Source organism: Staurois parvus, unplaced genomic scaffold (genome assembly GCF_062004578.1).
Source record: "Staurois parvus isolate SC_StPar_1 unplaced genomic scaffold, SC_StPar_1.0 ptg001345l, whole genome shotgun sequence".
NCBI classification, from domain to species: domain Eukaryota; kingdom Metazoa; phylum Chordata; class Amphibia; order Anura; family Ranidae; genus Staurois; species Staurois parvus.
The window spans coordinates 959,077-1,031,165 of NW_028319141.1; the positions used below are offsets into that span (position 1 = coordinate 959,077).

Here is a 72,089-nt window from a genome sequence, read left to right on the forward strand (position 1 = left end):
AGAACTGTGGAATGTGGTCCAATCATCCTGGGCTGGAATACCTGATCACAGGGGCCAGAAGTTGGGTGACTCCATGCAACACAGATGTACAGCAGTTCTCAGAAACAGTGCGACTACAACCAAATATTCATGAAGTCATTCAAAGGAAAGCAAAATCTTCAAACATTTCTCAGTTTATATAGTGAATGTTTGAGTTTGGAAAGAAGAATACAAACACTGCGATTTTTTTGAACCGTCTAATATTCACTTTTCTTCAATTTTTTTAAAGGAACAACACAAATTTGATGTATTTTTCTTCATGTTGTGATTTGGAATAGAATGTGTCATGTTCCCAATGCATTTGTGTGGATGGAAATAAAAGCTATTAGAAGGATTTGCAGCTTTATTCACTACTTTCCACACACTGCTATTATTTTGAACACAACTGTATATATATAATTTTTTTTCTGTATATATGTAAATATGTTTTTATTATGTTGTTTATTTATAAGATTTTTAATAAACAAAAATGTACACTCTCCAGCAGGTGATGCTCTTCTGCAAGGTGCTGCTGGCTCACTCTGCTGTGGGGTCAGCCGGGACTGACACCAACTTTCCCTCTGGATTCTCCCCAGCCATGATGGAAGAAGCTGGGGAAGATCCAGAGGGACTGAGGCCTAAGCCGCATGGTCAAGTTGTCATGGATCCTGGGCTTGGCCCTATGCAGGGCGAGTCCTTACCCGCTTCCTAGGACAGAGTGGTGAACAAACTTCGCCATATTATTAAGGAGGAGCAGACGCTTGCTGTCCTGAAAGCAGAATTCAGGAAAAGAAAACTCTCCATGGTAAGACCTGGAGCAGTAAGAGGCAAGACTCCAAGCTGAAGTCTGTGGAGGAGGCATTGATGAAGCAGGGGAATTTGGTGGCCTCTCTGACAGAAAGCAGCGGAGCATTCAGAGAGAAGTATGAGAATGAGGAAAGGTTCCAGCAGATGAAGGAGAGTGCTTGTGCCAGTACCAGCCAGAGGGTGGATACCACAGCAATGGCGACAGTACGGATGGGGGATAAGGAAGTGGTTTCACATGCTGGCCCTATTACTACCCCAGTCTCAGGATCCATCACATCTAAGTCTGAATCTGCCCCCTTCCCTCCCCAGCAGCCTGGGTCATCTCAGGAGGAGGTTGAGGAAAATGGTGGATTGCTGCAAGTCATTGAAGAAATGGAATCTCCCTTGAGTGGCAGGAACTTCTGATTTTCCACTGACTCATCCGATGAAGATGAGGAGGAGGATGTCGTCCCTCGGCCTGTAAGGGAGAAAGTTGTGGAGAAATGATAGTTTGTTAAGCCTGGTCAAGATGGCGGCAGGGCTACAGTGTCTGCTGATGGAGGACATGCTGGAACTCTTACAGGTCAGGAAAATGCTGCTGAGGAAGTGCCTATGGAGAATCTCTCTCGGTGTGGTGGACTTTCCAGTGATTACGGCTACAGAGAAAGAGACTGCGTCTGCTGACAGACCCTTGTAATCAGCAAGGAAAGCAAGAGGAGATGGCAGGAATCCTGATAAAGAGGTTCCTGCTGTCTGTGATAACAAGGAGAAAGAGTCCCTCATGGACACTAAGTCTGCAGAGCAGGAGTGTCGTATGGACACTAAGACTGTGGAGCACTAATGCAGCAGGTGTTTTTTCTGGACAGAGGACTGCTGGTAATTGTGGTACTTCTGGGAGTATGATATGCAGGACTGCTGGAAGGGAGGAGGGAGGATCAGGTGGTGGGTAATCTGCTGGTAAATGTGCCTAAACCTGGCAATTCTGTGTCATCTGTCCTGGGTAGGAGCTATGCTAAGGCTGTGTCGGGACAAAGTCATGCTGTTGCTGGAAGGGAGCCAGTTGCAGCTCTGTCATCTAATGCACCCTCTTCCTTTAAACTGTTGAGTCAGTTAGGGGGCCCCCAAACAAGACCTTTCCGATGAGATTGTGAGTTCAAAATGATAAAGAAAGTCCAATCAGATCCTTCTACGCTGCACAGCAAGCTTCGCGTTAAATGGATGTTATCATCATGTGACTCCTCCAAACTAGAACAAACAAGAGATCCCTGGGCTCAATCCCAACAGCTAGAGCATGCATTTATCAGGTGCTAAAGGGGAGTAACCACATATGAACACCAGAAATTCTGAGGGGCCCTCTGCACACTGCTATATACTCTCTCAAGCAAACGTTGCAAAATAAAGACTTGTGGTCATCCGCCATGACAGTTGCTGGTTCAGACTGGTTTGACCACAAGATGCTTTTCTTAGACTTGAAACAGGAAGGCAGACGGTTAGTTCCCCGAGTGAATGCTTACGTCACAGGCACAAACTTGAAACCACATTTCCTGCTGAAAGCAAACGGCAAAGTGCATTAAAAGCTCTTTTTTTTAAAAATGACAGTATATATGTTTACAAGAACCTTCATTGTTAGAACCCCAATATTTCTAGTCAAAACGCAGGAATTTGGTACATATCAGGTGGGAAGGAGGAGGTTTTCCACCTATCAGGAGGGCAGTTGTGGACAGGATCCTAGCCATGGAATCCTAGCCAGTCCAATGGGTTCCTATGAATATGATTTGTCATTTGTGTGTCCAGAATCACTCCATCTGTTTTGGGAACTATATGAGCACATGAATAGGGGTCAGCCGGACTGGAAGGGGCTTGTCTCCAAGGTGATATCATGGCAACCCTTGATTAAAAATGTGATTATTCTGACTAGGAATGGATCTATACCTCTGGAGGATTCATGGGTCTGGTTGACGAAGTTTGGGGAAATGTTGTGTCCCTTAAAAATGATTGTGGATGATAGAGGAATATGGACGGGTGGATGGTTGGTGTGGATGATAGAGGAATATGGATGTGTGGATGGTTGGTGTGGATGATAGAGGAATATGGATGTGTGGATGATAGAGAAATATGGACGTGTGGATGGATGGTATGGATGATAGAGGAATATGGACGGGTGGATGATAGAGAAATATGGACGTGTGGATGATAGAGGAATATGGATGTGTGGATGGTTGGTGTGGATGATAGAGGAATATGGACATGTGGATGATAGAGAAATATGGACGTGTGGATGATAGAGGAATATGGACGTGTGGATGGTCGGTGTGGATGATAGAGGAATATGGACAGGTGGATGGTCGGTGTGGATGATAGAGGAATATGGATGTGTGGATGGTTGGTGTGGATGATAGAGGAATATGGATAGGTGGATGATAGAGGAATATGGATGTGTGGATGGTCGGTGTGGATGATAGAGGAATATGGACAGGTGGATGGTCGGTGTGGATGATAGAGGAATATGGATGTGTGGATGGTTGGTGTGGATAATAGAAGAATATGTACAGGTGGATGGTCGGTGTGGATGATAAAGGAATATGGACAGGTGGATGGTCGGTGTGGATGATAGAGGAATATGGATGTGTGGATGGTTGGTGTGGATGATAGAGGAATATGGACAGGTGGATGATAGAGGAATATGGACAGGTGGATGGTCGGTGTGGATGATAGAGGAATATGGACGGGTGGATGCTTGGTGTGGATGATAGAGGAATATGGGCATGTGGATGGTCGGTGTGGATGATAGAAGAATATGGATGTGTGGATGGTTGGTGTGGATGATAGAGGAATATGGACAGGTGGATGATAGAGGAATATGGACAGGTGGATGGTCGGTGTGGATGATAGAGGAATATGGACGGGTGGATGCTTGGTGTGGATGATAGAGGAATATGGGCATGTGGATGGTCGGTGTGGATGATAGAAGAATATGGATGTGTGGATGGTTGGTGTGGATGATAGAGGAATATGGACAGGTGGATGATAGAGGAATATGGACAGGTGGATGGTCGGTGTGGATGATAGAGGAATATGGACAGGTGGATGCTCGGTGTGGATGATAGAAGAATATGGATGTGTGGATGCTCGGTGTGGATGATAGAGGAATATGGACGGGTGGATGATAGAGGAATATGGACGGGTGGATGGTCGGTGTGGATAATAGAGGAATATGGATGGGTGGATGCTCGGTGTGGATGATAGAGGAATATGGACAGGTGGATGCTCGGTGTGGATGATAGAGGAATATGGATGTGTGGATGCTCGGTGTGGATGATAGAGGAATATGGATGTGTGGATGCTCGGTGTGGATGATAGAGGAATATGGACAGGTGGATGATAGAGGAATATGGACGGGTGGATGGTCGGTGTGGATAATAGAGGAATATGGATGGGTGGATGGTCGGTGTGGATGATAGAGGAATATGGATGGGTGGATGCTCGGTGTGGATGATAGAGGAATATGGACAGGTGGTGCTCGGTGTGGATAATAGAGGAATATGGATGGGTGGATGCTCGGTGTGGATGATAGAGGAATATGGACAGGTGGATGATAGAGGAATATGGACGGGTGGATGGTCGGTGTGGATAATAGAGGAATGTGGATGGTCGGTGTGGATGATAGAGGAATATGGATGTGTGGATGCTCGGTGTGGATGATAGAGGAATATGGATGTGTGGATGCTCGGTGTGGATGATAGAGGAATATGGACAGGTGGATGCTCGGTGTGGATGATAGAGGAATATGGATGTGTGGATGCTCGGTGTGGATGATAGAGGAATATGGACGGGTGGATGCTCGGTGTGGATGATAGAGGAATATGGATGGGTGGATGCTCGGTGTGGATGATAGAGGAATATGGACGGGTGGATGCTCGGTGTGGATAATAGAGGAATGTGGATGGTCGGTGTGGATGATAGAGGAATATGGATGAATGGATGCTCGGTGTGGATGATAGAGGAATATGGACGGGTGGATGCTCGGTGTGGATGATAGAGGAATATGGATGTGTGGATGCTCGGTGTGGATGATAGAGGAATATGGACGGGTGGATGCTCGGTGTGGATGATAGAGGAATATGGACGGGTGGATGCTCGGTGTGGATGATAGAGGAATATGGATGGGTGGATGCTCGGTGTGGATGATAGAGGAATATGGACGGGTGGATGCTCGGTGTGGATGATAGAGGAATATGGACGGGTGGATGCTCGGTGTGGATGATAGAGGAATATGGACGGGTGGATGCTCGGTGTGGATGATAGAGGAATATGAACGGGTGGATGGTCAGTGTGGATGATAGAGGAATATGGATGAGTGGATGCTCGGTGTGGATGATAGAGGAATATGGACGGGTGGATGCTCGGTGTGGATGATAGAGGAATATGGATGTGTGGATGCTCGGTGTGGATGATAGAGGAATATGGACGGGTGGATGCTCGGTGTGGATGATAGAGGAATATGGATGGGTGGATGCTCGGTGTGGATGATAGAGGAATATGGACGGGTGGATGGTCGGTGTGGATAATAGAGGAATGTGGATGGTCGGTGTGGATGATAGAGGAATATGGATGAATGGATGCTCGGTGTGGATGATAGAGGAATATGGACGGGTGGATGCTCGGTGTGGATGATAGAGGAATATGGACGGGTGGATGCTCGGTGTGGATGATAGAGGAATATGGATGTGTGGATGCTCGGTGTGGATGATAGAGGAATATGGACGGGTGGATGCTCGGTGTGGATGATAGAGGAATATGGACGGGTGGATGCTCGGTGTGGATGATAGAGGAATATGGATGGGTGGATGCTCGGTGTGGATGATAGAGGAATATGGACGGGTGGATGCTCGGTGTGGATGATAGAGGAATATGGACGGGTGGATGCTTGGTGTGGATGATAGAGGAATATGGACGTGTGGATGGTTGGTGTGGATGATAGAGGAATATGAACGGGTGGATGGTCAGTGTGGATGATAGAGGAATATGGGCGTGTGGATGGTCGGTGTGGATGATAGAGGAATATGGACAGGTGGATGCTCGGTGTGGATGATAGAAGAATATGGATGGGTGGATGCTCGGTGTGGATGATAGAGGAATATGGATGTGTGGATGCTCGGTGTGGATGATAGAGGAATATGGACGGGTGGATGCTCGGTGTGGATGATAGAGGAATATGGATGGGTAAATGGTCGGTGTGGATGATGGAAGAATATGGAGGGGTGGATGGTTGGTGTGGATGATGGAGGAATATGGATGGGTGGATGGTCAGTGTGGAAGATAGAGGAATATGGAAGGGGGATGCTCGGTGTGGATGATAGAGGAATATGGGCGTGTGGATGGTTGGTGTGGATGATAGAGAAATATGGGAGTGTGGATGGTCGGTGTCAATGATAGAGGAATTTGTACAGGTGGATGGTTGGTGTGGATGATAGAGGAATATGGATGGGTAAATGGTCGGTGTGGATGATGGAAGAATATAGAGGGGTGGATGGTTGGTGTGGATGATGGAGGAATATGGACGGGTGGATGCTCAGTGTGGATGATAGAGGAATATGGATGGGTAAATGGTCGGTGTGGATGATGGAAGAATATGGAGGGGTGGATGGTTGGTGTGGATGATGGAGGAATATGGACGGGTGGATGCTCAGTGTGGATGATAGAGGAATATGGATGGGTAAATGGTCGGTGTGGATGATGGAAGAATATGGAGGGGTGGATGGTTGGTGTGGATGATGGAGGAATATGGACGGGTGGATGGTCAGTGTGGAAGATAGAGGAATATGGTCGGTGTGGAAGATAGAGGAATATGGAAGGGGGATGCTCAGTGTGGATGATAGAGGAATATGGGCGTGTGGATGGTTGGTGTGGATGATAGAGGAATATGGGCGTGTGGATGCTCGGTGTCAATGATAGAGGAATTTGTACAGGTGGATGGTTGGTGTGGATGATAGAGGAATATGGATGGGTAAATGGTCGGTGTGGATGGTGGAGGAATATGGATGGGTGGATGGACGGTGTGGAAGATAGAGGAATATGGTCGGTGTGGAAGATCGAGGAATATGGAAGGGGGATGGTAGGTGGCGATGAGGTTGAGAGTGATTGGGAATATGGTCCTTTATTTTCCCTCCTCTGCCCTTATTGGTAGAGATAGGATTACTGTCTTCTACCCTGGACAGTCTAATCTATGCCATAAACATGGAGCCAAAGGATATTTCTCCTCCTGTCCAGAGTAGAAGTGATCTTTGTGTCAGGGCCTGGGACATCTGCCAAGAGATTGTAAGATCATTAGATGTAACTTGTGTGATCAGATTGGTGACCCTTATAACCAGAGCCCCGAGGCTATGCACAATAAGCCACAGTTAGTGGAGGAGTTCTTCCACCTGGATAGGGAAGAGTCTTAGTTGGCTGAGGTTGTACCAGGGGACCCTAGTGTCTCTGTCCCATCAGAATCTGTGTGTGTGAGGCCGTCTGAGGTGTCAGTGTCCCCCCCGTCTGTGGTTCCCCAGTCAGTGTCAGAAAGTGTGGTTGACAAGTCTGTATCTAAACCTGTTGGTTCTCCTAGAATAGTGAAGGGTGCTGGACCAGCACGTATGGTGGCACCGACCCCTCTTCCTCGGCATGGCAGAAATGCAGCTGGAGGTCAGCAGATGAATGATGTGGAAGGTGCGGTGGGTGATGGGGGGGTTGACAGAGGATATCCTGAGGGGTGGAGGGAAGGGGCTCTGCCATCAGGACTGTCAAATGAGGATAAAGAATGGTTGGAGGCTAAAAGAAAAATGGGTAAGAAGCAGAGGAGGAGGAAAAATGTCAGTGTTCCGGAACCAATGAGGGTGGAGGTGTCAAATGCTTTTGAGGTGGAGGATGAGGGTTCTTCAGTGATGAGGGTGGTGGTTTCCATGGAGGAGGAATCACAGAGGACACTGAAGCGTGTAGGGTCTCCAGGTAGGGAAGGGGGTAAGCAGGCTAAGAAACATGTACCTCAATCATCCTGATGGCGGTTCCTACTCCTTTGAAGGTGGTGACCATTAATGTCTCCAGTAGAGATGAGCGAAGAAATGAAAAATTCGATTCGACTGATTCGGCGAATTCGTGGACAATATTCGATTCGAGTCGAATAAATTCGCTGTGAATTTAACTTAAAAAAGGGTGTTTCTAGGCTTCAGAGAGACTTAATATTAGTGCAGAACACTGTACCTTTAATTTAAATGCCCTTGGAGTCTGCTGGGGAAGAGAAATAATACTGTCTGTCAGTATGACATGCAGATGAGTGCCGTCGATCTTAGAATCACTGCACACTTCACTCCTTTGGCCAGTCACGGGGCCAAAACCAGTGTTTGGAGCCACAGTGTGGCGGTGGAGCCAGCAGCAATGGGAGGCCATACAGCAACCTATGACAAAATGGAAACCAGCAGGAGCGTGAGGAGACCTGAAAGTGGCACATGGCAGAGTAGGAGCAATGGGAGGCGGTACAGGGACCCAGGTCACACTGTGGGCCCAGCAGCAGCGTGACCAGGCGGTACGGGGGCCCATGGCCGATATGGGGCTTGGTGGCACCTATGGAAGGCCTGTAATCTGCCAGCAACCTATGACAAAATGGACAACCGCAGGAGTGTGAGGAGATTTCAAAGTGGCACATGGCAGAGTGGAAGCAATGGGAGGACGTACAGGGACCCAGGTCACACTGTGGGCTCAGCAGCAGCGTGACCAGGAGGTACGGGGGCCCATGGCCGATATGGGGCCTGGCGGCACCTATGGGAGGCCGCTAATCTGCCAGCAACCTATGACAAAATGGACAACCGCAGGAGTGTGAAGAGATTTCAAAGTGGCACATGGCAGAGTGGAAGCAATGGGAGGCCGTACAGGGACCCAGGTCACACTGTGGGCCCAGCAGCAGCGTGACCAGGCGGTACGGGGGCCCATGGCCGATATGGGGCCTGGCGGCACCTATGGGAGGCCGCTAATCTGCCAGCAACCTATGACAAAATGGAAAACCGCAGGAGTGTAAGGAGACCTCAAAGTGGCACATGGCAGAGTGTAAGCAATGGGAGGCCGTACAGGGACCCAGGTCACACTGTGGGCTCAGCAGCAGCGTGACCAGGAGGTACGGGGGCCCATGGCCGATATGGGGCCTGGTGGCACCTATGGGAGGCCGCTAATCTGCCAGCAACCTATGACAAAATGGACAACCGCAGGAGTGTGAGGAGATTTCAAAGTGGCACATGGCAAAGTGGAAGCAATGGGAGGCCGTACAGGGACCCAGGTCACACTGTGGGCCCAGCAGCAGCGTGATCAGGCGGTACGGGGGCCCATGGCCGATATGGGGCCTGGCGGCACCTATGGAAGGCCTGTAATCTGCCAGCAACCTATGACAAAATGGACAACCGCAGGAGTGTGAGGAGATTTCAAAGTGGCACATGGCAAAGTGGAAGCAATGGGAGGCCGTACAGGGACCCAGGTCACACTGTGGGCCCAGCAGCAGCGTGATCAGGAGGTACGGGGGCCCATGGCCGATATGGGGCTTGGTGGCACCTATGGAAGGCCTGTAATCTGCCAGCAACCTATGACAAAATGGACAACCGCAGGAGTGTGAGGAGATTTCAAAGTGGCACATGGCAGAGTGGAAGCAATGGGAGGACGTACAGGGACCCAGGTCACACTGTGGGCTCAGCAGCAGCGTGACCAGGAGGTACGGGGGCCCATGGCCGATATGGGGCCTGGCGGCACCTATGGGAGGCCGCTAATCTGCCAGCAACCTATGACAAAATGGACAACCGCAGGAGTGTGAGGAGATTTCAAAGTGGCACATGGCAAAGTGGAAGCAATGGGAGGCCGTACAGGGACCCAGGTCACACTGTGGGCCCAGCAGCAGCGTGACCAGGAGGTACGGGGGCCCATGGCCGATATGGGGCTTGGTGGCACCTATGGAAGGCCTGTAATCTGCCAGCAACCTATGACAAAATGGACAACCGCAGGAGTGTGAGGAGATTTCAAAGTGGCACATGGCAGAGTGGAAGCAATGGGAGGACGTACAGGGACCCAGGTCACACTGTGGGCTCAGCAGCAGCGTGACCAGGAGGTACGGGGGCCCATGGCCGATATGGGGCCTGGCGGCACCTATGGGAGGCCGCTAATCTGCCAGCAACCTATGACAAAATGGAACCCTGGGCTGGGGCAGACAGAACCGCCGTATCTTTATCACGTTTTTCACAGGCCACCGAATGGCGACGCTGCATATGCTGACGCAACGCTGTAGTCCCAACATGGGCCCCCTGGCCACGCTTGACTTTCTGGCCACATAGTCGACATACGGCTACGTTTACTTCCTCGGGCGGCTTGACGAAAACTTGCCACACCGCCGAGTAGGAAACTTTGCACCCGCTACTCCTCACTGGCTGACTGCTACTTCCTCCGTGCACACCGGCACCACTACTGGCTGTGGTGGTAGGCTGCAGTGGAGCTGCTGCTCTACTCCATGGCCGTTTGCCTCCACTGACAAAGCTGCGACCCTGCTGCCTCCTGGCAGCAGCAATGGGAGGCCGTACAGGGACCCAGGTCACACTGTGGGCTCAGCAGCAGCGTGACCAGGCGGTACGGGGGCCCATGGCCGATTTGACCTCATTCATCCCATAGTCCTGCCGACTCACGAATAGCGTGGCCTCCTCAAAGGGCCTGAGCAAGCGCAGGTGTCACGCATGAGATGACAATGGCTGACATCTAAGTTACACAGGGAGTACCTTTATCCGCTTTTAACATCAGGAAATCTGTGATGGCCTTTAGCTGTTCGTAAAGGCGGTCTAACATATGTAGGGTTGAATTACACCTTGTTGCAACGTCACAGCATGAGGAGTCGGTACGGGGGCCCATGGCAGATTACGTGTCTGGCAGCAGCAATGGGAGGCCCGTAATCTGCCAGCACCCTATGTCAAAAAATTCAACACACCAGCAGTGTGAGGAGACCTGAAAGTGGCACATGGCAGAGTGTGGCGATGGAGACAGCAGCAATGGGAGGCCGTACAGGGACCCATGAGAGACTCTGGACCTAGCAGCAGCATGAGGAGGCGGTATATAGGGGCCCATGGCAGATAAGAGGCCTGGCAGCAGCTATAGGAGGCCCGTTATCTTGCAGCACCCTATGTCAAAAAATTCAACACACCAGCAGTGTGAGGAGACCTGAAAGTGGCACATGGCAGAGTGTGGCGATGGAGACAGCAGCAATGGGAGGCCGTACAGGGACCCATGAGAGACTCTGGACCTGGCAGCAGCATGAGGAGGCGGTATATAGGGGCCTATGGCAGATTAGGGGCCTGGCAGCAGCTATGGGAGGCCCGTAATCTGCCAGCACCCTATGTCAAAAAATTCAACACACCAGCAGTGTGAGGAGACCTGAAAGTGGCACATGGCATGAGAGACTCTGGACCTGGCAGCAGCAGGAGGAGGCGGTATAGGGGCCCATGGCTGATTAGGGGCCTGGCAGCAGCTATGTGAGGCCCGTAATCTGCCAGCACCCTATGTCAAAAAATTAAACACACCAGCAGTGTGAAGAGACCTGAAAGTGGCACATGGCAGCAGAGTGTGGCGATGGAGACAGCAGCAATGGGAGGCCGTACAGGGACCCATGAGAGACTCTAGACTTGGCAGCAGCATGAGGAGGCGGTATATAGGGGCCCATGGCAGATTAGGGGCCTGGCAGCAGCTATGTGAGGCCCGTAATCTGCCTGCACCCTATGTCAAAAAATTAAACACACCAGCAGTGTGAAGAGACCTGAAAGTGGCACATGGCAGCAGAGTGTGGCGATGGAGACAGCAGCAATGGGAGGCCGTACAGGGACCCATGAGAGACTCTAGACTTGGCAGCAGCATGAGGAGGCGGTATATAGGGGCCCATGGCTGATTAGGGGCCTGGCAGCAGCTATGTGAGGCCCGTAATCTGCCTGCACCCTATGTCAAAAAATTAAACACACCAGCAGTGTGAAGAGACCTGAAAGTGGCACATGGCAGCAGAGTGTGGCGATGGAGACAGCAGCAATGGGAGGCCGTACAGGGACCCATGAGAGACTCTGGACCTGGCAGCAGCATGAGGAGGTGGTATATAGGGGCCTATGGCAGATTAGGGGCCTGGCAGCAGCTATAGGAGGCCCGTAATCTGCCAGCACCCTATGTCAAAAAATTCAACACACCAGCAGTGTGAGGAGACCTGAAAGTGGCACATGTTTGAGGCATGATTCATGGCGGATTTAGTCAGTTGTGTCAGGAACTGGTGGTTTGAAATCCAGACTAATCCACGCCTGATTCATTTTCACAAACGTGAGTCTCTCCACACTTTGGGTGGACAGTCGTGTCCTCCGCGGAGTTACAATACCTCCTGCCGCACTAAACACGCGCTCCGATGCCACGCTACTGGCCGGGCATGACAGCCTTTCAAGGGCAAATTCAGCTAGTTGGGGCCAAAGGTCAAGTTTCGTTGCCCAGTAGTCAAGGGGATTGTCTACCTCGGTTGGCAGGGTGCTGTCCAAGTAGGCCCAAGCCTGTTGTTTGAGCTCCTGCTCCAGGTCCACCTGATGCTGCTGCTGCGGCTGGTTAGTAGTTTCCTCACTGCGCTGGTGAAGAAAGCTACTCATCATCGACTGCAGACTGAGGCAGCCGCTGCTGGTGGAGCTGCCACTGCTCCTACCACCCCACCCCTCCCCTGCTGCCATGCCAGCGGAACGCGAGCGCACAGGGCCCACAGTGTCTGAGGATGGACGTTGGCGCACAAAGGCAGAGACCAACTGACTACATAGGTGGTTTTTATAGTACGTAATTTTGGCCTCCCTCTCAGCAGGTGTGAAAAAGGCCACCATTTTGGACCGGTAGCGAGGGTCCAACAAGGTGGACAGCCAAAAGTCATCCCTCTGTCTGATGGTTATTATTCGGCTGTCGCTACGCAAGCAACCGAGCATGCTATGGGCCATTTGTGCCAAGGAATGCGAGGGACTCCCTGCCTCCATCTCCACAGCATACTGCCACGGTGCGTCTGGGTCCTCTGTCTCCTCCTCCTCCTCCTCTACCAGATGCTCCTGCTCCTCCACTCCTGTCCGCTGAGTGGAAAAACCACCCATTTCACTCAATAATTCCTGAGCACAAATGTCCTCCTCTACCTCCTCCTCTTCTTCCTGTCCTGCCCCCACAGGGGTCATGTGGCGTTGAGATCTGTGCGCCACGTCTACCGCACCCTGACCAGCCATTCTTAACAGCATTTGTTCCAGGACGTGCAACAGAGGAATGACGTCGTTCATTCCATAGTCCTGCCGACTCACGAATAGTGTGGCCTCCTCAAAGGGCCTGAGCAAGCGGCAGGTGTCACGCATGAGCTGCCAATGGCTGACATCTAAGTTACACAGGGGAGTACCTTTATCCGCTTGTAACATCAGGAAATCGGTGATGGCCTTTCGCTGCTCGTAAAGGCGGTCTAACATGTGTAGGGTTGAATTCCACCTTGTTGCAACGTCGCAGATCAGGTGATGCTGTGGAATTCCGTTCTGCCGCTGCAGCTCAATGAGGGTGTTCTTTGCGGTGTAGGAATGGCTGAAATGCATGCACAGTTTACGTGACATTTTAAGGATGTCTTGCAGTGGGATGGTGGATTTTAGGAACCGCTTGACAACCAGATTGAACACGTGAGCCATGCATGGCGCATGGCACAACCTTCCTTGACGCAGAGCAGACACCATGTTCTTTCCGTTGTCAGTCAACATGGTTCCGATTTTTAGTTTGCGCGGAGACAGCCATCTGTCGATTTCTCTGTTCATTACACTCAGAAGTTCCTCCCCTGTGTGACTACGTTCGCCAAGGCATACCAGGTGCAGCACAGCGTGACACCGTTGCGCCCTGCACATGTGATATGCCGGTCGGGTAATGGGACTTGGCACGGGGGTGGCGGCTGAGGACACGGCGGAAAAAGAGGTGGTAGAGGCGGACATGCTTGCTGGACCAAGGACGTGCAAACGTGGAGGCAAAAGCGTCGTGACCTGTCCAAGTTGCTGGTGCGGCTGTGCCGGCACCACGTTCACCCAGTGGGCCGTAAATGACATGTACTGTCCCTGACCGTAGTTACAGCTCCACACGGCGGCGCTGCCGTGCACTTTGGCAGAGACCGACATGCTCAAAGACTGGCCCACCATCTCTTCTACATGTGAATGCAGGGCTGGCACTGCCTTTTGGGCAAAGAAATGACGGCTTGGCACTCTCCACCGCGGCGCGGCACAAGCCATCATTTCTCGGAAAGGTGCTGAGTCCACCAGTTGGAAAGGGAGGGACTGCAGCACCAGCAACTTGGACAGGAGGACGTTCAGCTTTTGCACCGTCGGGTGCGTGCTCGCAAACTGTTGTCTCTTGGATACGGATTCCAAGAAAGACTGTTGACGGAATCCGAGAAGAGGAGTAGCAGGAGAAGGAGCATCTGAACGAGCGGAAGATGCCAAGGAGCGACAACTCCCCTCAGCAGAGGTGTTGGAGCCTTGACTGGCTGATAGAGGGTGATTGACGACGTCGGGTGACGGAGCAAGTAACGGAGCGGGTGATGGAGCGGGGGCTGGGGCAGGCAGAACCGCCGTATATTTATCACGGTTTTCCCAGGCCACCGAATGGTGACGCTGCATATGCTGACGCAACGCTGTAGTCCCAACATGGGCCCCCTGGCCACGCTTGCATTTCTGGCCACATAGTCGACATACGGCTACGTTTACTTCCTCGGGCGGCTTGAGGAAAAATTGCCACACCACCGAGTAGGAAACTTTGCCCCCGCTACTCTTCACTGGCTGACTGCTACTTCCTCCGTGCACACCGGCACCACTACTGGCCGTGGTGGTAGGCTGCAGTGGAGCTGGTGCTCTACTCCGTGGACGTTTGGCTCCACTGACACTGATGCGACCCTGCTGCCTCCTGGGCAACCCACCAACTGTTTCGCTCGCTGCCAAGCTGGCACCCTCTTCTCCTGATGATGCGGAAGAAATTGCCTGATGACGACGAGGCAGCCAAGTGCGATCAACCTCCTCATCATCAAGTACGGTCTCCGCCTCACTACTAGCCCCCTCGGCTGCGTCTGGGTCAGGAGACAGACCTGTCTCTAGACCGGCTACCGAGCCACTCTCCTCGCCAGTACTTGTTCGCTTGGCTGCTGAAAAGGCCGATGTCTCCCCCCGTTCCTGACCGCCCTCTGTTAGCTCTTCCTCACTGTACAGTGGGGCTGAGCCCACAGCATGCGATACTTCGCTTGGTGAGGGAACAGCAAAGGACAGGGGCAGGTAGAGGACACGTGATTTCAGTGGGCTTGCTCCCGGGCCATGCCAACTAACGGTTGTGTCTGACGTACCCACCGACCGTTGGCTGTAGGTGTCAGAGGTGACCTGGGAAGAGGAAGACGACCGAGCCAACCAATCAATGACGGCAGGGTTGTCGGTGGAGACACGACCGCTGGATGACACCGGGAGCACTGGCCTCTGGCTGCGAATACTGCTGCCTCGACCCCTTCCTCTGCTGCCACGTCTGCTCGCTCCTAAAACATTGCCTCCTCTGCCACTCCTCTGCATGTTGTCTGACATACTCTTTAATTCAACGATTAGGTGTCCCTGAGTAACAATTCTGTGTCTGTGCGAGTAACAATTCTGTGTCTGTGCGAGTAACAATTCTGTGTCTGTGCGAGTAACAATTTTGTGTCTGTGCGAGTAACAATTCTCTGGCACTCAGTAACAATTCTGTCTGTCCCTGAGTAACAATTCTCTGGCACTCAGTAACAATTCTGTCTGTCCCTGAGTAACAATTCTGTCTGTCCCTGAGTATGAATTCTGTGGCCCTGAGTAACAATTCTGTGTCTGTGCGAGTAACAATTTTGTGTCTGTGCGAGTAACAATTCTCTGGCACTCAGTAACAATTCTGTCTGTCCCTGAGTAACAATTCTCTGGCACTCAGTAACAATTCTGTCTGTCCCTGAGTAACAATTCTCTGGCACTCAGTAACAATTCTGTCTGTCCCTGAGTAACAATTCTCTGGCACTCAGTAACAATTCTGTCTGTCCCTGAGTAACAATTCTCTGGCACTCAGTAACAATTCTGTCTGTCCCTGAGTAACAATTCTGTCTGTCCCTGAGTATGAATTCTGTGGCCCTGAGTAACAATTCTGTGTCTGTGCGAGTAACAATTCTGTGTCTGTGCGAGTAACAATTCTGTGTCTGTGCGAGTAACAATTCTGTGTCTGTGCGAGTAACAATTTTGTGTCTGTGCGAGTAACAATTCTCTGGCACTCAGTAACAATTCTGTCTGTCCCTGAGTAACAATTCTCTGGCACTCAGTAACAATTCTGTCTGTCCCTGAGTAACAATTCTCTGGCACTCAGTAACAATTCTGTCTGTCCCTGAGTAATAATTCTCTGGCACTCAGTAACAATTCTGTCTGTCCCTGAGTAACAATTCTGTCTGTCCCTGAGTATGAATTCTGTGGCCCTGAGTAACAATTCTGTGTCTGTGCGAGTAACAATTCTGTGTCTGTGCGAGTAACAATTCTGTGTCTGTGCGAGTAACAATTTTGTGTCTGTGCGAGTAACAATTCTCTGGCACTCAGTAACAATTCTGTCTGTCCCTGAGTAACAATTCTCTGGCACTCAGTAACAATTCTGTCTGTCCCTGAGTAACAATTCTGTCTGTCCCTGAGTATGAATTCTGTGGCCCTGAGTAACAATTCTGTGTCTGTGCGAGTAACAATTTTGTGTCTGTGCGAGTAACAATTCTCTGGCACTCAGTAACAATTCTGTCTGTCCCTGAGTAACAATTCTCTGGCACTCAGTAACAATTCTGTCTGTCCCTGAGTAACAATTCTCTGGCACTCAGTAACAATTCTGTCTGTCCCTGAGTAACAATTCTCTGGCACTCAGTAACAATTCTGTCTGTCCCTGAGTATGAATTCTGTGGCCCTGAGTAACAATTCTGTGTCTGTGCGAGTAACAATTCTGTGTCTGTGCGAGTAACAATTTTGTGTCTGTGCGAGTAACAATTCTCTGGCACTCAGTAACAATTCTGTCTGTCCCTGAGTAACAATTCTCTGGCACTCAGTAACAATTCTGTCTGTCCCTGAGTAACAATTCTCTGGCACTCAGTAACAATTCTGTCTGTCCCTGAGTAACAATTCTCTGGCACTCAGTAACAATTCTGTCTGTCCCTGAGTAACAATTCTGTCTGTCCCTGAGTATGAATTCTGTGGCCCTGAGTAACAATTCTGTGTCTGTGCGAGTAACAATTTTGTGTCTGTGCGAGTAACAATTCTCTGGCACTCAGTAACAATTCTGTCTGTCCCTGAGTAACAATTCTCTGGCACTCAGTAACAATTCTGTCTGTCCCTGAGTAACAATTCTGTCTGTCCCTGAGTATGAATTCTGTGGCCCTGAGTAACAATTCTCTGGCACTCAGTAACAATTCTGTCTGTCCCTGAGTAACAATTCTGTCTGTCCCTGAGTATGAATTCTGTGGCCCTGAGTAACAATTCTGTGTCTGTGCGAGTAACAATTCTGTGTCTGTGCGAGTAACAATTATGTGTCTGTGCGAGTAACAATTTTGTGTCTGTGCGAGTAACAATTCTCTGGCACTCAGTAACAATTCTGTCTGTCCCTGAGTAACAATTCTCTGGCACTCAGTAACAATTCTGTCTGTCCCTGAGTAACAATTCTCTGGCACTCAGTAACAATTCTGTCTGTCCCTGAGTAACAATTCTCTGGCACTCAGTAACAATTCTGTCTGTCCCTGAGTAACAATTCTGTCTGTCCCTGAGTATGAATTCTGTGGCCCTGAGTAACAATTCTGTGTCTGTGCGAGTAACAATTCTGTGTCTGTGCGAGTAACAATTCTGTGTCTGTGCGAGTAACAATTTTGTGTCTGTGCGAGTAACAATTCTCTGGCACTCAGTAACAATTCTGTCTGTCCCTGAGTAACAATTCTCTGGCACTCAGTAACAATTCTGTCTGTCCCTGAGTAACAATTCTGTCTGTCCCTGAGTATGAATTCTGTGGCCCTGAGTAACAATTCTGTGTCTGTGCGAGTAACAATTTTGTGTCTGTGCGAGTAACAATTCTCTGGCACTCAGTAACAATTCTGTCTGTCCCTGAGTAACAATTCTCTGGCACTCAGTAACAATTCTGTCTGTCCCTGAGTAACAATTCTGTCTGTCCCTGAGTATGAATTCTGTGGCCCTGAGTAACAATTCTCTGGCACTCAGTAACAATTCTGTCTGTCCCTGAGTAACAATTCTGTCTGTCCCTGAGTATGAATTCTGTGGCCCTGAGTAACAATTCTGTGTCTGTGCGAGTAACAATTCTGTGTCTGTGCGAGTAACAATTATGTGTCTGTGCGAGTAACAATTTTGTGTCTGTGCGAGTAACAATTCTCTGGCACTCAGTAACAATTCTGTCTGTCCCTGAGTAACAATTCTCTGGCACTCAGTAACAATTCTGTCTGTCCCTGAGTAACAATTCTCTGGCACTCAGTAACAATTCTGTCTGTCCCTGAGTAACAATTCTCTGGCACTCAGTAACAATTCTGTCTGTCCCTGAGTAACAATTCTCTGGCACTCAGTAACAATTCTGTCTGTCCCTGAGTAACAATTCTGTCTGTCCCTGAGTATGAATTCTGTGGCCCTGAGTAACAATTCTGTGTCTGTGCGAGTAACAATTTTGTGTCTGTGCGAGTAACAATTCTCTGGCACTCAGTAACAATTCTGTCTGTCCCTGAGTAACAATTCTCTGGCACTCAGTAACAATTCTGTCTGTCCCTGAGTAACAATTCTGTCTGTCCCTGAGTAACAATTCTGTCTGTCCCTGAGTATGAATTCTGTGGCCCTGAGTAACAATTCTCTGGCACTCAGTAACAATTCTGTCTGTCCCTGAGTAACAATTCTCTGGCACTCAGTAACAATTCTGTCTGTCCCTGAGTAAAAATTCTGTGGCCCTAATAACGTTTCTGTGGCCCTAAGTAACAATTCTCTGGCACTGAGTAACAATTCTGTCTGTCCCTGAGTATGAATTCTGTGGCCCTAACTAGCGTTTCTTTGTCCCTAAATAACGATTCTGTGGCCCTCATTAACAAGTCTGTGTCCCTGAGTAATGGTTCTCTGTCCCTAAGTAACTTTTCTCTGTCCCCAAGTATCGTTTCTGTGGCCCTAACTCTGTCCCTGTCCCTAGTACAGAGCGGTCTGCCTCTGTTCAATAACTGCAGGCAAATGAAGAATTCCAAAATGGCCGCTATTTATACCTCGACCATTACACAGTGCTGGCTGGCTGGCTGCTGATTGGCTGATGCGATCACATGTCGTTGAGGAATGCATTATGGGTCAGCGCGCCTTGTCTGCGCGCCTTCCCAGACATCCCCGCTCCGTCGCAGCACATGTCAGCCGCCATTTTCTGAAAAATTTCGATTCGCGCGTCCGAATTAGGCTATTCTTCGGATTCGGCACGAATCGAAATTTTTCAGATATTCGACTCGAATTCCACTTCGGATACTTCGATTCGCTCATCTCTAGTCTCCAGCATAAAATCAGTAAGTGATCATAACATGTTTTTTTCTGTTATTTGCTGATGTGAGCTTGTTTGTTTGTTTGTTTGTTTTTTTATATATGTATAGATTTATTTTATTTTTTTGTATATATGTAAGTACGGTTTTATTAACAAGCTTTATTTTGCAAGATTTTAAATAAACAAAAATGTACACTCTAATTATTATTATTATTATACAGTATTTATAAAGCGCCAATAGTTCGCTCAGCGCTGTACATTACAATGGGAGACAATACATGAGACAGTACAGTGTACTCAGTTTTGTTGCCAGCGGTTTAGACATTAATGGCGGTGTGTTGAGTTATTTTGAGGGGACAGCAAATTTCCATGTTATACAAGCTGTACACTGACTACGTCACATTGTAGCAAAGTGTCATTTCTTCAGTGTTGTCACATGAAAAGAGAGAATCAAATATTTACAAAAATGTGAGGGGGACTCACTTCTGGGAGATACTGGATATAACAAAATATAAAGATAATATTGCATTAAACATACACCCGGCTGAGCCCTCAACACAGGGACAGTCTGTGAATAAATGTCCGTAAATGCAGGAAAAATCAAGATCTGTAATCTGGTGTAATATGACACCAATTCATCTGAAAAATCTTCAAATCAGCAGATATTCCACACGTGACTTGGAAGAATCCTCCACCAGCGAGCGTGCATGCTCCCCTCCCATATTGATCTATAGGGAATATATGTCAAATGCGCTTTAATATCAACCTAAAATCCAACAAGCTCTCCTCTGTTGTCTGCTGGGGACCCCTCTAGTGATATAAAGATCTATATAGAGGAATCGGGACCCCCTTCCTCCCGCCGGTGACCCCTCTAGTGATATAAAGATCTATATAGAGGAATCAGGACCTCCTTCCTCCCGCCGGTGACCCCTCTAGTGATATAAAGATCTATATAGAGGAATCAGGACCTCCTTCCTCCTGCCGGTGACCCCTCTAGTGATATAAAGATCTATATAGAGGAATCGGGACCTCATTCCTCCTGCCGGTGACCCCTCTAGTGATATAAAGATCTATATAGAGGAATCGGGACCTCATTCCTCCTGCCGGTGACCCCTCTAGTGATAGGATCTATATAGAGGAATCGGGACCTCCTGCCGGTGACCAATCTAGTGATTATAAAGATCTATATAGAGGAATCAGGACCTCCTTCCTCCTTCTGTGGACCCCTCTAGTAATGCATCCTAGAATTCTTTTTGCGTCCCCCACTGCTTAGCCACACTGTCTGCTCATTTTGCAATCATCTGAAATAAGTACCCCCAAATCCTTTTCCTCTGTAGTGCTGACCAACACTGACCCCCGATGGTGTTCACTCTCAAGGTATTCTTTTTCCCTAGGTGCATTATTTTACATTTAGAAACATTGAACTGAAATTTCCACTTCTCTGATCAATCTTCCAGCAATGCCAAATCCTTTTCCATGTTACAGACACCTCCAGGGATATCCTCCCTATTACACACCTTTGTGTCATCAGCAAAGAGACATCCCTTACCCAACAAGCCTTTAGTTCTATCACTTACATATAGAACAGGTCCTAGTACAGAACCTTGGGGGACACCACTAGTGACTGCTCTCTGTTCCGTGTGAACCCCAATTACAACCACACTCTGGTATCTATCATTTAGCTAGCTGCACATCCACTGAACCACCCAAGGGCTAAGTCCTAGCTTGTCCAACTTCTGTATTAGATAATTATGTGGAACTCTATCACATGCCCTGCTGGAATCAAGATATTCTATGTCCACAGCACCACCCTGGTCCAAAACATTGGTAATATAGTCAAAAAATCCAATCAGATGAGTCTGCCATGGTCTGCCCCCAGTAAAGCCATGCTGCTTTGGATCCAGCAAGTTGTGTGTTTCTAGATGATCAATGATCCTTCCTTTCAGGAGTGATTCCATTAACATGACTACCACCCATGTTAGACTCACTGGCCAGTAATTGCCGGCTTCTACCTTGCTGCCCTTCTTGTGGATCGGTACAATATTAGCTGTCCGCCAGTCATGGGGAACTTCTCCTGTTAGAAGAGATTGATTAAAAAGATCAGTTACTGGTCCAACAACTAGACCTCGAAGTTCTCTGAGATCTCTGGGATGATCCATCAGGGCCTATTTCTTTATTAATCTTTAACTGAGCCAGTTCCCCTGCTTCCTCTGTCTCCAGAAATCCTAAAAATGATCCATCATTACTGGAACCAATATGATTTCCCAACTTATTATTGTTAGTATAATGTATTTCTGAGAAGACTGAATAAAAGTAATTGTTTAAGTGGTTTGCTACATCCAGGTCTTCCCCAACATAGGTGTTAGGTATTCCTTATACCTATATATATATATATATATATATATATATATATATATATATATATATACAGTATATATATATATTTATTTCAAGTTGGCTCGCTTTTTTCCTCACCAATTCCCAAAATGGGTCTACATAATATTCCCCACAGGTGCCTGCAACATATATGTAAGGACACGGCTTAGTCTGCTCACCTTCCGACTCTTCCTTGCCCAACTTATTTCCCATGTCTACTTATCAATTAGAAAACAATTCGATAGAAGATGAATACAATAGATCAGATCATCAATCTACACATAAACAGTGAAATCAACAAGTACCACAATTCATTTGCATTATTCAATAACACGGGGTAATTATATAGATCCTATATACAATATATGAGTAAAAACATGAGGATGCTGACAATATAGACACAAGTAACGCGTTACTCTTGCAATACACCTAATTCTTACTTCGAACATTTAACAAATAATTATCCACAATACAACTTTCCTTTTAAACCATTAGCACTGGCACACCTCAGACATTTCCCTAAAAATGGAACTTAGCTCCGTTTTAATTTTCCTTCCTCTTTTATATTTCTAATACTATATTGAGTGAGAACAGAACCCCTCAACGTTTCCTGTACAGTCTAAACTGTCACAGATCTGATAAACTTGCGGAGAGCGAGTCTGACCCCTCCCACGGAAGAAAACACAAAACAACTTTGCCAAGAGCGAGTCTAACCCCTCCTGCAGAAAACACAAAACTACTTTCAGTTTCTCTACACTAGCTCGTGGGACGTCACCGTATCCAGAGAAAGCAATATCATAATATAACAAAGGTATATTGAAACGATATTACTCACCTGGATTAGCGGGACCCCACTTCTGGTACCAGCTGTTAGGTATTCCCCCTTTCCTGGAATCCTTATATTCTTATTTCTTATATTCTCTTTGTGCCGCGCAGCGTCTGGGTGTGGCACGGGCTCAATCGCGATCGGGCAATCAAAGTAACGAAATAGGATACAGGAAGATTGCAAAGTTTATTACGTACATTACAGTTTATAAAGATAAAAACCACAAACCCAAATTATCCAATAGTAAGACAAACCCAAATTATCCAATAGTAATACAAACCCAAATTATCCAATAGTAAGACAAACCCAAATTATCCAATAGTAAGACAAACCCAAATTATCCAATAGTAATACAAACCCAAATTATCCAATAGTAAGACAAACCCAAATTATCCAATAGTAATACAAACCCAAATTATCCAATAGTAAGACAAACCAAAATTATCCAATAGTAAGACAAAACCCAAATTATCCAATAGTAAGACAAACCCAAATTATCCAATAGTAAGACAAACCCAAATTATCCAATAGTAAGACAAACCCAAATTATCCAATAGTAATACAAACCCAAATTATCCAATAGTAAGACAAACCAAAATTATCCAATAGTAAGACAAAACCCAAATTATCCAATAGTAAGACAAAACCCAAATTATCCAATAGTAAGACAAAACCCAAATTATCCAATAGTAAAGTAAACCTAACTTATCCAATAGCAAAGCGTACCTTTCACTTTTACCCAGATACCAGACAAAGTTCACCTTTCCCTAAACTGTTAAACCTCAGTCAGTACATTCTGCCTTTTTGGCTGTGTCCCCAGATCTCTTATCTGAGTATCAATCTATGTTTTCTAAGATATTTTGCAAACATCTGCAGTATAGCCTTCATCCTGTTACAATTGCGGTTGTACCTGTTACTTACACATACTAAAATTTTCCATATAAGCTTGAAAATAATGCTGACATTTCTTATTTCTTTTCCTTAAGACATAATCATTTCATCTACTTAAAGCATCACTCTAACTCTTATAACAATGCAAGCATAATGAATACAAAATGGTATACCTGAATCAATAGCCCTAGCTCATATTTCCCCACAATAGGTGTGGTGCCCAGTTTTAATTTTAGTGATCCCATCGTATTTTTTCTATCACTAATGTACCTAAAAATGTTTTATCTCCTTTCTTCATAGATTTAGCAATTTCCTCCTCTTTCTGTGCTTTGGCAGCGCTGATAATGTGTTTGGCCTCCTTTCGTCTATTTTTATACTCTTCTCTGTCAGCTCCACCTCCTGTTTCCTTGAATCTTCTGTATGATGATTTCTTTTCCTTTACTATCCTACTTCTCTCTTTAGTGAACCATATTGGTTGTCTCTTCTGTTTATTCTTACTAACTTGCCTGACATATAATCTAGTTGCCTCCAGGATGGTAGACTCTATCAGTGCCCACTGATTACTTACTCCGGTCCTTTTACTCCAATCTTTCAACTCATTTTTTAGAAATTGACCCATTTCATAAAAATTTGTCTTTTTGGAATCTAAATTTTTTGAGTTTGATTTTTCAGTTCTTATTTTAATATCAAACCAAAGACATTGGTGATCACTAGAACCAAAATTTCTCCCACCTCAACATTAGACAGTCGATCCCCATTTGTCAGTACTAGGTCTAGAATATGATTTCCTTGGGTTGGATTCTTTACTGTTTTAGAGAAGCCCCATTCACTGCTTCCATTACATCTCTGCTGCTGCTTGTAATAGAAGTTTGAGAATTCCAGTTAATGTCAGGCGTGGTGACGTCATCCATAATGAAAACCTCCCCCTTCATTGCCATTTGAGTTATCTCATCAATCAAGAAGTCATTCTAATCTTCAGTCTGTCCTGGGGGTCTGTATATGACACTAATTCTAAGGGAAGATCCCTCTCTGGTTGGAAGGCAGACCCAGAGGGTTTCCAGTATTTCATTTGTTATTTGAATTAATGTTCTCCTTATGCTATTTCTGACATATATGACAACTCCACCTCCCCCCCCCCTACTCTGTCTTTCCTGTATAGTGTATACCCTGGTATAGTTACTTCCCAGTCATCTGAATCCTTGAACCACGTCTCCGTAGTTACAGCAAGGTCCAAGTGGTCCCTAGACATAAGAGCTGTCAGCTCACAAAGCTTGTTGCCTAAACTCGGAGCATTAGTGCAATGACATGACAAGCACTGCCATCTACTGCTTTATGTTTACCAGCAGAAACTGTAACTGAAGTGACCCCATCAGCCCCGTCCTGAGCAACACCAACCTCACATTTGTTTCAGCCTGCTGGGGACAGAAATGATCCTCAACAATGACATCTCTGCCCCCATTTCTCAGTTTAAATGCATGTCCAAAAACCTCCTAAATTCCATAGTAAGGAGCTGAGCGCCCTTGTGTGAGGGATGCAGACCATCTCTATTGTACAGCTCAATGTCAGACCACCTGATGGCATCATGACTAACAGAACCAAAACCTTCAGCTTTGCACCAATCCTTTCACCAAACATTGGACTCTGCTATACCAAGTACTTCCTCTTGTTGTCCATTATGGACAGGTAAGACCTCTTTGTATCACACAGAACTGTACAGGAATCATGAAGAAATCTATCAACAATGACACAAGAAGGAGACCTCATCGTATGACCACAAGATCCTCGAGAATCCAGAATCCCACCACCATCCCCTCACCTCCATCCCTGATCCCTACAAGACAGAAGACACAGAAGATTCTAGAAGTCACCAAGAAGATGATGGAGCTGCTGACAGGAGAGGTGAGCGGTTCTGGGAATTCTGGGACATTCTCCAGTAACAGACAAGGGATGTGTCTGGATGGTGACTGTATCATTGTGTGTGTCAGGTTCCTATAAGGTGTCAGGGTGTCACTGTCTATTTCTCCATGGAGGAGTGGGAGTATTTAGAAGGACACAAGGATCTCTACAAGGACGTCATGATGGACAATCAGCCGCCCCTCACATCACCGGGTAAGAGGAGACTTTATTGTAAAGGAGAGAGCAGTACGGAGGATCCACCTAGATCCCCCATCATCTGATAAACACATAGAAACAATGGATTCAGTCTCAGGAGATGGGAGGAAGCGGTGTGGGACCTCTGCAACTTGTCTCATGTGGACATCTAGGCCACCACTGATTGCTGAATACCAATATTATGAGTCCTGACCCTTACACTGTATAATTTATATTGTACATTACATACTCCTGACCCCTGCACTTATACTCTTGTACATTACATACTCCTGACCCCAGCACTATATACTCTATATTGTAAATTACATACTCCTGACCCCTGCACTATATACTCTATATTGTACATTACATACTCCTGACCCCAGCACTATATACTCTATGTTGTACATTACATACTCCTGACCCCAGCACTATATACTCTATGTTGTACATTACATACTCCTGACCCCTGCACTATATACTCTATATTGTACATTACATACTCATGACTCCTGCACTATATATTCTGTGTTGTATATTACATACTCCTGACCCCTGCACTATATAATCTATGTTGTACATTACATACTCCTGACCCCTGCACTATATACTCTATGTTGTACATTCCATAGTCCTGACACCTGCACTATATACTATGTTGTGCATTACATACTCCTGACCCCTGCACTATATACTCTATGTTGTACATTACATACTCCTGACCCCAGCACTATATACTCTATGTTGTACATTACATACTCCTGACCCTTGCACTATATACTCTATGTTGTACATTACATACTCCTGACCCCTGCACTATATACTCTATGTTGTACATTCCATACTCCTGACTTCTGCTCTCCCCCCTCTGCTATATAGACACATAATATGGATTCTCTTTTGTTACACCCATTTCCTACCAGCTGGACATTTTATATCGGATGATGTGATTGGAGCACAGACTTTTACATGGTGATAATAATGTGAGAACATCCTCCAACTTTGGACCCTTAAACAGAAAGTGATAATGAGGGAGGAGTCAATACCCCAATGATGGTGGTCTTCAGGATCAGTCCAGTCTTCATCTTGGTTGTTCTCCCCCCATCCTCACTCTCTGACCTCTGGTGGGGCTCAGCCCCGCTGTTCTTCATGACTAAATCAATGACTAAATAAGGAAGTGCAGTACTTCTTGTGTTGGGAAGATGGCGATGAGTGATAGAGGGGTTGGGGCCCTCGTCCTATAATCCCCTCATCACTGTCCCTCCTATAAAAGACAGTTCTGGTTGTTTCCTCACTCTCTGACTAAGGTCCATGAATAAAGAAATGACCTGGTAGGAGATCAGAGGAGCCATTTCCTAGTTCCCTTGAGGGTGGAATTGTAAGCTCCTCAGAGACCAAGCTGCCTGATGTGGGCAGAGTCCTGGTTTGGGGGAACCAATCAGCTCCTGTCTAGTAATCCTCTTGTCTTTGTATTTTAGTCCATGGCCGGGAGATGAGGAAAACCTCCGAGGATTGTCTCACTTTGTCTCCAGACTGGAAAGTAGAAGATGAGGACATCACACAGTATAGTCCAGGAGAAAACCCAGCTCCCTCCAATGTCCATCTGGCACCACCCAGTGTAGATGGACCATCGGATTCCTCGTATCCTGAGGAACCTCAGACTGTGTGGGACCGGGCCGACCTTCCAAAAGGGAGGAGCTTCTCCTGTACTGAGTGTGAGAAATGTTTTAACTTTAAATCCAATCTTAATAGGCATAAAAGATCTCACACGGGGGAGAAGCCGTATTCCTGTCCTGAGTGCGGGAAATGTTTTTCAAGGAAGTCCCATCTTTACAGACATCAGAGATCTCACACGGGAGAGAAGCCGTATTCCTGTCCTGAGTGTGGTAAAAGTTTTTCACAGATGTCCCATCTTTTCACACATCAGAGATCTCACACGGGAGAGATGCCGTATTCCTGTCCTGAGTGTGGGAAAAGTTTTTCACAGAAGTCCAGTCTTCACTCACATCAGAGATATCACACGGGGGAGAAGCCGTATTCCTGTCCTGTGTGCGGAAAATGTTTTGCAGAAAAGTCCAATCTTTACAGACATCAGAGATCACACACAGGGGAGTAGCCTTATTCCTGTCCTGAGTGAGGGAAATGTTCTTCACTAAAGTCCTATCTTCCTGTACATCAGGGATCCCACACAACCCTGGAGGTATATTAGTGCCTTGAGTGTGGGAAATGTCTTCTAGATGAATGTTGCTGGACATCCCAGCTCTCATGTGGGGAAGAAGCACACCGTGATATACACCTCAGATATACTCCATGGCTGATCTTCATCATGGTAGAAACAGTTCATAAGGAGATCAGAGGTCCCTAAAGACATGAATGAAGTGTGGGACCGGGATGGCCATTGATGGCAGAAGAAGAATAAAAATGGAGTCCTGACTTGGAGCACTGGGTTGACTTTTCATTGGGGTGCAGCCTATGTACTATGGATGGCTTGCACCTACATGGAAGGGGGTCTGCTGTGTTGGGGGAGGGGTTTATGGGAAGGCTGGAGGAGTATATAAACTAGGATGGAAGGGGAGGGAGAATTTGATTATAATGGGGTAGACAGATCAGACAGGGGTCAGTACTTATTGGGGGGTGGAATGAGGAAAGATGGGGAAGGGCTATGGCAGATGGTAAGAAGGTTCCCATGTTACAAACAACCAGTAGAATTGGTACCATTTGTATGAAAATAAAAAATACACAAATCCGTGTGAACAAGGCATCAGCGAATGAACAAGGTGTCAGTGAATGAACAAGGTGTCAGTGAATGAACAAGGCGTAGGTGAATGAACAAGGTGTCGGCGAATGAACAAGGTGTCAGTGAATGAAAGTGTTTGTTCCCCAATGCCAGAAGTGTGCCCAGCACAATAGGTGAGTTGGAAGGTTTGGTGCATGAAGAGAACTAGGATTGAATTGGTGTTGCTGAATCTTGGCTTCATTCCTCACATGACTGGGCCATTCATATTCCTGGCTAGGTTCTCTTTCGGAGAGACGGGGTAATAGGAAAGGTGGTGGTTGTGACGTACATGTGACATGAATGTACAGATTTGAGTAGATAAGATGTGACCTGTAGAGAATATGACAATGTAAATTTAGCTCATTCTTTATTATTAAAGAAATATTCAGTCATAGGTACTCAGACAGATGGTCATCAATTGACATCTAAAAAGCCTGGCTTCCTCTGGAAGTGGCACCTGGGGGCTAATAAGATTTTGTCACCTTCTGGGAAAACCGGTTTGAAGGAAATGGCTGTAGACAGATTGTCTCTGTGATATCGGGAGCTCAATAATAATATATATACACATCAAAGGAAAAGTTTCATCGCTCAGAACAGCTAAAATATTAGTTGCAGAGAGATGAAAATACTTCCTTTTGATGGGGCACCCTGTGGGTTGCACCGACATATAACAACCATATTTGTGGATTAGGTAGAAGGCCAGGAAAATGCAGGAAATGGTTAGGTGGCGCTGGAGTGCGAAAGGCAAACAGTGTTTGGTACTGTTGCAATCGGACTGATGCGCTGGAGTTGGAAATCCAATCCCCGACTTGGTGTTTCAGGCCGGTCTTGGTCCGATTGACCTTGGGCAGGTCAGCACCCAGAACATCCTGTGGGCAGGAACAGGAACACCCTTCAGGGTCAATTGGACCAAGACCAAGACCGACTTGAAACACCAAGTCGGGGATTGGATTTCCGACACCAGCGCGTGAGTCCAATAGCGACAGTACCAAAAACTGTTCGACTGTCGCACTCCAGCACCACATAACCATTTCCTGCATTTTCCTGGCCTTCTACCTAAGCCACAAATATGGTTTTTATATGTTGGAATTTGTCATGGGTTCCTCACACGCCACGCCTACAGTGACTAGCTAACCGAGGCACGCACGTGTGGCAGTGACTTGGGGTACGAGGGAATAAAGGGGACTTAACTCTGAATATATAAATCCATATATAAGACCAGCAGTGATGTACTTCCACAGCCCGCACTATGTTTTGGCCACCACCAGAGGGAGACTCCACTCCAATCTAGATGGCTGACCACACACACTGGCAGATACAAATCTTATATACAATCTGGTGCACTGATTAGAGTTGAGGAGCATCTTAGCAATCACACCCTTCTAGGGTTCCTCCACCTACCTACAGCTGGGCCTTGTTAGGAGGAAGTGGGCGTGGTTGTTACAGACTGCTGTGTGTGTGGACTGTCCTGATCTCCACAGGCCTTATCTGGAGCCTGGGGCTCAATTTTGGAGCCTATCCAAAAAGGAAGGCGGAGCCCGGCCGTGACCCGGGTGGCGGTGGAAGTCATGGGGTGCCGAGTACCGGTCCTGGGACATCTACAGAGGACCTGGGAAAGGGCCCTAAGCCTGGTGAGACCTATACAGCCTGTCAGGGATGTATTACTACACATGTGAGGAAAATTGCTGAGGAGGAGGAGAAGTTGGCTCAAATGAAACTTGAGCTGAAGAGGTTTAAGGCCTCTTTTGATCATTTTCGGAGCACAAAGACGAAAAGTAGGAAGCCAGAGTTGGAGAGCATGGAGCGGGCGGTCCGTGTGCAGAGTGACCTTGTCTCCACGCTGAAAGCAGCGAGCGGCATACTAAGGGAGAAGTATGTTAATGAGGACCGGGTGAAGCAAGCACGGGAGAAAGCGTTGGCAGCAGCGAGAGGCCAGGCAGAGGAGACCCTTTCATCTGAGGAGTCATCTGACCCTGCCACAGGAGCACCGGCTGGTATAGTCCAGCAGGCGGGAGTATCTACACCCAGGGATACGGTGAGGGAGGGATCAGAGTCCATCCCTCCCCAACAGTAACAGGTGGAGAAAGCAGATTGGGCATCCCAGGAGGAGGCAAGAGGAGTCACGGAGTTGGTGACTGAGCTGGAGTCTCCCCTCCATGGGAGGCAGTTTGCCTTCTCATCCGAGGACACAGATGGAGAGGATGACAAGTGACCAAGGCACCTGCAGCAAAAGAGCAAGGAGAAAGTTGTGTTTGTTGTGCTGGAGAGGCTCTCCAATGCACTGGGCTGGATGTGAGCAGAGTGGAGGGAGAGCTGCAGGGGGGATGTGAGCAGAGCGCAGGGAGAGCCGCGTGGAGGATGTGAGCAGAGTGGAGGGAGAGCCGCAGGGGGGATGTGAGCAGAGCGGAGGGAGAGCCTCAGGGGGGATGTGAGCAGAGCGGAGGGAGAGCTGCAGGGGGGATGTGAGCAGAGTGGAGGGAGAGCCGCAGGGGGGATGTCAGCAGAGTGGAGGGAGAGCCGCAGGGGGGATGTGAGCAGGGTGCAGGGAGAGCCGCAGGGGGGATGTGAGCAGGGTGCAGGGAGAGCCGCAGGGGAGATGTGAGCAGGGTGCAGGGAGAGCCGCATGGAGGATGTGAGCAGGGTGCAGGGAGAGCCGCATGGAGGATGTGAGCAGGGTGCAGGGAGAGCCGCAGGGGGGATGTGAGCAGGATGGAGGGAGAGCCGCATGGAGGATGTGAGCAGGGCGGAGGGAGAGCCGCAGGGGGGATATAAGCAGAGCGGAGGGAGAGCCGCGTGGAGGTTGTGAGCAGAGCGGAGGGAGAGCCGCAGGGGGGATGTGAGCAGAGCGGAGGGAGAGCCACAGGGGGGATGTGAGCAGAGCGGATGAGAGCCGCAGGGGGATGTGAGCAGAGTAAAGGGAGAGCCTCAGGGGGGATGTGAGCAGAGTGGAGGGAGAGCCTCAGGGGGGATGTGAGCAGAGTGGAGGGAGAACCGCGTGGAGGATGTGAGCAGAGCGGAGGGAGAGCTGCAGGGGGGATGTGAGCGGAGGGAGAGCCACAGGGGGATGTGAGCAGAGCGGAGGGAGAGCCGCAGGGGGGATGTGAGCAGGGGGGATGTGAGCAGAGTAAAGGAAGAGCCTCAGGGGGGATGTGAGCAGAGTGGAGGGAGAGCCTCGGGGATGTGAGCAGAGTGGAGGGAGAGCCTCAGGGGGGATGTGAGCAGAGCGGAGGGAGAACCGTGTGGAGGATGTGAGCAGAGCGGAGGGAGAGCTGCAGGGGGGATGTGAGCGGAGGGAGAGCCGCAGGGGGATGTGAGCAGAGCGGAGGAGAGCCGCAGGGGAGATGTGAGCAGAGCGGAGGGAGAGGCGCAGGGGGGATGTGAGCAGAGCGGAGGGAGAGGCGCAGGGGGGATGTGAGCAGAGCGGAGGGAGAGGCGCAGGGGGGATGTGAGCAGAGCGGAGGGAGAGCCGCAGGGGGGATGTGAGCAGGGTGCAGTACTCTGTGGGGGCGGGACTTGGTGAGCAGTACTCTGTGGGGGCGGGACTTGGTGAGCAGTACTCTGTGGGGGCGGGACTTGGTGAGTAGTACTCTGTGGGGGCGGGACTTGGTGAGCAGTACTCTGTGGGGGCGGGATTATGATTAGATTTACTATTCCATTCATTTTCTGCTCATATAAAGATGGAATTCAGATTTAAAGACGGGAAGTATGGAGCAGAGAAATGAAGAGACCTCCCAGCAATGTTATTACCAGGCTGCAGCTAGGGGGAGCTCTAATGTCACCCCAGCAGAGGGATCCCATCTAGCCCACATTAACCCTCCCACTGCCAGAGCTGGTTTTGCAGTGTGTAGGAGTCTGGGATGCGTTTTGTTGAGGTGGGGGAGGGGTTATGAATTGTTTCCATTCTCACTGTAGAATGTGCTGCAACAAAAGTGACATGAAGGCTCCTCCCACACTGATCCGCGGGACACGTATGTCTTTTTGCTGCATTTCTGCCATGTTTTTACCGTGTTTGCATTGCACTTCTTAAGATCATGTGACTCAAAATCCGCACCAAAAACACACCCTGGGGGCATTGTTGATGCGTTTTGCCGTGTTTTCCATTGATTTCAATGGGGAGGGGCACTCTTGGAGCGTTTTCTTCCCACACCAAACCTGCAGCAAAAATGCAACAAGCAGGACTTTGAAAAACACAGCGGCCCCGCATCGGCTGAGTGTGAAGAGTCACATGATGTTCTTCTACTAACACAAACCTGGGAGAACACCGGATGGGGTGACAGCAGAGTGACCGATAATGACACACATTGAGCTGCCGATAAAACTTCATTTCCAGAGTCCCCCCACAATACAGGAGGGGGCGCTATGTACTGTGGGGTCTGGGGGAAGGAATCCGGGAGGGAAATGTCATCTGCAGAACATTTCATACTCTTCTCTAGATTTATAAATGTCAGCGACGTGCGATGATTGACACCCCCTTACCCAGATAATGGGGACTTGTAATCTGACAGATTCACACAGGAATTGTTCATTGCTGAAGGAACCCTGAGAACCCTTTGGAGGACCCCTGGCTGAGAAAGGCTGGACTAGGCAGTCATATATTTCTGTCCCCCTTGGTGGGAGTGGAGGTGACCCCTCTATAAGGATCTACAGTCCATACACACCCAGCACAAGGCCGGGGTCACACTACCAGATGCAGTTCCTCTGAGCTCCACAAGGTGGGGATCTCACTTCTACCCAGACAGGAAGTCTATATGGAAGACAGACAGGAAATGATGTCAGGTACAGACAGGAAGTGATGTAATGTACACACAGGAAGCTCTGGGTGAGAGGTGAGCCAGGAGGAAGCAGAGAGAAGACATTGGTGGAAGTGGCAGAAGAGCAAGTAATAAGATGTTATTATTATACAGAATTTATGGCGCCATCAGTTTGCTCAGCACTTTACAGCATGACGGGAGACAATACAGTTCAATACAAGAGGGATAGGAGGGCCCTGATCCTGGGAGCTTACAATCTAGGAGATTTCCTATTTACACCCAGTAACCCCCCATCATGTCCGTCCTCTTCCTCCATAGTCATGTCCGTCCACTTCCTCCATAGTCATGTCCGTCCTCTTCCTCCATAGTCATGTTCGTCCTCTTCCTCCATAGTCACGTCCGTCCTCTTCCTCCATAGTCATGTCCGTCCTCTTCCTCCATAGTCACGTCCGTCCTCTTCCTCCATAGTCTTGTCCGTCCTCTTCCTCCATAGTCTTGTCCGTCCTCTTCCTCCATAGTCATGTCCGTCCTCCTCCTCCATAGTCATGTCCGTCCTCCTCCTTCATAGTCATGTCCGTCCTCTTCCTCCATAGTCATGTCCGTCCTCTTCCTCCATAGTCACTGTGACGTCTTTTATCTCCAGCAGATGATGATACACACATATATAGTGTGGGAACCCAGATTAACCCCTTCAGGGGCAGAACATTCCCCCACTTCCGGGGCCGGAACATTCTCCTCATTGTGGAGAGGTGTCACCTTCTCACCTCATCAGTCTATACTAATGGATTATATCACTTTTATTAGTTGCGGGGGATGGAGAATCCTATGACATCACACTGACCTCACAGCTCCTCCTCCCAGTGTCCCTCCATCCAGAGTCAGAGAATCCTATGACATCACACTGACCTCACAGCTCCTCCTCCCAATGTCCCTCCATCCAGAGTCAGAGAATCCTATGACATCACACTGACCTCACAGCTCCTCCTCCTAATGTCCCTCTAGGAATGACCGATAAAATGATATCATATAGCGGGGTCTCCAAACTTTCTAAACAAAGGGCCAGTTTACTGTCTTCAGACTTCAGGGGGTCTGACTGTGGACAGTGATAGTAGAAAACATCCTGGCATCAGTGGGAGTAAACAGTGTCCCATCATTGGTGTCAATGGGAGACTAGTGACCTGTGGTTGATGTCAGTGGAAGGAATAGTGCCCCATCGGTGGTATTGGTGGGGGAGATAGTGATCTATTGTTGGTGTAAGAGTCAGAAATGATGCCCCATCATTGGTGTCATTGGGGGAATAGTGCCCCAGGGGCTAGATAAAGGCAAGCAAAGGGCTGTTTCCGGCCCTCGGCTGCAGTTTCAAGCCGTGTTCATTTTGTCGACTAATCTATTTGAGTCGACTAAAATACGACTAAAACTAAAATAATTCAGATGACTAAAATGCAATTAAAACTAAAATGGCATTGTAGACCAAAGACTGACAAATCCTAAATCGAAGTTTGGCATCAAAACTGGTTTGTAGGTAACTGGCATCAGGGACAGGAGAGCTAGAAAAGGACATAAATGAAGATATCTGGGAAAGGATGGAACTGAAGGCTAACATAGTAGGAACAACAAGACTGGATGGCCCCGTGGGGTTACCATGGACACTGTGACATCACCATTAGAGATGAGCGAATCGAACCAGGCGAACCGGAATTCGATACGAATTTCAGGAAAAATTCGATTCGCGGCGAATCCGAATATTTGCCTACTTCGGGTGCGCGAATCGGATTTTTCCCGATCAGCCGGCAAAAGTGTCCCTGCAGAGAGCTCCGCTATTTCTGACAGTTCTCTGACAGTTCCTTCACATGTACAGCGGTTGAAACATTGTATCTATTAGTTTCCATTTAGGATACAGATGTTTCAACCGCTGTACATGTGAAGAAGCTGTCAGAGAACTGTCAGAAATAGAGGAACTCTGCAGATACACTTTTTGCCGGTTTGGAATTCTTATTTTCATCCTACTTCTTCTTCTTCATCCTCAGAAGAAGAAGAGGATGAGGATGAAGAAGAAGAAGAAGTAGGATGAAAATAAGAATAATTCCAAGCCGGCAAAAAGTGTATCTGCAGAGCTCCTCTATTCTGCAGATACACTTAGAGGAGCTCTGCACATACACTTTTTGCCGGCTTGGAATTAATCTTATTTTCATCCTACTTCTTCATCCTCAGAAGAAGAAGAAGAGGATGAAGAAGAAGAAGAAGTAGGATGAAAATAAGAATAATTCCAAGCCGGCAAAAAGTGTATCTGCAGAGCTCCTCTAAGTGTATCTGCAGAATAGAGGAGCTCTGCAGATACACTTTTTGCCGGCTTGGAATTCTTCTTATTTTCATCCTACTTCTTCTTCTTCTTCCTCTTCATCCTCATCCTCTTCTTCTTCTTCTGAGGATGAGGATGAAGAAGAAGTAGGATAAAAATAAGAATAATTCCAAGCCGGCAAAAAGTGTATCTGCAGAGCTCCTCTATTCTGCAGATACACTTAGAGGAGCTCTGCACATACACTTTTTGCCGGCTTGGAATTAATCTTATTTTCATCCTACTTCTTCATCCTCAGAAGAAGAAGAAGAGGATGAAGAAGAAGAAGAAGTAGGATGAAAATAAGAATAATTCCAAGCCGGCAAAAAGTGTATCTGCAGAGCTCCTCTAAGTGTATCTGCAGAATAGAGGAGCTCTGCAGATACACTTTTTGCCGGCTTGGAATTCTTCTTATTTTCATCCTACTTCTTCTTCTTCTTCCTCTTCATCCTCATCCTCTTCTTCTTCTTCTGAGGATGAGGATGAAGAAGAAGTAGGATAAAAATAAGAATAATTCCAAGCCGGCAAAAAGTGTATCTGCAGAGCTCCTCTAAGTGTATCTGCAGAATGTCATTTATGGAAACAAATAGATACAATGTTTCAACCGCTGTATGGAGTGAATGTCACAGAACTGTCAGAAATAGACAGAAACTGTCACAGAACTGTCCTTCTTCTCATCCTTCTCCTTCTCATCCTTCTTCTCATCCTTCTCCTTCTTCTCATCCTTCTCCTTCTTCTCATCCTTCTCCTTCTTCTCATCCTTCTCCTTCTTCTCATCCTTCTCCTTCTCCTTCTTCTCATCCTTCTCCTTCTTCTCATCCTTCTTCTCATCCTTCTCCTTCTCATCCTTCTCATCCTTCTCCTTCTTCTCATCCTTCTCCTTCTTCTCATCCTTCTCCTTCTTCTCATCCTTCTCCTTCTTCTCATCCTTCTCCTTCTCCTTCTTCTCATCCTTCTCCTTCTTCTCATCCTTCTCCTTCTTCTCATCCTTCTTCTCATCCTTCTCCTTCTTCTCATCCTTCTTCTCATCCTTCTCCTTCTTCTCATCCTTCTTCTCATCCTTCTTCTCATCCTTCTCCTTCTTCTCATCCTTCTCCTTCTTCTCATCCTTCTCCTTCTTCTCATCCTTCTTCTCATCCTTCTCCTTCTCCTTCTTCTCATCCTTCTCCTTCTTCTCATCCTTCTCCTTCTTCTCATCCTTCTCCTTCTTCTCATCCTTCTCCTTCTCCTTCTTCTCATCCTTCTCCTTCTTCTCATCCTTCTTCTCATCCTTCTCCTTCTTCTCATCCTTCTTCTCATCCTTCTCCTTCTTCTCATCCTTCTCCTTCTTCTCATCCTTCTCCTTCTCCTTCTTCTCATCCTTCTCCTTCTCCTCATCCTTCTCCTTCTTCTCATCCTTCTCCTTCTCCATCTTCTCATCCTTCTCCTTCTCCATCTTCTCATCCTTCTCCTTCTCCTTCTTCTCATCCTTCTCCTTCTTCTCATCCTTCTCCTTCTTATCCTTCTCCTTCTTCTCATCCTTCTCCTCCTTCTCCTTCTCCTTCTTCTCATCCTTCTCCTTCTCCTTCTTCTCATCCTTCTCCTCCTTCTCCTTCTCCTTCTCCTTCTTCTCATCCTTCTCCTTCTTCTCATCCTTCTCCTTCTCCTTCTTCTCATCCTTCTCCTTCTCCTTCTTCTCATCCTTCTCCTTCTCCTTCTTCTCATCCTTCTCCTTCTCCTTCTTCTCATCCTTCTCCTTCTCCTTCTTCTCATCCTTCTCCTTCTCCTTCTTCTCATCCTTCTCCTTCTTCTCATCCTTCTCCTTCTTCTCATCCTTCTCCTTCTTCTCATCCTTCTCCTTCTCCTTCCTCATCTCCAAGGGCATTTAAATTAAAGGTACAGTGTTCTGCACTAATTTAAAGGCTCTCTGAAGCCTAGAAACCCTTTTTATAAGTTAACTTCGTAGCGAATAAATTTGCATCGAATCGAATTTCTTCCTGAAATTTGCCGAATCAGCCGAATCGAATTTTTGAATACTTCGCTCATCTCTAATCACCATCACTGACATTTAACATGGAACAGATGGAATTAAAAATGTATTAGACATAAAGGAATGATCTCCTAGATTGTCAGCTCTAACAAGCCGGCCCTCTGCTTCCTCTGCTACCAAATTGTATTGTAACTGTAATGTCTGCCTTCATTTTGTACAGCGCTGAGCACACTGTTGGTGCCATATAAATCCCTTATAATAATAATAATAATTTATCTCCTTTCTTCTTCTTCTATGGTGTTAGGATGTGGGGGACCCTTGGCATCCTCATAAGCAAATCAGAACAGTTGGTCCTGCGTTTTGTTATGACGTCAGAATTCCTTGACCTGTGTAGTGTGGGGGTCCTGTGGGGGGAATTATACCTCAGTCTGAAGTGGGGCTTTAATAAAATGGAGACCTGAATGGAGAGGTGAGGAGGATTCTGGGAATATCATTTGATGTGACTATTTGTGTTCAGATGTAGAGTTTTCCTCCTGTGAAGTCTGGAGATCATATGACATCACATTGCCTCCACCTCCCTCCCTGATAGAAGAGAGAAAGAAGAAGAAGATTCTAGAAGTCACCAGAGAGATCACTGAGCTGCTGACAGGAGAGGTGAGCGGTGCCGGGAATTCTGGGACATTCTCCAGTAACAGACAAGGGATGTGTCTGGATGGTGACTGTATCATTGTGTGTGTCAGGTTCCTATAAGGTGTCAGGGTGTCACTGTCTATTTCTCCATGGAGGAGTGGGAGTATTTAGAAGGACACAAGGATCTCTACAAGGACGTCATGATGGACAATCAGCCGCCCCTCACATCACCGGGTAAGAGGAGACTTTATTGTAAAGGAGAGAGCAGTACGGAGGATCCACCTAGATCCCCCATCATCTGATAAACACATAGAAACAATGGATTCAGTCAGTGTGTGTGTTTCCTACAGATGGATCCAGTCATGGGAACCCACCAGAGAGATGTCCCCGTCCTCTGTATTCCCGGGATTCCACACAGGAAGGTCACACCATCCCTCACCATCATCAGGTAGATGAGGAACAATCACTGATAGTATCATTAGGATCTGTACATTATCTGCATTGTTATCATTGATGTCATTTTTATTATATATTCAGAGTGAAATCCTCGGGGATTATAATATTATTGTTAAGGAAGAATTTAAAGAGGAGGATGAGGAGTATGGAGTGATGGAGGAGTTTTCAGAAGGACACAAGGATATGATGGAGCCACCTAATACCAGGAACCCACCAGAGAGATGTCCCCGTCCTCTGTATTCCCGGGATTCCACACAGGAAGGTCACACCATCCCTCACTGTTACAAGGTTGGTGGGATGGAGAATCTAGAATATGGACTCACAGAAGTGATTTTTTTTATGTGATGTCACAATATTGGAGTTCATGTTTTACAGATGAACTCTTCTATTATTGTTTTGGTTTAGGGTGAAGATCTGATAGATATAAAAGTTGAGGTGAAAGCAGAAGAAGAAGAGGCGTATGTGAGGGATGATCAGCAGTCTATGGAGGAGGATGGAATAACAGGGACATTTATAGAGGAGGACACTCCTACAGAGATCAGCACAGGTGGGTCATGAACACTAAATCCATTCCTCCACCCATACTGCTCACTGATTGGTCCAGAGTAGGGCGGGGACTGGGTGATGTCAGCCTGTAATCCCCTGGTCACTTTCCTGAGCTGTGTTCCCCGTCCTGTATTCCTGGATTTCTCTCGGATAATCTTCCTTCTCTGTGCTGCAGACACAATTTATGTATCTAGACTGGATTTATGGAGGTTCTGGGGTTCAGCTGGCAGAAAAATGTTGATTGACCTGGGTTATGTGCTTTGCGTCTTCTTCCCCATGCCTGGATATAGTAAGATCTCTGACAGAACAATTCTCCCAGGGTTCCTTGCTCTGTTGTCTGCTGGCTGTGCCGGGTGGAGGGATATGTCTGTATAGTCTCAGACCCAAGTCACTGAGTGCAGTCTCAGGAGATGGGAGGCAGCGGTGTGGGATCTCTGCAACTTGTCTACAGTAAACATTTATATTATACATTACATACTCCTGACCCCTGCACTATATACTCTATGTTGTACATTACACAATTCTGATACTATATAGTCCTATCTATTGTATCTTACACTATATGTTGTACATTACATAGTCTGTTACACCCATTTCCTCCCAGCTGGACATTTTATATCGGATGATGTGATTGGAGCACAGACTTTTACATGGTGATAATAATGTGATAACATCCTCCAACTTTGGACCCTTAAACAGAAAGTGATAATGAGGGAGGAGTCAATACCCCAATGATGGTGGTCTTCAGGATCAGTCCAGTCTTCATCTTGGTTGTTCTCCCCCCATCCTCACTCTCTAACCTCTGGTGGGGCTCAGCCCCGCTGTTCTTCATGACTAAATCATGGACTAAATAAGGAAGTGCAGTACTTCTTGTGTTGGGAAGATGGCGATGAGTGATAGAGGGGGTGGGGACCCTCGTCCTATAATCCCCTCATCACTGTCCCTCCTATAAAAGACAGTTCTGGTTGTTTCCTCACTCTCTGACTAAGGTCCATGAATAAAGAAATGACCTGGTAGGAGATCAGAGGAGCCATTTCCTAGTTCCCTTGAGGGTGGAATTGTAAGCTCCTCAGAGACCAAGCTGCCTGATGTGGGCGGAGTCCTGGTTTGGGGGAACCAATCAGCTCCTGTCTAGTAATCCTCTTTGTCTTTGTATTTTAGTCCATGGCCGGGAGATGAGGAAAACCTCAGAGGATTGTCTCACTTTGTCTCCAGACTGGAAAGTAGAAGATGAGGACATCACACAGTATAGTCCAGGAGAAAACCCGGCTCCCTCCAATGTCCATCCGGCACCACCCAGTGTAGATGGACCATCGGATTCCTCGTATCCTGAGGAACCTCAGACTGTGCAGGACCGGGCCGGCCTTCCAACAGGGAAGAGCTTCTCCTGTCCTGAGTGCGGAAAAGATTTCCGTTCTAAATCCAAACTTAATTTGCATAAAAGATCTCACACGGGGGAGAAGCCGTATTCTTGTACTGTGTGCGGGAAATGCTTTTCAGACAAGTCCAATCTTTCTGCACATCAGAGATTGCACACAGGGGAGAAGCCATTTTCCTGTCCTGAGTGCGGGAAATGTTTTTCACATAAGTCACATTTTTATACACATCAGAGATCTCACACAGGGGAGAAGCCATTTTCCTGTCCTATGTGTGGGAAATGTTTTTCACACAAGTCACATTTTTATACACATCAGAGATCTCACACAGGGGAGAAACCTTTTTCCTGTCTTGAGTGCGGGAAATGTTTTACACAGAAGTCTATGCTTTACACACATCAAAGATCTCACACGGGGGAGAAGCCTTATTTCTGTCTTGAGTGCGGGAAATGTTTTTCACAAAAGTTCAATCTTTACACACATCAGAGATGTCACACGGGGGAGATGCCATATTCCTGTCCTGAGTGCGGGAAATGTTTTTCATGGAAGTCCAGTCTTTACAAACATCAGAGATCTCACACGGGAGAGAAGCCACTTTCCTGCCTGAGTGAGGGAAATGTTCCTCACTGAAGTTATGTCTTCCTGTACATCAGGGGCCCGCAAAACTCTCGAGGTATATTAGTGTCTTGAGTGTGAAAAGTCTTCTATATGAATGTTGCTGGACATCCCAGCTCTCATGTGGGGAAGAAGCACACCCTGATATACATTCAGGCAAGGAATCGAGAGGTAATGTACCACGACTGATTCCAGGGCTAGAATGGGACCAAAGGTTAGGTAAGAATGGGAGGGATGGGGTGGATTGGGGGGAAAGAGGAGGGAGGAGGGGATCTGAAGAGGGGGGGAAGGGTATAGAGAGAAAATCTTGCTTCGGATGGTTTGTACCCACATTTCCCCAAATGGGAATACCCAGGAAGAACAAAATAGTAGAAGTAATGAATATGGTTACTTATTGTACTAGTATTTAGGCTCAGTTGGGGTGTTTTAGAGCCCCCCCTTGGATGATCAACTCTTCATGCTGTTAGAGGCTTCCTGACCAATCAGATTTCTAGCTTTACTATTTCCTTGTTTTTATGACTACAGTCTTGTTAAAAGTAAAAATATAATAAACAGTAACAAAAAAAATTGTGTGTCGCTGCAATGATGAAAATCTTTGGTATCCAAAAATGACTCATAGATGACTTCGAAAGCCTTTACAGGTCATCAGTTTACTGTTAATCATGAATAATGGCCCAGAGTGCAGGGGTCAGGAGTCTATTATATACAGTACAGAGTGCAGGGGTCAGGAGTCTATTATATACAGTACAGAGTGCAGGGGTCAGGAGTCTATTATATACAGTACAGAGTGCAGGGGTCAGGAGTCTATTATATACAGTACAAAGTGCATGGGGTCAGGAGTCTATTATATACAGTACAGAGTGCAGGGGTCAGGAGTCTATTATATACAGTACAGAGTGCAGGGGTCAGGAGTCTATTATATACAGATTGTGAACCAAGTGCAGCTGCAGCACCCCCTCATCTCTGCCTTCCCTGGTCTCAGCATTCAGCAGACTCTGGTAACTGACTCCACTCCTCTGGTCCTCCTCCAGACCCTGCACTCTCTGCTTTCCAGTTCTGCCTCCAAAGGTGGTGCACAGTGATGTTAGGGAGTATATGATTGACATCTCAGAGTACAGAATGTAGTTGTCAGGAGTATTTCATATACAGTACAGAGTGCAGTGGTCAGGAGTATTTCATATACAGTACAGAGTGCAGGGGCCAGGAGTATTTCATATACAGTACATCACGCAGTGGTCAGGAGTATTTCATATACAGTACAGCACGCAGTGGTCAGGAGTATTTCATATACAGTACAGCACGCAGTGGTCAGGAGTATTTCATATACAGTACAGCACGCAGTGGTCAGGAGTATTTCATATACAGTACAGCATGCAGTGGTCAGGAGACTATTTCATTTAGCCCTGCAATCAAAGTGCAGTGGTCAGGAGTATATGATTGACATCTCAGAGTACAGAATGTAGTGGTCAGGAGTATTTCATATACAGTACAGAGTGCAGTGGTCAGGAGTATTTCATATACAGTACAGAGTGCAGTGGTCAGGAGTATTTCATATACAGTACAGAGTGCAGTGGTCAGGAGTATTTCATATACAGTACAGAGTGCAGTGGTCAGGAGTATTTCATATACAGTACAGCATGCAGTGGTCAGGAGTATTTCATATACAGTACAGCATGCAGTGGTCAGGAGTATTTCATATACAGTACAGAGTGCAGTGGTCAGGAGTATTTCATATACAGTACAGAGTGCAGTGGTCAGGAGTATTTCATATACAGTACAGCATGCAGTGGTCAGGAGTATTTCATATACAGTACAGAGTGCAGTGGTCAGGAGTATTTCATATACAGTACAGAGTGCAGTGGTCAGGAGTATATGATATACAGCCCTCATACAGCGTGAAGTGGTCAGAAGTAGTATGTCATATGCAGCTCATGGTACAATGTACATGGGGAAGATCAGGTCTTTTACAACCCAGCATTTAGATTTCAGTGGTCATTGGTCAGGAGGATGTCATATACGGCTCAGCAAAAAGGGTTCAGTGGCCAGGAACATTGTAACATAAATGTGGGAGTCGGGTAGTTCTGCCAGTAGCTGAGATGTGATCTGTAGAAGGATGTGATTGTAGATCTAGTTTCATTCCGTGTTATTAGAGATTCAGTAATCAGTCAGAGACATATGTTCTTCAATTAGCATGTGAAAGTACAGAGCAGCTTCTAGGCCAGGAGAGACACCGAGATGCCAATACAACTTTCACATCGGGGTGGACATGGATTTCTCACCTTCTTGAATTCTAAAAGAAGATCTCTAGCCATAGCCAACCAGCAGGAGACCAGGAGTGGCTCTGAAAGGTCTGCCAGCTCTGATTTATATCCACAGATCAGAGGAATCTATTTCCTCTCTCATAAAAGCTAAAATATTAGTTGCAGAGAGATGGAAATACTTCCTTCTGATTGGACACATCTTAGGCTCCATGTCCATATAAAAATGTATTTGTAGCCTCTGTAGAATCCCGGAGAAACACAAAACAAATATATGGCACCTGATTGCGACAGTTGAACAATGATTGGTACTGTCATGATCGGACTGATACACTGGTGTTGGGAACTCTATCCTTGACTCAGCCACTGGAACTGTCCCTGGCCCACTCAGCTATGGACACTTCAGAACACAGAATGTCCTGTGGGCTGGTACAAGGACACCCCCCAGGGCTGATTGGCCAAGGGATAAAATCCCACCCACATCCATATTTCAATAAATTGAGGTCCCTGAGATATGGACGAGGTGATTTGTACGGAGTCGGTTCCATAAGACTGGCGAATCGCGGACTTTCTCTGACTTGCTCCAGTCGCAGGATAACTCTTGGTAAAAGTTGTATTTCTGTTTTTATTTCCTTTTTATCTCATAGTGAATAGCCAATTGTGTGTCTTTTTGTATTTTCTGTAACTCTTTTTTCTTTGTACATATTTTATGCTCCGCCCGCTTTTAGGATATTAAATCATAAATTGAACAAGTGACTTCTGTGCACTAAGCTCGGGCTCATATCTCCGGAGAGATTGTTGTATTGTAGTGTCTATGTGCTCAGTCTAAAGCTGACCATACATGTGCAGATTTTTGGACGAGAATATTCTTAAGAAAAGTGATACGAATATTCTTTGAACATTCAATGAATGGACGAATGTCGTTTGAAAATTATCTTTCACTTTTAACATTCAATTTTAAAATGAATGTCATTTCTGAACATTAACCACAGGGCTCATACCTCCGGAGAGATTGTTGTATTGTAGTGTCTATGTGCTCAGTCTAAGTTCATTGCCAATATGTATGCAATTGTACTGAGTGTTGACAGATTGCATGACGATTGTAAAGTAGCAGATCTGCCAGATGCAGATCTGTGGGTGTGTGGTGACCCAGCAGACCAGTCTGCGGACAAACTGTTGGTTGGTTGCAAGCTACTGTGTGGGGTTTGTCTGCTGTGGGGTGTGTGGACAGTGGAAGAGTGATTAACACCGGGGTTCTAGCTTGTAGGATAGCTGGAGGAATCCTAGAAGGATGTGCTAATTGGTAGACTACTCCTCAACGCTTAGAGTGCACCAGATTGTATATAGGATTTGTATCTGCCTGTGTGTGGTCAGGCAGCAAGATTGGAGTGAAGTCCCCCTCTAGTGGTGACCAGAGGTAGTGCAGGCTGTGAAAGTGTATCACGGCCAGTCTTATATCTTCATAGTAAGTTCCCCTCATTCCCGGATAGACCACGCCTCGGTTAGCTAGTCGCCGTGGGTGTGCGGTTTTTATCCGTGACAGTGTGCTAAATGGGTTGGGACATAGACTACCTGGAAATGCATTTAATGCCTGAATCAAGAGTAAGCATGTTGATAGGGCACGAGCCTGTCCTGATCCAAATCTGAATCCAGTCTTCCTTGTCTCTAGTGTCTTTAAGGTCATGTTCCCACTTATGGACATAAATGTGGCCTCTAGGACTTTTAAGATCGTTCAGTTGGGAACAGATAATTGAGATAGGTTTGGAGGAAAGAGGAGTGCAGTAGCAGATATGTTCAAACAAGGAAAGATCTTTGTTAGTAATTATGGTGGTCAACCGGTGTTTAATTTGTAGGAAACAAAAAAGTTGAGTGGGTGAGGTGTTGGTATTTTTCCTAAATTTCTGTGAAATCTGGTAGGAGACTCTAAACCCTGAGGAAATATTTGGATAAGGAGAGGCAAGTGAGGGGATATGAAGTTGCTGGAATATTTATCAGAGTTCCTGGTGCAGAGTGTGTGACCCATCAAGAGGCTGATAGACGTAGGTCTGGATTTAGGAGGACTCCATGGGAGTGAATGGTGAGCAGTTTGAGAACAGAGCAATGCTTCTAAGTCAACCCATAAGGAGCCATGTATTGTGGTGTAAAGGGAGGTTAGTGGGGTAATCTGGGCACCAAGAAATATTTATTACAAACTGGAACCTCCAAGCCCAAACCTTGTTTCTTATGTATAAACATAGTATGGCTTGAGATTTGTGGCCCTTTGCCCATTTGAATCGCAAAACCTGATTTTAAAAAGATTTGAGAGTATAGGAGGGGATTGGTAGAGTATGAGATAAGTGTAGCACCCTCCTAGTCAGCTTAGGGGAGCTCTAGCTCTAATTGTTAGATAGAGGGCTGAGTAGCATCCTGGGTGTGATAGCCAGGTGGGTCAAATCTGAGTCAGGGCTGAAAGGCTCTGCAGATCAGCCTTCTGGAACTTCCTCTTGCCCTAAAACTTTGGAGAAAGATCTGGAAGCAGTGGGTGGAGGTGAGGATTGGCTGGTCTGTACTCTTAGAGGATCCTGGCAAATCCCCAACAGGAGGCTTGGCAAGGCACCAGGACATACTCTAAGAGTAACCGAGCTTGCACACCAGTGGCAGAGTTCAGGTGAAAGAGGAGGATATAAGGCTGGAGAGCAGGAGCCTGGGAGGGGGCCCAGATGGCAGATGGGCTCACCTCCAGGCAGAAGGACCTTGGAAGAGGGAAAGCTTGGGACTTTACCGGCCTGCTGAGAGAGGACCACCTGTAAGTCAGGGAAGGTGCTGCCCAGCTAGAAGGCCTGGTAGCAGCCAATGACCCACCAGCAGCACAGGAGAAGGCCCAAGTGAGTAAACCTGCACCCCCTGGGCCAGATAGTGGAAGGAGCACTCTAGAGGGAATCCAGATTAGCTGGATGGGAGGAGAATTAATCTGAAGTCTAGGGTGGTACAAAATGCTGGATAGCTTAACAAGAAAACAATTTTTTTTGTGTAAAGACTTGTACGTAGTTCAGGAAGTTGTCCTCATTTCCACAGTTCCATTGGGCCTCCTGTACACCCCTTACCCTATCCAAGTTACAATCCCCTAATAAAATCACAAAAACTGACTCCTGCATGCAAGTCTATGTGAAAATGTGTGTTGCCTGGCTGTGCAGGACTATAGAGGGACCCAAAACTTTAGCGGGTAGGGCTACATGAGTAAAGGAGTTTTGGTAAAATTGTCAATTTTTCATCACTGATTCTCTCTATCCAGGAGAGGTGAAGATGAGTCCGGGATAGAAGTAGGACTCTCAAGTATTTGAAAGTGGGATGTAGTTGGCCTCATGGAGTGTGTTGTACGAGCGAGGGAGATGAATGCCCAAATAATCCAGGTAGGAGGTGGGCCAAGGAAACTATAATTCTGTTGTAAAGAGACGACCGCTGCATTGGAAGGGAAATGTATGGAGTACAGAGAATAGGACTGGCAGGGAGGTGTTGGGTTGGACAAAAACTAGCAAAAGATCGTCGGCAAACAAACTCACTTTATCCAGTTCAGGATCGCCCACCACACTTATACTGCGTTAGGGCAACCCTGCTGCTCCAGATCACACACATGTACATGTACGAGCCCCTCACTGTGCTGTCATTCGGTACAGCATAAGATGATTATGTACGGCCAATGATTTTTGGCCTAGACCTGCTGATCACCTGTACCGAATCACAGATCAGCCAGTGTCCCCATATATGTAAACACAGACACGGGAACTGCACGGATCTTCTCTCCTGGAGCCCCCCAGAGAGCAGACCTGTGTGAGTACAAACAGCACACCTACACTTACAAACACCTAGGCAAGCAGATTTAACCACTTGATCACCCTCCAGTTAACCCTTTCACTGCCCTGTCACCAGTGTCATTAGTACCGTTTACAGATTTTGTTTTACTGTATTAGTGTCACAGGTGATGTCAGATAGCATCAGATTGTCCACCACATTACCACCATCCACAGCTATCTCTCTGATTGCCTGACCCACTATCACAGACACACTATAACTGCCATTGCTAGTATAGTGTCTGAAGGGATCAGTATCTTTGATCAGAACTATACTAGCATCCACAATAGTATAGTGTCCCCAAAAATGGAGCGGTTGCAGCCTTGATACCCTCCAGTACTTGCATTCAGCCCCCCCAAGTGCAGTGTCAGTAGATCACTGTCCCCTCTGATACATTGCACACAAAACCGCAGCATTAACAGAATCAGGCCTGATCTCTGCTAGCACTTGCAGGTAAATTTGATTTGTAGTGGTTCAAGCAGTCCCTGACAGCTCTTTTTTCTGCGAGTCACACTATATACCTATAACTTTAGTGGCCAAAATGTCCAAAGAAAAGTACACTAGTGAAGAGGCCTACAGGATTCTGATCATGTCAGAGGAGAATGAAGGGGGGTTCTCACTGTCAGAATCAGGATCAGAATACAAACCTGTAGAAAGCAGTGGCATCCTGAAAGATAGCTCAGATGATGGAGAAGAGGTTCCTGCTAAGGTCAGGTGTACCCGACTCCATGCCCAGGTTACTGAGCTGCTAAAAATGCATGATTATTGTCATATGCAGCAGGGTGCAGGAACAACTATTGCACTACCTTTTTGTGAGCTGCTGGCACCGGCAGCCTAGTATATCCTGGCCTTTTACACACCAGCACTGCAGCATCTCATGAGGATGTGGTGAGTCCCAGAAGAGCAGTCCAAGTTGGTGAGGTGACTAGCACTAGTAGCATCCCACAGCCACCAAGAATTTGCACACAGGCCCATGGAGCCCATAGTGTCCTTCCGGATTGTGTGTTTGCAGATCCTGATTGGCAGTCCTCAAATTCTGCAGCACCCACACTTCCCCCATGCACTGACCAACCTGGAATCCAGTGGGGAAAAAGCAAATTTACCTACTCCCCTTGAATTATTCATAGCTGTTTTTCACAGACGAACTGTATAATTTCATTGTGGACTAAAGCAATCTTTATGCTGATCAGTACATTGCCACCAACCTGAATTCATACCTTGCCAGACCATCCAATTGGAAACGTATTATGGTTTCTGAGTTTAACATTTTGAGGCCTAACCCTCAACATGGGCATTATAAAAGAGAATGAATTGCGATCATATTGGTCCATAGACCCGACTCATCATATGCTCGAGTTCTCTGTTGCAATGGCCAGGCATAGATATGAGAATATAATGCTTTTTATACATTTTAACCACTTCCTGACCGGCCGTTCTATATAAACGGCCAGATGGTGGCAGTTCAGGGTCAGGTGGCCGTTTATAAACAGCCTCCCCACCTCCTGCTTGTGCGCGCTCCCTGGGAGCGTGCAGCACCGTGATCTGGTGCCCGCTGTGTCCTCCAGACACAGAGAAACACCGGTCATTGGGCAGGACCTCTGTACGAGGTCCTCATCATGTGATCACTGATTGGCCAATCAGTGATCACATGCAAAGTAGCAAGAAAGATGTCACTTGTGACATCATTGCCTACTACGTGTGAAATCTGTGAATGATCACAGAGATCACATGGTACAGGGCTATTCACAACAGCCTTGTACCATGTGACAAGCTGTGACCAATAACAGCTCACTCAGTACTTCTCAATGACTGCAAGAATGCAGACAGAGAGAAAGAGAAATGATTGTTTTTACATCCTATATGGGTGTAAAAGCAATCAGTGTAGAAAAAAAAAAATCTTCATCACCCCCCACATGTAGTACAGTGTCACCATGGTGACACTGTACTGCTAGAGTGACAGTATGTAAAAAAATAAATATAATATTATAAAAAAATAAAATAAAAATGAAAAATTTTTTAAAAATTATAATTTTTGGTTATAAACTAATTTGGATTTTTTTTTTTACTAAAAAGATAACGGAATAAATTTTGGCCAGGATTTATGATGAAATATTATTTATTTGCAAAATTTAATAAAAATTTTTGGACATTTTCATTTACATAGCAAAAAAATAAAAATTTCAGCGGTGAATAAATACCACAAAAATAAAGCTTTATCTGTCTCAAAAAAATGGTAAAAAATTCATTTGGGTACAGTGTTGCATGACCGCGCAATTGTCATTCAAAGTGTGATAGCGCTGAAAGCTGAAAATCGCCCTGGTCAGGAAGGGGGTAAAAGTGTCCGGACTGGAAGTGGTTAATGACAATACTCTGCCGTCCTCGGGGTGACCCTGACTATGATCAGCCCACAAAAGTTGGCTCCTTGTAAACTACTGGTCCCAAAAATGTGCAGATGTGTATACGCCCCCACAAAACATCTGCTTAGATGAGTCCTTCATGAATTCTTCTGGTCACCTTGTATTCAAGCAATATCTCCTCAGTAAGTGTGTCAGATCTGGGGTCAAAATGTATCAGCTCAGTGAGAGGGTGGTAGGCTATACATACAATGTTAGAGTTTATGAGGGGAAAAGCAGTGAAGTGGAGCCCCCCGAATGCCCAGACTACATGGGGAGCAATTTCATGATAGTATGGGGCTTGGTGTCACCCCTACTCCTGGAGGGTTACTATTTGTATGAGGACATTTCTATACAAGGATGCCACTTTAGACACTTATTAAATCTTGGAATTGGCTGCTGTGGCACAGTGCAGCCTAATAGTAGGGGCATCCCCCAACAGCTCTTTACCCCCCGACATAGAAAGGGGGAGAAAGCCTGCTTATCGTGTGTATTCTGACAGCAGTAGGGTGCTGCTCTCAGAATACAGAGGTCAATGCCTTCAGTGCTGCAGGAGGAGATTTCTTATCCGCAGTTAAAAAAGAAAATGTGTACTGTATGCCCAAGCATGAGGGACCTGGGGTAGTCAGTGGGTGGACCATGCCTATGCTTGGACCTATTTTTTTTTTTTTTTACTTTTTTCTGGGAAAGATTTCTCCATCCACATCGATTGATGAATGAAATGAAAATGAGCTAAATGAAAAAAAGAACATTGCATGTATGCCCAACACTAGAAGTGGGTGGATGCAGGGTGGTAGATTCTAATGGTGGGCTTATCATCCTTTTTCTGCCAAAGATTTCTTCATCCACATCGATCAATGTGAATGGAGGAATCTGTATGAAAAAAAGAACATTGCATAGGTGCCCAACAAGGACCGGCGATGTATCAGTATGACTCCGATTTTCTTCATGATCTAAGAAACCAGAAGTGATGAGCATTTATTCACTTACGGTTTTGCCGGATGTAAACAGCGCCATGTGATAGGTAGTGAGGAAGTGAAATGAGAAATTTATGCCTTTGAAAGCCAGAAGGTGGTCATTAGTTTTGACCCTCATACCTAGCTAGGCTCCCAAAAGGTCTTACACATGTGATATTCCCATACTCGGGAGAAGTAGCAAAATGTATTTTGGAGTGTAATTCCACATATGCCCATGCCATGTGTGAGAAATATCTCACTAAAGTGACAACTTTGTGCAAATATGTTTCTACATTGTTTGTGTGTATATACAGGTGAGTTCAAAATAATAGCAGTGTGTTGAAAAAAGTGACTAAAGCTGAAAATCCTTCTAATAGCTTTTATTTCCATCCACACAAATGCATTGGGAACACGACACATTCTATTCCAAATCACAACATGAAGAAAAATACATCAAATTTGTGTTGTTCCTCTAAAAAAATGGAAGAAAAGTGAATATTAGATGGTTCAAAAAAATGGCCGTGTTTGTATTCTTCTTTACAAACTCAAACATTCACTATATAAACTGAGAAATGTTTGAAGATTTTGCTTTCCTTTGAATGACTTCATGAATATTTGGTTGTAGTCGCACTGTTTCTGAGAACTGCTGTACATCTGTGTTGCATGGAGTCCCCCAACTTCTGGCCCCTGTGATCAGGTATTCCAGCCCAGGATGATTGGACCACATTCCACCGTTCTTCTCTATTTCTTGGTTTGGCCTCAGAAACGGCATTTTTGATGTCACCTCACAAGTTTTCTATTGGATGAAGATCCGGGGATTGGGCTGGCCACTCCATAACGTCCATCTTGTTGGTCTGGAACCAAGATGTTGCACGTTTACTGGTGTGTTTGGGGTCGTTGTCTTGTTGGAACACCCATTTCAAGGGCATTTCCTCTTCAGCATAAGGCAGCATGACCTCTTCAAGTATTCTGATGTATTCAAACTGATCCATGATCCCTGGTATGCGATAAATAGGCCCAACACCGTAGTATGAGAAACATCCCCATATCATGATGCTTGCACCACCATGCTTCACGGTCTTCACAGTGTACTGTGGCTTGAATTCAGTGTTTGGGGGTCGTCTGACAAACTGTCTCCGCCCACTAGACCCCAAAAAGAACAATCTTACTTTCATCAGCCCACAAAATGTTGTGCCATTTCTCTTTAGGCCAGTCAATGTGCTCTTTGGCAGATTGTAACCTCTTCAGCACACGTCTTTTTCCCACCAGTGGGACTTTGCGGGGACTTCTTGCAGATAGCTTGGCTTCACATAGGCGTCTTCTAATTGTAACAGTCCTCACAGGGAACGTCACACCTTCTTTCATCTTCCTGGAGCTGATTGTTGGCTGAGTCCGCCCCATTTTGGCTATTCTTCTATCCATTCCAATGGTAGTTTTTCACTTTCTTCCACGTCTTTCAGGTTTTGGTTGCCATTTTAAAGCATTTGTGATCATTTTAGCTGAGCAACCGAGCATTTTCTGTACTTCTTTATGTTTTCCCCTCTCCTATCAACTTTTTAATCAAGGTACGCTGTTCTTCTGAACAATGTCTGGAACAACCCATTTTCCTCAGAATTTCATAGAGAAATGCACTGTAACCAGCATGTCCAACATTTGCTGCCTTCCTTCCTTAAATAAGGGCAATAATTGCCTCCTGTTTGTCAAAGAATGAATGACCTCACTAATAGAGCTCCACACTGCTATTGTTGAACACGCCCCTTTCAATGAGTGATTCAATGACACAGAATCAGCAGCATGCATGTCATGACTGTGGGGTCTGTTGGATTTCTATTACTCTACTACACCTGCTAGGAAATTATTTGCCATGTAGAAATATCATTTCCACCAAAAACAGTGATTGATCCGGTTAGTAATGTCTGACTGCTATTATTTTGAACACAACTGTGTGTATATATATATATATATAATTTTTTTTTTTTTTAATTTCCCAAAAACTTGTGGCAAAAAATAAAATCTTCATTCCTCTCAGCAAATACCTTGAGGTGTTTACTTTCCAAAAATGGGTCTTTTGGGGGGTGCTTCTACTATCCTGGCATTTCAGGGCCTCCAAAACTGTGATAGGTAGTGAGGAAGTGACATGAGAAAATTCCAGCTCTTGAAAGCCTGAAGGTGGTCATTGGTTTTTGGCCTCTGTATGCAGCTAGGCAATAGAAAAGTCTCACAAGTGATAGCTCCATGCTCAGAAGTAGCAGAATGTGCTTTGGGGTGTAATTTCACATACAACCAAGGCATGTGTGAGAAAGATCTTATTAAAATGACAATTTTGTGTAAACAAAAAAAAGGATTTTGTAATATTTTAAAAAACTTGTGACAAAAAATAAAATCTTTCATGGACTCAACATGCATCTCAGCAAATTCCTTGGGGTGTCTTTCCAAAAAGGGGTTATTTGGGGGGAGTTTATGCTGCCCTGGAATTTTAGCACCTGATAGTCAGAAAGTAAAAGTTGCATAAATTCCGGTATATGTACCATAGTTTGTAGACTCTATAACTTTTACAGAAACCAATATACACTTACTCAGATTTTTTCTTTTACCATCCAGCATAATACACTTTAATCTTAATTTATGAAGACATTTAAATGTATTGGATTTTTTTATAACAGAAAGTAGAAAATATAATTTTTCTAAATTTTTGGTATTTATTTGTTTATATCACAAAAAATTAAAAACCCAGAGGTGATCAAATACCACCAAAAGAAAGCTCTATATGAATTTTGTTTGGGTACTGCATTGCATTAGTGCGCAATTACCCTTTAATGTAGCGCAGTGCAGTATAGCAAAAAATGGCCTGGTCAGGAAGGGGATAAAATGTTCCGGAGGGCAGGTGGTTATGACCCAGTTTCTTGTGGCCGAGTATATGCCGTATCAGGAAGGGGTTAAAGATGTACTTGCTTTTTGGGTAGAATACTCTGAGCAGACAAGGGGTCCACGTAGATGACATACACTGTGCAGTTTTATAAAATGCTGCTTCATGTAGCCGCCATACCTGTAGGCCATTCCAGATGGGAAATTCCCACACTGTCTATATTATATCCAGCAACACAGGACTGATCTCATATCCGTGTTCAAATGTCGCACATACATGTGTGCTTTCTTCTATAGGAGCAGCGGCTGAGCTCAGTGTTGTTAGGGAAGGGAGTGCACTGGGCATGCTCAGCATTTAGGATCATGGAAGCATGATAACCACCCCTGGACATCACCCATATACATAGCTGGAGCTCATCCTTCCAGAATCATTCCACTGATGGAACACACGGCCCCCAGATTAATATGGTGGTCCAATCAGAACACACCAGGTCCCAACAGTGCACACCACCAGATTAATATGACACAGGTACCGGTGGTCCAATCAGAACACTCCAGGTCTCAGCAGTTCACACCACCAGATTAATATGACACAGGTACCTGTGATCCAATCAGAACTCTCCATGCCCTAGTAGTGCACACCTCCAGATTAATATGAACCAGGTACCAGTGGTCCAATCAGGACACTCCAGGCCAGAGCAGTTTACACCACCAAATTATTACAACACAGGTACTGGTGGTCCAATCAGAACACTTCAGGCCCCAGAAGTGCACACCACCAGATTAATACGACACGTATACTGGTGGTCCAATCAGAACACTCCAGGCCCCAGAAGTGCACACCACCAGATTAATACGACACAGGTACTGGTGGTCCAATCAGAACACTCCAGGCCCCAGAAGTGCACACCACCAGATTAATACGACACGTATACTGGTGGTCCAATCAGAACACTCCAGGCCCCAGAAGTGCACACCACCAGATTAATACGACACGTATACTGGTGGTCCAATCAGAACACTCCAGGCCCCAGAAGTGCACACCACCAGATTAATACGACACGGGTACTGGTGGTCCAATCAGAACATTCCAGGTCTCAGCAGTGCACACCACCAGATTAATATGACACAGGTACCTGTGATCCAATCAGAACTCTCCATGCCCCAGTAGTGCACACCTCCAGATTAATATGAACCAGGTACCAGTGGTCCAATCAGGACACTCCAGGCCAGAGCAGTTTACACCACCAGATTAATACCACACAGGTACTGGTGGTCCAATCAGAACACTTCAGGCCCCAGAAGTGCACACCACCAGATTAATACGACACAGGTACTGGTGGTCCAATCAGAACACTCCAGGCCCCAGAAGTGCACACCACCAGATTAATACGACACTGTCATGGAACACACGCCCACAGCTCTGAGGAGCAATCTAGCACATGGCACACCCTTCTAGGATTCCTCCAGCTATCCTACAAGCTAGAACCTCGGTGTTAATCACTCTTCCACTGTCCACAGACCCCCACATTAGATACACAACACACGGTAGCTTGCCACCACCCAACAGTTTGTCCACAGACTGGTCTGCTGGGCCACCACACACACAGATCTCTGTTTAGCAGATCTGCTACTTTGCAATCTGCATGCAATCTGCCAACACACAGTACAATTGCATACAGATTTTCAATGAACGTAGACCGAGCACATAGACACTACAATACAACAATCTCTCCAGAGATATGAGCCCGAGCTTAGTGCACAGAAGTCACTTATTCATTTTAGATTTATTATCCTGGAAGTGAGCGATGCATAAAATATATACAAAGAAAAGGAATTACAAAAAAGACAAGAAGACCCACAGAGTTGGCTATTCACTAGGAAAATAAAAGGGATAAAAACAGAAATAAACTTTATCGAGGTTTATCCTGTGACAGAAGCATGTCAGAATTGTCTGCAATTCCCCAATTGTACCGGTTCCATAGGAATCACCCCGTCCATATCTCAGGCTCCTCAATTTATTGAAATTTGAATGTGGGTGGGACTTTAGCCCTTGTCCAATCAACCCTGGGGGATGTTTCTGTATCAGCCTACAGGGCGTTCTGTGTTCTGAAGTGACCTGGATCCAATGGACCAGGAATGACTCTGATCGTTGGGTCATAGATAGTATTTTTGACACCAGCGCATCAATCCGATCGTGACAGTACCAATCACTGTTCAGCTGTCACAATCAGGCGCCATTTTTGTGTGTTTCCCCGGGATTCTACAGAGGATACATATTCAGTTTTATATGGACATGGAGCCTAAAATGTGTCCAATCAGAAGTATTTTCATCTCTCTGCAACTAATATTTTAGCTTTTATGAGAGATGAAATAGATTCCTCTGATCTGTTGGTATAAATCAGAGCTGGCAGACATTTTGGAGCCTTCACCTGATCAGCCTACAGCTCTTGTTTCAGGTTCAGGAAGGTGGGAAATCCATGTCTACATGAATGAGTTCTATTGGCATCTCGGTGTCTCTCCTGGCCTAGAAGCAGCTCTGTCCTTTCACATGCTAATTGGTGACCATATGTCTCTGACTGATTACTGAATACTGAATCTCTAATAACACGGAATGAAACCAGATCTACAATCACATCCTTCTACAGATCACGTCACATCTCAGCTACTGGCAGAACTACCCGACTCCCACATTTACATTACAAATATATTTCTATATCATTATCATATCTCCTCTGAAGGATCTCATCTCCAAGGAGAATACATTTCATGTTTGTAGTCATTCCTCATAACTGAGGTCTTCCAATCAGTCAGAAATTCTCCAATCAGTCACAAATGTAAGGGACCACTGCTCTGACCACTGATAGAAGGGAATTCTTCCATTGGTCCCTAATGTAAAGAACCAATAATTTAACCTCTGATGTAAGGGGGATCCTTCTCCCATCGGTCACCAAAGGGACCACTACACTGACCACTGATATAAGAGGGTCCTTCTCCCATTGGTCACCAAAGTAAGGGACCACTACACTGACATAATGGGGTCCTTCTCCCATCGGTCACCAAAGTAAGGGACCACTACACTGACCACTTATATAAAAGGGTCCTTCTCCCATTGGTCACCAATGTAAGGGACCACTACACTGACCACTGACATAAGGGGTCCTTCTCCCATTGGTCACCAATGTAGGGGACCATTGCACTGACCATTGATATAAGGGGTCCTTCTCCCATTGGTCACCAATGTAAGGGACCACTATGCTGACAACTGATGTAAGGGAATCCTTTTCCCATTGGTCACTAATGTAAGGGACCACTACACTGACCACTGATATAAGGGGTCCTTCTCCCATTGGTCACTAATGTAAGGGACCACTACACTGACCACTGATATAAGGGGTCCTTCTCCCATTGGTCACCAATGTAAGGGACAAATACAATGACCACTTGGGATGATCTCTGGGTTTAGTTGTCGGAGAGTAGGGATGAGATGACAGTACAAACCAAACTTTGCCTGTTCCGGTCCCTTGTTTTGCAGGAGCCGATCATCACATATAGAAGAGACATTTCTACCACTTCTATATATAACAGCTTCCCGCTGTCACTGGTGCCTGAGGAAGACATGGATGGGTACAGCAGCCACACCCCCAGGAATCAGTGATGTCATTGGGAATCCCTGCCATGTAAGGAAGGGGGCGGGGATAGCAGTGACATCACTGACCAAATATGGTCACTGGTCACATTTGGGTAATAAGGTCCCACCATCCCTGTCCCTTCACTTATGTAGATGATGACAGTTTAGGGAGCTGTCATTGGACTGGTGCTATTGTCGGGTACTATATACCCCATACTCATTCACATGGGGGACGGTATATGGGGGCCCCTTGTTATTAAAGGGGGTTTCCAGAATCCAATATGACCCCCACCCACAGATCCCCACAGCCACCAGACAAGGTGCTATACCTGGGGGAATCCCCCCTGGTAAGGTGACCCCCATGTTGTGGACATGTGGCCTGGTATGGATCAGGAGGGGGGGCACACTACAGCCCCCCTCTGCACTCTGTATGGTGGGCTGTATATGATATACTGCTGACCCCCGCACTCTGCGCCGTTATTGAAGGGTGTGAGGTGTCACCGAGGAGCAATGTTCTATATTGAAGTTTGCCGTCATTGCACCGACACACACAATAGTTTTCGTTCAATAAATGTTTTATTATAATTTTACATTTAACAAGATTGAAGCATAAAAATCAGGAAATAGTAAAGGAAGGAATCCGATTGGTCAGGAAGATCCCTTGTCTGGAATGTGGGGGCGGAGTCATTATTATTGGTGTACAATACAATACACAACGTGTTCCATTATTATAACAAAGTATTGTAGAAAAGATCCCAACATAGAAAATGGGGGAAAGGAGGAAATAAAGGCGGATATGAAGGGGAATCTGTGTACGGGGAACACCTTAACAATCACCACCATTTAATTCTCCAGGGCCTCTGATGTCACAGAATAGATGTTTGGGGGTTTATCTCATCTTCAGGACCAAAATCTGCATTTTCCCATGTGTGCAAAATCATGCAGAAACAGCTCTGGCAGTGAGAGGGTTAATGTGGGCTAGATGGGATCACTCTGCTGGGGTGACATTAGAGCTCCCCCTAGCTGCAGCCTGGTAATAACATTGCTGGGAGGTCTATTCATTTCTCTGCTCCATACTTCCCGTCTTTATAGAAACGTCTCCTGACATTTGGGGGTCTATTCAGAATGTTTGTATAGCAATTCCCTCAGTGAGAGTTCATGTCCATTCCTCCTGTGTGAATGGGGAACCAATGTTATTAGGATCACATCTGAGCTGCTGGAATGTCTTCCATTCATGGAAAATACATTGAAAACGTCTCCTGCCATCAATGGCCAACCCGGTCCCACACTTCATCCATGTCTTTAGGGGACCTCTGATCTCCTTATGGACTGTTTCTTCCATGATGAAGCTCAGCCATGGAGTATATCTGAGGTGTATATCAGGGTGTGCTTCTTCCCCACATGAGAGCTGGGATGTCCAGCAACATTCATCTAGAAGACATTTCCCGCACTCAAGGCACTAATACACCTCCAGGGTTGTGTGGGACCCCTGATGTACAGGAAGACAGGACTTCAGTGAGGAACATTTCCCTCACTCAGGACAGAAAAGTGGCTTCTTCCTTGTGTGAGATCTCTGATGTTTGGAAAGATGGGACTTTCGTGAAAAACATTTCCCGCACTCAGGACAGGAATATGGCTTCTCCCCCGTATGACATCTCTGATGTGTGTATAGACTGGACTTCACTGAAAAACATTTCCCACACTCAGGGCAGGAATACAGCTTCTCCCCTGTGTGAGATCTCTGATGGTTGTAAAAATTGCACTTCACTGAAAAACATTTCCCGCACTCAGAACAGGCATACGGCTTCTCCCCGTGTGAGATTTCTGATGCCTGTAAAGAACGCACTTCTCTGAAAAACATTTCCCACACTCAGGACAGGAATACGGCTTCTCCCCTGTGTGATATCTCTGATGTATGTGAAGATAGGACTTTTTTGAAAAACATTTTCCGCACTCAGAACAGGCATACAGCTTCTCCCCTGTGTGAGATTTCTGGTGCCTGTAAAGAATACACTTCTCTGAAAAACATTTCCCGCACTCAGGACAGGAATATGGCTTTTCCCCTGTGTGATATCTCTGATGTGTGTGCAGACTGGACTTCTGTGAAAAACATTTCCCGCACTCAGGACAGGAAAATGGCTTCTCCCTTGTGTGAGTCTTTTTATGACGATTAACAAGGAATTTAGAATGAAACCATTTCCCGCACTCAGGACAAGAATACGGCTTCTCCCCTGTGTGAGATCTCTGATGTGTGTGAAGACTGGACTTCACTGAAAAACATTTTCCACACTCAGGACAGGAATACGGCTTTTCCCCCGTGTGAGATTTCTGATGTCTGAGAAGAACAGAATGATCTGAAAAACATTTCCCACACTCAGGACAGAAATACGGCTTCTCACCAGTGTGAGTTCTTTTATGCACATTAAGATTGTATTTAGTATGGAAACCCTTCCCGCACTCAGGACAGGAATACGGCTTCTCCCCCGTGTGAGATCTCTGATGTGTGTGAAGACTGGACTTGTCTGAAAAACCTTTCCCGCACTCAGGACAGGAATGCGGCTTCTCCCCCGTGTGAGACCTTTTATGCACATAAAGACTGGATTTATAACAGAAACCCTTCCCGCACTCAGGACAGCAGAAGCTCTTCCCTGTTGGAAGGCCGGCCCGGTCCCGCACAGTCTGAGGTTCCTCAGGATACGAGGATTCCGATGGTCCATCTACACTGGGTGGTGCCGGATGGACATTGGAGGGAGCCGGGTTTTCTCCTGGACTATACTGTGTGATGTCCTCATCTTCTACTTTCCAGTCTGGAGACAAAGTGAGACAATCCTCGGAGGTTTTCCTCATCTCCCGGCCATGGACTAAAATACAAAGACAAAGAGGATTACTAGACAGGAGCTGATTGGTTCCCCCAAACCAGGACTCCGCCCACATCAGGCAGCTTGGTTTCTGAGGAGCTTACAATTCCACCCTCAAGGGAACTAGGAAATGGCTCCTCTGATCTCCTACCAGGTCATTTCTTTATTCATGGACCTTAGTCAGAGAGTGAGGAAACAACCAGAACTGTCTTTTATAGGAGGGACAGTGATGAGGGGATTATAGGACGAGGGTCCCCACCCCCTCTATCACTCATCGCCATCTTCCCAACACAAGAAGTACTGCACTTCCTTATTTAGTCCATGATTTAGTCATGAAGAACAGCGGGGCTGAGCCCCACCAGAGGTCAGAGAGTGAGGATGGGGGGAGAACAACCAAGATGAAGACTGGACTGATCCTGAAGACCACCATCATTGGGGTATTGACTCCTCCCTCATTATCACTTTCTGTTTAAGGGTCCAAAGTTGGAGGATGTTATCACATTATTATCACCATGTAAAAGTCTGTGCTCCAATCACATCATCCGATATAAAATGTCCAGCTGGGAGGAAATGGGGGGAACAAAAGAGAATCCATATTATGTGTATATATAGCAGTGGGGGAGGGGGAGAGCAGAAGTCAGGAGTATGTAATGTACAACAGAGTATATAGTGCAGGGGTCAGGAGTATGTAATGTACAACATAGAGTATATAGTGCAGGGGTCAGGAGTATGTAATGTACAACATAGAGTATATAGTGCAGGGGTCAGGAGTATGTAATGTACAACATAGAGTATATAGTGCAGGGGTCAGGAGGATGTAATGTACAACATAGAGTATATAGTGCAGGGGTCAGGAGTATGTAATGTACAAACTAGAGTGTAAAGTGCAGGGGTCAGGAGTATGTAATGTACAACAGAGTATATAGTGCAGGGGTCAGGAGTATGTAATGTACAACAGAGTATATAGTGCAGGGGTCAGGAGTATGTAATGTACAACATAGAGTATATAGTGCAGGGGTCAGGAGTATGTAATGTACAACATAGAGCATATAGTGCAGGGGTCAGGAGTATGTAATCTACAACATAGAGTATATAGTGCAGGGGTCAGGAGTATGTAATGTACAACATAGAGTATATAGTGCAGGGGTCAGGAGTATGTAATGTACAAACTAGAGTGTAAAGTGCAGGGGTCAGGAGTATGTAATGTACAACAGAGTATATAGTGCAGGGGTCAGGAGAATATAATGTACAACATAGAGTATATAGTGCAGGGGTCAGGAGGATGTAATGTACAACAGAGTATATAGTGCAGGGGTCAGGAGTATGTAATGTACAACAGAGTATATAGTTCAGGGGTCATGAGTATGTAATGAACAACATAGAGTATATAGTGCAGGGGTCAGGTATATGTAATGTACAACATAGAGTATATAGTGCAGGGGTCAGGAGTATGTAATGTACAATATAGAGTATATAGTGCAGGGGTCAGGAGTATGTAATGTACAGTATAGAGTATATAGTGCAGGGGTCAGGAGTATGTAATGTATAACATAGAGTATATAGTGCAGGGGTCAGGAGTATGTAATGTACAACAGAGTATATAGTGCAGGGGTCAGGAGTATGTAATGTACAACATAGAGCATATAGTGCAGGGGTCAGGAGAATATAATGTACAACATAGAGTATATAGTGCAGGGGTCAGGAGTATGTAATGTACAACATAGAGTATATAGTGCAGGGGTCAGGAGTATGTAATGTACAATATAGAGTATATAGTGCAGAGGTCAGAAGTATGTAATGTATAACATAGAGTATATAGTGCAGGGGTCAGGTGTATGTAATGTACAACAGAGTATATAGTGCAGGGGTCAGGAGTATGTAATGTACAACATAGAGCATATAGTGCAGGGGTCAGGAGAATATAATGTACAACACAGAGTATATAGTGCAGGGGTCAGGAGGATGTAATGTACAACATAGAGTATATAGTGCAGGGGTCAGGAGTATGTAATGTACAACACAGAGTATATAGTGCAGGGGTCAGGAGTATGTAATGTACAACACAGAGCATATAGTGCAGGGGTCAGGAGAATATAATGTACAACATAGAGTATATAGTGCAGGGATCAGGAGTATGTAATGTACAACATAGAGTATATAGTGCAGGGGTCAGGAGTATGTAATGTACAATATAGAGTATATAGTGCAGGGGTCAGGAGTATGTAATGTACAATATAGAGTATATAGTGCAGGGGTCAGGAGTATGTAATGTACAACATAGAGTATATACTGCAGGGGTCAGAAGTATGTAATGTATAACATTACATACAGTGCAGGGGTCAGGAGTATGTAATGTACAACATAGAGTATATAGTGCAGGGGTCAGGAGAATATAATGTACAACATAGAGTATATAGTGCAGGGGTCAGGACTATGGAATGTACAACATAGAGTATATAGTACAGGGGTCAGGAGTATGTAATGGACAACATAGAGTATATAGTGCAGGGGTCAGGAGTATGTAATGTACAACAAAGAGTATATAGTGCAGGGGTCAGGAGTATGTAATGTACAACATAGAGTATATAGTGCAGGGGTCAGGAGTATGTAATGTACAACATAGAGTATATAATGCAGAGGTCAGGAGTATGTAATGTACAATATAAATTATACAGTGTAAGGGTCAGGACTCATAATATTGTATTCAGGAATCAGTGGAAGATTAAATGTTTACTGTAGACAAGTTGCAGAGATCCCACACCGCTGCCTCCCATCTCCTGAGACTGCACTCAGTGACTTGGGTCTGAGACACTACAGACATATCCCTCCACCCGGCACAGGTAACAAATACTGGGAGAATTGCTATGTCACCACCATGAGGAATAAGATGAAAAGCACACACCCCAGGTGCCTAGGTCTAATAACACTTATGGTAAAAATCCACATTTTGCTGCCAGCTGAACCCCAGAACCTCCATAAATCCAGTCTAGATACATAAATTGTGTCTGCAGCACAGAGAAGGAAGATTATCCGAGAGAAATCCAGGAATACAGGACGGGGAACACAGCTCAGGAAAGTGACCAGGGGATTACAGGCTGATATCACCCAGTCCCCGCCCTACTCTGGACCAATCAGTGAGCAGTATGGGTGGAGGAATGGATTTAGTGTTCATGACCCACCTGTGCTGATCTCTGTAGGAGTGTCCTCCTCTATAAATGTCCCCGTTATTCCATCCTCCTCCATAGACTGCTGATCATCCCTCACATACGCCTCTTCTTCTTCTGCTTTCACCTCAAATTCTATATCGATTGGATCTCCACTCTAAATCAAGAAAATGAGAGATAATATCACATAAAAAAATTCACACATCCCCCCTACAAGTCCATGTTCTAGATGCTCAGTCCCACCAACCTTGTAATAGTGAGGGATGGTGTGACCTTCCTGTGTGGAATCCCGGGAATACAGAGGACGGGGACATCTCTCTGGTGGGTTCCTGGTATTAGGTGGCTCCATCATATCCTTGTGTCCTTCTGAAAACTCCTCCATCACTCCATACTCCTCATCCTCCTCTTTATACTCTTCTTTAACATCAATATTCTCATCCCCGAGGATTCCACTCTGAAAGATATAATAAAACATTCATTGTAACAAACATGCTGTGTATAAATCACAACTACCAATAATTGTCATCATCTACCTGATGATGGTGAGGGATGGTGTGACCTTCCTGTGTGGAATCCCGGGAATACAGAGGACGGGGACATCTCTCTGGTGGGTTCCCATGACTGGATCCATCTGTAGGAAACACACACACTGACTGAATCCATTGTTTCTATGTGTTTATCAGATGATGGGGGATCTAGGTGGATCCTCCGTACTGCTCTCTCCTTTACAATAAAGTCTCCTCTTACCCGGTGATGTGAGGGGCGGCTGATTGTCCATCATGACGTCCTTGTAGAGATCCTTGTGTCCTTCTAAATACTCCCACTCCTCCATGGAGAAATAGACAGTGACACCCTGACACCTTATAGGAACCTGACACACACAATGATACAGTCACCATCCAGACACATCCCTTGTCAGTTACTGGAGAATGTCCCAGAATTCCCGGCACCGCTCACCTCTCCTGTCAGCAGCTCAGTGATCTCTCTGGTGACTTCTAGAATCTTCTGCATGTTGTGCCTCTCAGGGTTTAGGGAGTCACATGGAGGCACTGTGATGGTCATATGATCACCTGACTTCAGAAGAGGAAATCTCTGTATTGAGGAACCAATAGGAATATCATGTTAGACTCCCAGAATCCTCCTCACCTCTCCAGTCAGGTCTGTTTTATTAATAGAGATGAGAGTGATGTCATGTGACCTCCCAGAATCCTCCTCACCTCTCCGGTCAGGTCTGTGTTTTATTAATAGAGATAAGAGTGATGTCATGTGACCTCCCAGAATCCTCCTCACCTCTCCCGTCAGGTTTGTGTTTTATTAATAGAGATGAGAGTGATGTCATGTGACCTCCCAGAATCCTCCTCACCTCTCCAGTCAGGTCTGCGTTTTATTAATAGAGATAAAAGTGATGTCATGTGACCTCCCAGAATCCTCCTCACCTCTCCGATCAGGTCTGTGTTTATTAATAGAGATAAGAGTGATGTCATGTGACCTCCCAGAATCCTCCTCACCTCTCTGGTCAGGTCTGTTTTTTATTAATAGAGATGAGAGTGATGTCATGTGACCTCCCAGAATCCTCCTCACCTCTCCAGTCAGCAGGTAGATGATCTCCAGGGTGAGGTTTAGTATCTTCTCAGTCATGTGACTCCGGTCCTCCTCCATCCTCATTGGTGCCATCATGTGATCTATACAGGTCTCCTTGTAGACGGATAACTTTGGGAAATGAAAGTAAGAATGATTTGGATGGTATTGGTCACACAATAATAGGATGTGGATGTGAGGGGGGAATAGGAGGGTTGCTGGACATTGAAGAATTACTGCTCCCATGGGAAGATATTCAGTCTGGACTGTTTAGGGTTTACAAAATTTTCAAGGTCCCGGGACCCTCTTGACCTGCTGCATCAGAAATCCCCTTTTCTCTGTTGGGTTTGTTTGGTCTCTGAACTGGTTTTGATGAGTTTTAGATCTGCAGACAAGGAATGATAAATACGATCCTTCCTATGACTTGTTTGCTCTGAGGCAGTGCTATGAGGTCAATGTCGGCTCATCATGATGTCCAGGAACGGGAACTTGCTGGCCGGAATTGCTGGATAATCAGGATAATTGGCAGAACTCCGGCTGCAAGGCTCCAATCTCCAGCAGCCTGCTGACTGACAGGAGTGATGTCACTGTCACTCTCTGCAGTAAGAGAAGAGATTGGATTGGGTAGCAGGAGGATGGTGCTGGTGGAGTAGAGAGCTGTGGGGGACTAGTCTGTTCTCATCTCTTCTATGTGTGGGTAGGAGGAGGACAGCAGGGGGAGGGTTTGATCTCTTAGTTGCCAAGTATTCTGACATTTCCAGGACATTGTACAGAGTGGGAGGTGGATTTTTCTGGCTCTGACTTCCAACACCGGGAACTGCTAGATTATTTGGTATGGGAAGGTATTGGACTGTCCGCCCATTAAGCAATGCTATGCATACAGACCTCCCCAAGGACCAAATGTCCTTCTTTGTTCTATTCTGTGTCTTGACCAGTGAGATGGGGAGGTGAAGACTCCGTACACGTGCTGACAGGAGTTCTTTAAGGAGGTCAGAAAAGTAAGTGAAGGTGGGGTGGGAGGACCATCAGAGACCAAGAGTTCCTATGAGCCCTAAAGCCCCCTCTTACCTCAGAGCCTTGCAGCCTGAATACCCCCTCAGAGGCCCCCACAGTCCTTCAGCCCCACTAACCTCTCAGAGTTGTTCAGCCCTATTACCTCCTAACAGGCTCCCAAAGTTCTTCAGCTACTCCTCCACCTCAGAGCTCCCAGAGTCCTTCAGATGCAGGAAACCCTCAGAGGATCCAGAGTTCTTTAGTCCCACTACTTCCTCAGAGACCCCTCAGCTCCTCTACTTCCCTCAGACCCCTCAGTATTTCCCTCTCTCTGACACCAATGATGGAACATATTCTTCATGGCAGGCTGGGGAATGTTTCCTTCCTCCTGAGCAGTAATGTAAGGGGCTCTATGCTCCATACTCCTGACCCCGGCACTCCATCATTGTGTTGGCTGCATAGTGTAATGATTGCCCATTGGCTGCCTGTGTAGTGTCATCATTGCCCTTTGTAGGCCATGTATGGTCAGGATGGTCCTTGTCTTGTCTATTTATTGTCAGTGCTGTTTGTTTAGAGGACCATATTACTAGAATTTATCTCCACAATGAGGAGAATGTTCCGGCCCCGGAAGTGGGGGAATGTTCTGCCCCTGAAGGGGTTCATCTGGGTTCCCACACTATATATGTGTGTATCATCATCTGCTGGATATAAAAGACGTCACAGTGACTATGGAGAAAGAGGACAGACATGACTATGGAGGAAGAGGATGTACGTGACTATGGAGGAAGAGGACGGACATGACTATGGAGGAAGAGGACAGACGTGACTATGGAGGAAGAGGATGGACGTGACTATGGAGGAAGAGGACGGACGTGACTATGGAGGAAGAGGACGGACGTGACTATGGAGGAAGAGGACGGACGTGACTATGGAGGAAGAGGACGGACGTGACTATGGAGGAAGAGGACGGACGTGACTATGGAGGAAGAGGACGGATGTGACTATAGAGGAAGAGGACTGACGTCACTATGGAGGAAGAGGACGGACATGATGATGGAGGAAGAAGACGGACATGACTATGGAGGAAGAGGACGGACATGACTATGGAGGAAGAGGACGGATGTGAGTATGGAGGAAGAGGACGGACGTGAGTATGGAGGAAGAAGATGGACGTGACTATGGAGGAAGAGGACGGACGTGACTATGGAGGAAGAGGACGGACGTGACTATGGAGGAAGAGGACGGACGTGAGTATGAAGGAAGAGGACTGACGTGACTTTGGAGAAAGAGGACGGACGTGACTATGGAGGAAGAGGACGGACGTGAGTATGGAGGAAGAGGACGGACGTGAGTATGGAGGAAGAGGACGGACGTGAGTATGGAGGAAGAGGACGGACGTGAGTATGGAGGAAGAGGACGGACGTGAGTATGGAGGAAGAGGACGGACGTGAGTATGGAGGAAGAGGATGGACGTGACTATGGAGGAAGAGGATGGACATGATGGGGGGTTACTGAGTGTAAATAGGAAATAACGTCTTATTACCTCCTCTGCTGCTACTTCTGGTAACGTCTTTTTTATACTTCAAAACCACCTGGAACTTCCTGCCTGACATCACTTCCTGTCTGTCTTCCATAGAGAAGTCCTGTCTGGGAAGAAGTGAGATCACCACCTTCTGGAATTCAGAGGAACTGCATCCCCGAGAGACATTTGTAAGGCTCTGTTCACAGCTTTGTAGTTTGCTTTTTGTTCTTTTTGCAGTGCTTTTCACAGTTCATTTTGAGTTTTTTATGTGTTTTTGATATGTTTGTAAGGGAGAATGTCACCAGCACACCGAGGATCACCAATATGGAGCCAAAAGTTTTAATGAACGATCACATAGTTACTGCAAGGCAATGTATCGGAGTCTCGCAGGAAGCCTTCATCAGGCATGTGACGGAGGAGTCATGCAAGTCTCCAAAGCATTGCCTTGCTGTAACTATGTGATCGTTCAGTAAAAATTTTGGCCCCATATTGGTGATCCTCGGTGTGCTGGAGACATTCTCCCTCGCTGATTCTGTTCAGTTCCAGCCGACGGTTGCTGCAGCACCCACTTATACACACCGCCATTTTTAATGCAGGAACAAGTGTGTTTGGATTGTACACTTGCACTTTGATATGTTTGTGATACCTTTGTGGCGCATTTCGTGTTTTTTTCAGTTTTCAAAGTGGAATTTTTTTTTTTGCTGGGCAGAATAAAAATGCAAAAATGTACAACCATGCAATTCAAGAGATTCTCCATTGAACTCTATTGTAGCAAAAATGCTGATTTTTGCTTTTAAAAAAGTCCTGGGCCCTTTCCAAAAACACAGCAGCTCAAAAAAGCCTAGATGTGAACATGGCCCATAGGAAACCATGTTAAGTGGACTGTTGTGCGTTTCTGAAAACAAAAAGCACTAAAAAACGCATTGGTGTGAATGGAGCCTGAATAATCATTCCTGTAAAATATCTGCCTTACACGGCTACCAGGGAAATTCATATATAACACAAGATAAGGAAGAACAAATCATTCTAGCTCTTATGGAACCAACACTTTAACAAAGATATTTTATTACATATAGAAGACAAATTAAAACAGATTCCCTCTGAAATAATCTTTTTGGTGAAGAAAATGTAAAAATATTATTTAAAGTATAAAAATATCTATCAATCCACTGATAATGAAGATGTTAGACATAAATGACAAGGATGTAATGGTCACAGAGGAATGGTGGTGGAGATCTCTCACAGTAAGAACACTTCCTTGAATGGTTCTATAAATAAAGAATGAATCCTGGAGGGAATAAAGCTGTAAAGCAATAAATAATATATAAACTGGGCCATCCACTTCATCCATAAAGACATTGTGATTGAAGATCTTCTAGATCACATAGAAGGAGGACTCATCCATGATTTCATACATTTGTTTGGAAGGATAGAACAATCCTCAGAAGGGAACATGTAGGATGACAGGAAAGGCTCCTGACTGGTGAGATCCTCCAAACATAATGATGACATCCATGAACTGGAGCGAGCTCGTTGGGGTGATAAAGCCAATCTGGAAACACTGTGTAGACATTCTCCAAGAACTCAGCACACTCCAGGTGTGGAGAAAGTCTCCAGGTGGGTTTAGCCTGTCATTTATCATAGATACAAACACACTGTAACCGGGATGGATCACTCTGCCATTTGCTCTCTTTTTTAGTCTGCTGGCATAGCTGTGTCCAAATTCGATAGATCTGTACCTATGATCCGCTGTGCTTTATTTCTCCTCCCGAGACCGACACTTCCTATCCTCCACCCTACAGCCATCATACTACACTGCAGTGTGGATGGGAAGAATACTCTCCATGGTGCAATGATAGAAATTGACCAGAATTCCTGGACACCATAACACCAATCATATGAATGTGGAACTCTTTGGCGTAATCCTCTTTGGACATACTGCAAAATGTTCTGCAATGCCTTCTCTTCTCACCTTGGAACTCCTATCTGAAGATATCCACCTGTAAACTTGTACACAAAGGGCATTTACTCTGTCAAAGATCTGCTGAACAACACTTACATAAGAACGTTTCAGGATCCCAGCCTCACTTATTTTCCGGACCAGAAAGACTTCTACAAATTCCTCAGAATTAGACATATGCTACCTCACCTGCACTGGTGTGAGAACACTCAGCCCATGGGCCTCATAACACTCTTCAACAGCTCTACACCTTCCAGCTCCCATCTCTCTACCTTCTACCACCTACTCCAAAAACAAACTCATACAACCAAACTCCCAACGATGGGATTCTGGAAATAGGAACTCTAATTCTCTATCTTTTGGAAAAAAAACAATATTTTCTCATTTCTGTTATAAAAATATCCAATAAACTCAAATTTTGTCATAAATTTAGGCCAACATGTATTTTGCTATATGTCTTTAGTAAAAAAAAATCCCAATAACTGCATAATAATTGGTTTATGTTAAAGTTATAGCGTCTACAAACTATGGGATAGATACTGGAATTTACACAACTTATACTTTCTGACTGCCATCACATTTCTTGAGGTGCTAAAATACCAGGATAGTACAAACACTCCCAAATTACCCCTTTTCAGAAAGAAGACACCCTAAGCTATCTGCTGAGAGGCATATTGAGTCCATGGAAGATTTATTTTTTTCTAAAAGTTTTTTTGTTTTACACAAAATTGTCACTTTAATGACATACTGCTCACACAAGCCATGGGTAAATGTGGAATTACACCCCAAATACATTCTGCTACTTCTACCGAGTATGGGGATACCACATGTGAGAGACGTTTTGGGAGCCTAGCTACATACGGGAGTGTAACGGAAGCGTAGGCAGGACAGAACCCACGAAGAAGATGGGAAGCACACAAAGCTTTATTGAACTCTGAAAGATACTCAATCAGGACAGTTCATGGCACTCCACGACATGCGGCTTGTAGGGACACCCACGGTAAGTGTGCTCACGGGGACTCAAGGGGACCTTGGCTTTGGCGTCTGGCCTCAACACAGCGTACTAAGGACAACAGGCTCACGGGGACCCAACGGGACTTTAGCTGTGGAGTCTGGCCTAGCACAGCTCCCATCCAGCTTTCTAGGGACATCGGGCTCACGGGGACTCAACGGGACTCCAACTGTGGAGTCTGGCCTAGCACAGCTCCCACCCAGCTTTCTAGGGACATCGGGCCCATGGGGACTCAATAGGACTCCAACTGTGGAGTCTGGTCTAGCACAGCTCCCACCCAGCTTTCTAGGGACATCGGGCTCACAGGGACTCAACAGGACTCCAACTGTGGAGTCTGCCCTAGCACAGTTCCCACCCAGCTTTCTAGGGACATCGGGCTCATGGGGACTCAATGGGTAGCGATGGCTCAAGCACTCAGAGGCATCACAGTTAGCTATACTCTGGGCACGCCATGGGGCGGTTCAAGTAAGGGTAGTCTAGGTATGTAGTAGGGGCAGTTCATGACCCGGGTGTCTGTGCGCACAACAGGGACAGTTCATGACATGGGTGGTCAGTGCGCACAACAGGGACAGTTCAGGACACGGGTAGTTTGTGCGCACAACAGGGACAGTTCAGGACACGGGGATCGGTGCGCACACCAGGGACAGTTCAGGACACGGGTGGTCTGTGCGCACAACAGGGACAGTTCATGGCTTCTAGGGACACTTACGATAGGTGTCTTGCAGGTGCTCAACAGCAGGAGGCTTCCAGAGGGATAGGCGACTTGCGGACGCTCAGCAGCAGGCAGCTTCCAGGGACAAAGCGGTCAGCAGGCAGTACAGCTTCCCAGGGGCCCAACGATCAGCAGACAGGATGGCTTTCCAGGGGCCCAACGATCAGCAGACAGGATGGCTTCCCAGGGGCCCAATGATCATCAGACGGGATGGTTTCCCAGGGGCCCAATGATCAGCAGATGGGACGGCTTCGCAGGGGCCCAGCAATCTGCAGACAGGATGGCTTCCCAGGGACCCTCAGCAACAGACGGCGGCCCTCACAGTGGCCAGCTTCTCCAGTGCCCAGCAATCAGCAGCAGGGGCCCTCATAGCAGCCAGGAACAGCAGCGGGAGTCATGGCCATGGGGTCTGACCTTTGAGGAGGGGGCTCATGCAGAGTACTCAGCAAGGATGCCTGCAGAGGCCCGGGCCCCACCTGGTCCTCCCACAACCGCAGTGGCTCCAGGGACAGCAGCAGGAGTCTTAGCCGTGGGGTCTGACCTGTGGTGAGGGGGCTCATGCAGAGCATGCAGTGGGGATGCCTGCAGAGGCCCTGGCCCCACCCGGACCTCCCATGACCACGGTGGCCCCAGGGACAGCAGTGGGAGGAAGAGAGCAAGTCTGGCCTTGTGCTGGCCTTTTAACTAGTTGCCGACCGCAGATAGCCGAATGACGGCTGCACTGCGGCCGGCCAGTTCTGAGTGGACGTCATATGACGTCCTCCCAGAACACGCTCTCCTTCGCGCCCCAGGGGGCGCGCACCCGGCGATCTCCGTGATCGCTGTGTCCTACGGACACAGCTGATCACGTGATGTGGTAAAAGGCCAATCACAGCGGCCTTTTACCACGTGATCAGCGGTGTCCAATGACACGCTGATCAGAGGGAAATGCAAGTGCCGGTTCTCGGCTGCACTTACCTCACGCTGTCAGATCGTGAGGAAAGTACTGCCGAGAACCGGCAGTTGTCAGAGCGGGGATTGGCACCGATCATCAGGGCACTGATGATCAGCGCCCTGATGATCGGTGCCCAGCAGTGCCACCCGCAAGTTCCGCCCACCTGTGCCCAGCAGCGCGCCCACTAGCTCCGCCCACCTGTGCCCAGCAGATCACCCACCTGTGCCCAGCAGTGCACCCACCTGTGCCACTCTGCAGTGTCACACACCTGTGCCCAGAAGTGCCACCTACCTGTGCCCAGCAGTGCCACCCACCTGTGCCCACCCACCTGTGCCCAGCAGTGCCACCCACCTGTGCCCACCCACCAGTGCCACCCACCAGTGCAGCCCAGCAGTGCTGCCAGTCAGTGCCAC

At 46.5% G+C, this 72,089-nt stretch overlaps 2 protein-coding genes across 2 annotated transcripts; both read left to right on the forward strand.

The window, feature by feature from the left end:
- Nucleotides 1-24,563: 24,563 nt before the first annotated feature.
- On the forward strand, nucleotides 24,564-26,595 carry LOC149436777 (uncharacterized). The gene is made up of 2 exons (XM_089661491.1): nucleotides 24,564-25,366; nucleotides 25,453-26,595. Exons 1-2 carry the CDS (start codon nucleotides 25,190-25,192, stop codon nucleotides 25,642-25,644), a joined length of 369 nt encoding a protein of 122 aa, XP_089517617.1. The 5' UTR covers nucleotides 24,564-25,189; the 3' UTR covers nucleotides 25,645-26,595.
- A 1,625-nt stretch (nucleotides 26,596-28,220) lies between these two features.
- Nucleotides 28,221-41,237, forward strand: LOC149436778 (uncharacterized). Its single transcript, XM_089661490.1, has 5 exons — nucleotides 28,221-28,230; nucleotides 29,816-30,369; nucleotides 38,557-38,763; nucleotides 38,881-39,022; nucleotides 40,183-41,237. The coding sequence occupies exons 1-5, from the start codon at nucleotides 28,221-28,223 to the stop codon at nucleotides 41,025-41,027; spliced, it is 1,758 nt and encodes a 585-aa protein (XP_089517616.1). The 3' UTR covers nucleotides 41,028-41,237.
- The last annotated feature ends 30,852 nt before the right edge of the window (nucleotides 41,238-72,089 follow it).

Excerpts from the sequence above, each read along its gene's own strand:
- LOC149436777 (XM_089661491.1), top strand. The coding sequence starts at position 25,190 with ATGAAGAAATCTATCAACAATGACACAAGAAGGAGACCTCATCGTATG. Across the intron at positions 25,367-25,452 it reads TGGAGCTGCTGACAGGAGAG|GTTCCTATAAGGTGTCAGGG; the intron begins GTGAGCGGTTCT and ends TGTGTGTGTCAG.
- LOC149436778 (XM_089661490.1), top strand. Across the intron at positions 30,370-38,556 it reads TATCTACACCCAGGGATACG|AGTGAAATCCTCGGGGATTA; the intron begins GTGAGGGAGGGA and ends TTATATATTCAG. Across the intron at positions 39,023-40,182 it reads TCCTACAGAGATCAGCACAG|TCCATGGCCGGGAGATGAGG; the intron begins GTGGGTCATGAA and ends TTTGTATTTTAG.